Source organism: Dreissena polymorpha, chromosome 11 (genome assembly GCF_020536995.1).
Source record: "Dreissena polymorpha isolate Duluth1 chromosome 11, UMN_Dpol_1.0, whole genome shotgun sequence".
In the NCBI taxonomy this organism is placed as follows: Eukaryota; Metazoa; Mollusca; class Bivalvia; order Myida; family Dreissenidae; genus Dreissena; species Dreissena polymorpha.
Window position 1 is genome coordinate 50,664,247 of NC_068365.1, and position 60,524 is coordinate 50,724,770.

General features: G+C 33.1%; 3 protein-coding genes across 16 annotated transcripts; 2 read left to right on the top strand and 1 right to left on the bottom strand.

Annotated features, from left to right (window-relative positions):
• Positions 1-16,028: 16,028 nt before the first annotated feature.
• LOC127850514 (uncharacterized) lies at positions 16,029-37,495 on the bottom strand. 7 transcript variants are annotated; one of them, XM_052383605.1, is made up of 14 exons: positions 37,217-37,485; positions 35,228-35,393; positions 27,211-27,327; positions 27,001-27,089; positions 26,532-26,642; positions 24,725-24,784; positions 24,497-24,631; positions 24,151-24,186; positions 23,904-23,972; positions 23,693-23,755; positions 22,679-23,033; positions 21,694-21,732; positions 20,576-20,635; positions 16,030-20,123 (listed from the first exon to the last, which is right to left on the bottom strand). In XM_052383605.1, coding segments are annotated over exons 4-14 (1,044 nt in total). In that variant the 5' UTR covers positions 27,003-27,089; positions 27,211-27,327; positions 35,228-35,393; positions 37,217-37,485; the 3' UTR covers positions 16,030-20,009. The 7 variants fall into 7 exon arrangements, with proteins under 7 accessions (XP_052239568.1, XP_052239565.1, XP_052239567.1 ...); XM_052383607.1 differs by lacking the exon at positions 35,228-35,393; XM_052383602.1 differs by having other exon boundaries at positions 27,001-27,327.
• Positions 37,277-54,803, top strand: LOC127850515 (uncharacterized). 5 transcript variants are annotated; one of them, XM_052383614.1, is made up of 7 exons: positions 37,277-37,408; positions 41,203-41,331; positions 51,912-51,995; positions 52,256-52,374; positions 52,479-52,569; positions 53,819-53,887; positions 54,040-54,803. In XM_052383614.1, exons 2-6 carry the CDS (start codon positions 41,222-41,224, stop codon positions 53,844-53,846), a joined length of 432 nt encoding a protein of 143 aa, XP_052239574.1. In that variant the 5' UTR covers positions 37,277-37,408; positions 41,203-41,221; the 3' UTR covers positions 53,847-53,887; positions 54,040-54,803. The 5 variants fall into 5 exon arrangements, with proteins under 5 accessions (XP_052239574.1, XP_052239570.1, XP_052239575.1 ...); XM_052383610.1 differs by lacking the exon at positions 53,819-53,887 and adding an exon at positions 52,835-52,902 and having other exon boundaries at positions 52,479-52,567; XM_052383611.1 differs by lacking the exon at positions 53,819-53,887 and adding an exon at positions 52,835-52,902 and having other exon boundaries at positions 37,342-37,408; positions 41,241-41,331; positions 52,479-52,567.
• On the top strand, positions 42,179-49,761 carry LOC127850516 (uncharacterized). 4 transcript variants are annotated; one of them, XR_008035331.1, is made up of 10 exons: positions 42,179-42,546; positions 44,456-44,556; positions 44,814-44,981; positions 45,143-45,341; positions 45,626-45,647; positions 45,785-45,867; positions 46,279-46,361; positions 46,784-47,355; positions 47,698-47,793; positions 48,074-49,761. XR_008035331.1 is itself a non-coding variant. In XM_052383616.1 (3 exons), the coding sequence occupies exons 1-3, from the start codon at positions 47,136-47,138 to the stop codon at positions 48,184-48,186; spliced, it is 429 nt and encodes a 142-aa protein (XP_052239576.1). In that variant the 5' UTR covers positions 46,838-47,135; the 3' UTR covers positions 48,187-49,761. The 4 variants fall into 4 exon arrangements, 1 of the variants encoding a protein (XP_052239576.1); XR_008035332.1 differs by lacking the exon at positions 45,626-45,647; XR_008035333.1 differs by lacking the exon at positions 44,814-44,981.
• Positions 54,804-60,524: the final 5,721 nt, after the last annotated feature.

Here is a 60,524-nt window from a genome sequence, read left to right on the forward strand (position 1 = left end):
TTTGTGTAAGTAAAATATGTATTACTACGCGTTCAAAATTTGCTTAAGGTATGTGCATTTCGTCGCTTAGAATGTCTTTTACTGAACGTTGTTTCCTTTAGGGGTACTACCGTCAATTGATTTGCTCAGGAATAAATAAGCACAAGCGCTTGTAAGAATAACAATGTTAAAATTTTACCTTATGCGTTTTATCATTCTGTTTCTACTTGTAGCTAGTACGATGCTTTATAACTGTTTTGAATTCTTTTGAATTATAGTACTAGGGTTACAAAGTCAACATAACTGCCAAATTTTGAATACCGTAAAAAAAAAGTATACTCAATGAATCCGAAAAGGAACGGGCTATATTTATTTCGATTTTTTAGAATTTGAAAATGTTATGGAAAAAAGCAATAGGCGAACGCGTTATCACATGTTTAATCAATATGTAAACAAGTTTTATGTCAATTAATCGATTTCTCATTTTGAAAAATATCGAAATCAGTTCTGATCACAAAGGTAAAAATCTTGTGTACATGTATATGGTAATATTTAAATTTCTCAATGGGGCACATCTTCTGCGAATCAGGTAAATATTTCTATCAATGTCGTCGTTCGGAATGTTTTCCTATTCCTCTTTGGCAGCTTAACAAAGTTCCTGCTGTGTATGCGTGGTTTTAAATGCATAACCGTGTGTGTATTTAACATATCCTACACATGTTCCATGCGTATTTTGGAAAAGTGTTTATGACATTCTTATGGTTGTTGTAAATGAAAGTTCCCGCAACAAAAGCACGTTATGAACGTGCATTTTTCTGTTGCATAATACCGCCCCATTACCGACATGGTGACTCAACAAGGCAAAATAACTGGCATCAAAACATCATGTATGTCGTCGAGTGCATTCAGACTTCGCACGGATATGATATGCTGACTTTTATGTTTACATTGTCTTCCCTCTGAAGCATTGACATCAGTAGTGTGTGTGTTAAAACCTCATTTTTTATGAAACAATTATCAAGTGACATGCAACTTTGCAAAACATGGGTTTCTGCTTCAATTTAAGTCACATAAATACTAAAAATAAACAAATATTTCGCAAACTATTTCGTAAAATAAAGTTTACCCATAAACAATCAGTGTTTCTTATAGCAGTTGACAAAATTTCAACGCAAGATGTGGTATGGTAACATAGATTTAACGAGATACAAAATGCTCGTTTTTATTTTTCGTGCACAATATAGACCATGTATATTTTCCGCCACGAATTCCAAACATTTACGAGCGAACGCGAGACTGGCTTCGAGACGTCTGAAAAATGACGTAGCCATGGGAATTAATTTCTTAACACAAACACAGTCGACAACACCCAACTTTTCTGTCAAATCCCATCACTTACTGTAAATACTTAACTCCGAACTGTCAGTATAATTAGATCACACACATTATACCACATAGTTGTTATCCGTCGAACATGTGCAATTTCTGGCCGGCAAGTACCGATTGTCCAAAACACATTTTGGGGAATGCAATCAAATTCAACATTTCTGGTCTAAAGTTACAATAATGATAAAAAAAAACAAATTTCGTTTGGAACATAACACGCATCTTACATTTGAAAATAATGTATCTTTGTAAAATTAAAAGCAAGAAAATAATGCACTTATTTCATCTTTTTTTTTTCAGGAAAATAGTTTATCTGTAAATGTAAATTCGAAAACAGCACCCTTTTATTCCCACAATATATAAGCTACTTAAACCATAGGCTAAATATAGAGGGAAAAAATCACACATGAAACACACATACGAATTGTTCAGTAAATGATGGAACACATTCTTAAAAATAGACGAGTAAACGCGTGAAGTCACGCGCACCTGCAAAGTTTAGACTCCGCCCACTGGTTGGCAAGAAGAGATGGAATTCATATAAGCGCATATAGAGACGGTGAACATAATCATCGATTTTATTGATAATCATGCACTATATCAAATATAATTTTATAAATTATATCTGAATAAAACATTAGTATGCAAGGAAATGCATTTTAGGAACGATTATATTGTTGTTTTTATTTGTTTTTACTTAAAACGAAATCGGGAGTAGAACACAATCTACGAGCTCGGTCTATGTGGTTACCACAAAGATCTCTATACTTAGCACATAATTAAAGATTAAAACAATCTCAGAAATGTAAATTCTTTAAGAATAAATTAAATTTAATGAAAGAACACAATTAAGGATGAAAACAAACAACAAATAGTTCAATTTTAAGTACGCAACATATAGTTCTGAATTTAACCTTAATATGTCTGTATAAACTTACCATGTTACACATTAAATAAATTATCTCTATAAATGTACTTGTTTTTATTTAATAGTTCCCACCAATTTTGACACTGTTTGTTTCATCATTGTTAACCCGGTGTTTAATTGTTGATCACAAACCGATTATCTCGTTATGATCGGATACTGTCCAGACAGTTACAAAGTAAAACATGGTGTCATAAACCCAGGGATCTATACTTGGGGAGCCTGCATAAACCACATGTGGCAAATGATGTTATGGTCATTAAACAAAATTTATGATACATCCATGTCATCTCTTGGAATATTGCAGTCATTTAAGCCAAATTTTAAAGCCAAAATACGTAACATGCAGTTGCTTTAATAAAATATGTTAACATATTTAAAAAAAATGAAGATATTAGTCCGAAATGAATTAGCAGGATTAAGTGTGTATATATATATATATATATATATATATATATATATATATATATATATATATATATATATATATATATATATATATATATATATATATATATATATATATATATATATATATACAGTGTCCGACAAATCCATTGCCCGGAGCCCGGGGCTACCGAAATTTTTCATCGGGCTACTGAAATTTTCAAGCTGACGCCCACCGGGCTACTATAAATCTATAAGAGCGGTTGCCCGTTTAATTGACAGACATACGTAGAATAAACACGCTGACCATGTGTTTCTTCACCGTGTATTGCTTATAATCCGATAACAAAGTGCAATGAATTATCTTATCAGTCACCGATCACTTGCGGTATTGTCGTAAACAGTAACAGTGTATTTTAATCATTCAATCAGAATCAACATTTGTCGTCTGCTAATAATATAATGAGAGCCGGTTGGATAGTTGGCGCACATGATGCAACATCATTTCGCAGTTTGGAATTTTTTGTATACCGCAACAATGAGTAAGAGCGACAACGTTTTTGATGTCGTTAAATATCCAAGGACGCCGAACATTAAATAAATCAAAACAATAGCGGATTCTTCAAAACGGTAACGAAACCGAAAATGAATATGAATAACAACGCGGTTAACACCTGCTAATTAGTTTGCATTGTCAATTAATAATTGGATTGATCGACTGTTAATCAATAAACCAATATATGCCCAATTTATTTTTTTAAACCAAATTATGGGAGGGTAATATAGACGATGAGAGTCATAAACACAAACGTTTGAAATTTTCTAAAGTGTCAAATGAATTTCGGCATATGATTCTATTTAAAGATAGGATGAAATAAGCTCCCAATCAGGACCGTTCAATTGCAACATGCGTAAATCACCTGCGACGGTTTGCACGCGTTGTGTACAGCTATTTTAGGTTACAAAATTCTACATTTAATAAATGAATTTCTTTGTCCAAACAAACGTATAGGTCCCTGGTCCAGATAAAAAGCGCGCAAAAATTGGCACGGGTGTATTTATTTGTAAATAAAAATTTCGTAGCGGGTACAACATTGAGATCATTTAATTTTCATTAAAAGTTTTGTTGTGAATTTCCACTTAAGTACCGGGGTATCTCGCGAATTATTTGGCATTGACATTTCCTCTTAATAAAATATAATGTAAACACGCTGTATCGTTACCGTTACACTGTATCAGTTCCTTCATTATTGAAACAATTATTGTATTGTATACTGACTGCACACTAGTGTCGTAACATACGGATGCAATACGTAAATTCGGACAGAACTTAAAGTCGGACACAAGTAAATAAATGATTTAATACTCTTGATTTCTTGAAACTCGGTATTTGTTGTTAAAAAGGGCAACACCATACGAGTCAATCGTATTGATCATCTAAACGCTTTATTTACGTTTCCAACTTAACGTGCTGTCCGAATTTAAGTACACATACATGTGCACATACATGTAATATCTACATGTAGTATATGATTTTCTTTGGTACATTTACATTTAAGTACACGGTGCCTGTACTGTAACATTAATTAACGATATTGACTGTGTACATCAGACTACTTGCTGTATTATGTATATGACGTATGTATACATATTATGTATATATGTAAATGAAGAAATAAAATAAAGATGAAAACCTGCCTCTTATCATTTTGTAGGAAAATTTTATGGGCTACCAAATATTTTTATTGGTAGCCCAGTGGGCTACCTGAAAAATAAGAAATTTGTCGGACACTGAATATATATATATATATTAGCCAGTTTATCATAATATACAGTGTTTAATAACTATAGATTTTAAAAAAATGTGCAATTTTACTGCTACACAATAAATTTATTTAACGATTCCCGGCAAATATAAAATCGGCAATTACGTGTAAACATTGTACGTTACAGCAGTGCATGAAACACCATCATGAAAAAAAGCAATCAAAAATACTTGCGTAAAAATAAATTAAATATATAGTGTTATTTATCATAAAATGCTTGATAGTTAAATGTATCACCCCTTATATCACTTAGTAAAGAGATTTCAATATAAATGCAAAGACAGTTCAATTTGCACAATATGCAGGGTTTTTTCATTTTGTATGCTTACAATGATTAATTTTGTTATCCAATGATAACGAAACGAAAATTCATTCAATGGAAAAGAAAATTACAACATTTAACAATTGTAGTGTATGCCGCTTTTTAGCGCTTGTTTTATAATTTATTAAATGCACTCTCTTACTAATTCGCTCGCTGATGAACAATAACAATATCAACACTACTTATAATTATGATAAAATAAATATTTGTTGTTGTTTTTTTTAATATTTTTTATAATAGTCTTACTATAAGAAAGAATACGGCTTATTTATTTGTTTTGTGGGATTTTCAGTATTTAGTATTTAGTCTTCCGATCACGTTTACTCTAATGCTAATTACTAATTCTTTTTTGATAAAGACGAAAATATATTTATGGTTAAAAATGTATTGGTACTAAATATGATTTATTTGCGCTATTATTTAAGAGATGTGATGTTTATTTCGGATTATTTTATCGTTTTATTGACTAAACAAACGTCCTTTATACATGTTTTACATTACTGTAACCAGTATTTTTCCAACCAGTCAGTGCGCATGCGCGGAAAATCCCGCATGTAAACAATAACAATTTACCCGTCTATACAACCGTATGAACACGCAATATTTTCTTAATATAATACTTTCAATAGACTCAACTGACTTAAGACCACCTTTATGTTTCTTCCGTCCACAACATAATACTCCGAAACCATTTTGTTCAGTAACGTTTTTTGAGCTCAAGTTCCCGAATCTCTATGATTTTTTGTATGACTGCAAAATGTGTGTTTTCAGAAATAAAAAGTTATTTAAAAAATCCCCCATAACTTCTCAAAAAAGCTCTAGATTCAGTTGTAGCTTCAAGAGCCTGCGGTCACAAAGCTCCGTAACAAACACTTGTTTTTTTAAAGTTAAAACATCTCTCTTACAAAATTCTTCTTATTAAATGTATCTTGGCAAGTTCCAATTTTTGTTTCGCAAAGTTTAAAAGCCTTCTTTCCAATAAGACACTATTATTTTACAACTCGGCGAACTCGCGGAATCCACATTGACTTCGGTATTTCCGTTTTCATTACATTTTCATAAATGCTATATCGTTAATGTTCTTAAAATAAATACTTTACTGGTTAAAATATTGTCATCTTGCAACACATTGTATAGGAGATGTCGTTAGCAGTGGACACATCAATTGACTTGAAGCCCCTTTTTCATCAAGGACTGTGGTGACCAATTTGATCTTTGTTTTCAGTGTATACGCCAGATATTAGTGACATTAGTATTTAATTTTATTTAGCTTCATTTAAGTTAAGTCTAGTTATCAAATCAAAGTGCCATATTTTACCATTGGTTGTTGCAAGTTAACTTTCCTGCCATCCGTCAAACATAACGCTGTTCCGCTGTTATGATTCCCTGTCCTCCAAAACATACACTATAATTTAGTTCTTTTAAATTTGCTTATTTTGTAACTGCCTTTCATGGATAGTATGCAGCGTCAATTTAAGTTTGCTAGACAAGTAACATGAGTATCGTTTAATTAAAACGCCAGACAAATTTACTTTTCTATGAAATGTACGTGTTCTTTAGTACAGTACATGTATTCTCAATCTTTGCAATACACTTTTGCTAGAAACCCATTGGCTTAAATGTTTTGCTGTTGAAAGGTATGAAACAAAATACGTATACATTAAATTTGATCATTTGAGTGTCGTGCACTAAAAAAAATATCCTGAAGACATATGAATAAAATCTTGTTTTTGTACAAGTTTCAATGGCATGGGGACAAGAAGATTGATCGATGAATACAGTTGTATTAGGGCTTGTTAACATATTAACATATTTGAAATCTCCACATGGCCATTGTTGACCAAGTATGTATTGCTCTGTACTGTGAACAATATACCACGCACATGCAGTATACAACCCGTGCGAAAGACGTCGGACTACGGACATCTCCGATAAAATTTGCTGAGGTCCGTTATTATTACCAAAACTGTCGGTCCTCATGTCCGACAAAAAAAACAATATGTCCGACAAAAAAACAATATGTAAAACTCTGTTATGGTAAACAAAATAAAAAGGAAACAAGGAATATTTTTACTGGTTATCAAACCTTAGACGCTGCTGTTCCAGCATCGTCAAAAATAAATTAGCTTTCTTCACTTTTAATTGAAAGATTTACCATATGTTTTAATTGAACGTGTTTGAATTTAGTTGTTATTTTATTATATTTAGAATTGTTAACCATTGTGAACGTCATAATTATTTATTTAAAAAACTACAATAACTTTTGTATATTGTCCGTTAAGTTTTAAAAGTTATCCGACTTTACGTCCCGTAAGAATTTTTGTATTTTGCATCTGCTGGCAATAAACATAGAATTGCAATTATTTCTTGAAATGGAACTTCTATCAATTACCTTTTGCACCAAAGCAGACAGAAAAAAACACACAATATACGCCAAGCCGAAAATCATCTCGAAAGTGAAAAGCAATTAAGCGGCGTTCAGAAAAACGGAATCATTGCAAGCTAAAATGATTAAGCCTTCTTTTTCTGGCCCATCAGTAAGCTCTGACGGGAATAGATTAGCCCCGGCGTCAAGGACAGACTAAAAGAATTGCACATTAAACAACATAATGTACATTGATGGTTCGATGAACTGTTTTCATAGAGGATACTGTCTTGACATTTTAGTGAGAATATGGTATTTCAATATATATTATACATGTGTAAATTTTAAAATACTATCTAAAAACTTGCACATCAATGGTTTACATCAATTACAGAATTGAACACTGATTGTTACAAACTCTTTGCAATAAAAAATGTTCATTTAAATAAATTGTTGCTTTATTATAAGTTTTTTTGGACACTTAAGTTTATGAAACTTCACTGCAGCCTTCATTTGCATATATCTTGCAGGGATGAGCCAAATAGATTTTATAACAACTTCGACCACTCAATACGTGATACTAATAGTTTCAATTTAATTTTCAATTATATAATTAAATGGTGAAAATTTAGGGAGTCATTTCGTACATCATAAACCAATACGGTATGAATATTTTGACGTTCTGAGCATTCTGTCCTTGTCAATAATTACATGAGTGTGTTCGTATATTGCACATTAACCGCTATTTTAGAGACCTTTGATAAAATCAAAATCAAATAAAACCGGCTTCAAAACATGAAACAATCGGTGGTCGTTAAAGAGGAGTTGAGATCACAGTTTAAACAATCCTTGTTTTTGTCACTGACGTGAAAAAAAATAATATTTTGACAAGGACACACTCATTACCAACAATAGTTCCTTGCATCACATATAAGTTAGATTGTTTAGATCGTAATATACTTTTGACCAAATACAGGGATAATAACAGTAATCATTGTATGGAAACTCTGCAAACAATGGCTATATAGATCAAGGTAAGACATAAATATCATTGAACTTATTGTGATTATATGGGTCAGGTTTCAGGATCAGGTTTTATCAGAAGTTTATTTCTGTTAAAATGCTCACATCATTGTCAAAAAAATTGTATTAACATGTCGTTTGACACTAGCTGCTGTTTCAATTAAGGTGGGTGCCTCAATTTATCTGCAACCGTCGTACATCGTACACAATTTATACGTACGGAAATCCATTTCGTGTATTCCCTATGTCATGTGAAGTTAAAATTTAACAACTTCAGTAAATATAGAGATATTGAGTTATAGTGCTTGCCAAAACAGTATCAAATAACAACCAAGCCATCTTCCTACACGCGCCACACATGTTGTTATATGTAGCAGCTTCGTAAAATAAAGAATAATTCATTACATTTTGAGTGTTGTATGGGTAACGGTGAAAGACAACCTTGAAATAATCATGTTATATAAATTGTGCGTTGTTGTCGATGCCTAAGGTTTGTTTTACACACACGCACCCCAAGATTTAGGTTATTATCAAAATAATTATAAGGAATGAAGTCAAAAGAACCACAAATTTAACGTCAACTTTTTAGGACATTTACAAACTTTATAAGAGACATATAATCATATAAGTGGAGTCCGTAATTGCCTATACAATTTGTGAATCGTCTTATGCGCCGACAAGACATGCAAAAACCCTCACAATCGTTATAGTTTGAAAGCCTATGAAGTCATAATATACGCAATATGTGTCTAATTGTATCAATCACTATTATCAAATCATCACTATTTCCCATTTTCTATGAACAAAGTAGTCAAAATATCTCTGTTGTTAAACATTGGAATACTTGTAAATAATACATATATATTTTAACACTATACATTTTACACATTGAAAAGGTTGATATATGAATTATGAAGGGATTTGTAATTTATTATCTGGACAGCCTTACGAAAAGAACAAACACATCCCAGTTAATCGTACTCACAACTGTTTATACCGGAGTTATACAAACTTGTCACATATAATTGTTTTATAATGTAAGGGAGGTAAAGACACAAGTAAGCAACTGAGAAACATTCACGAGTTAGTGGCTAACAAGTGTTTATTATAACATATTAGATTCGAGTTAAAATTTTCCAAAAGTAAAGTTGCATTATTTTTCGCCCCGAGAAAATGAAGGTGAAGAAAAATAAAAAAAAAAAAGATAAGGAACATCTGTTATTTAACAAACATTATATTAACGTGTATTGAAATATATAATTATGTAATTATTTTGACATTGAAAACCATAATTGAGCGTCTGAAAACTATGGTCCGATTGGCGAATAACACGGTTACATATGTTAGTCAAAAGGGTGATGATGACTTAAATTATTCATCTGAGTACTAATGAACATCATACCGCAAGTTATTAATTTTTATACCAATAACCTGATCGATATAATAGCCTGAACCGCTCACCTGATTTCACATTCTGACACTAGAGTAACCAATATGGGAGACATTTTTTGTTCAGTTTTCAATGTGTACAATACACTGGTGCAAATTATGAAAACGGTACTAAACATATAAGATATATATAATTTTTATCTTTGATACATGTGATAATTAACATTTTCTGAAAATCGTATATACCGGTTAATCTAAACAAATCAATTAAACGGATGGTATAAGATTATCACGGTCACCCTTAAACTGAAAATCGCACAAATAAAATAAAAACAAGACGTAACGCTTTAATTAGAATTTTGCTCCATTCAGGAGTAACCACAACATGCGTGTTTGCCTTTAATGGGCTTTGTAATACGAAGGAAACACTGCATGAAAATTGTAAAGATTCGACGCACGTAAAGTTTTACTTAAGCGTATTTTGCCCCGATCAATTGGCTCTGATATAAATAGTTGTCGTATGAGCATCACTATTTCAACAGTTGATAATTTATTAATAAAAATGGTTGGTTAATGAAAAATAATTGTGTACGTGGCAAACTTATATACGATACAAATTGTTTAAGACGATGATGAGAACACTTTCCAACCAGAAGTGCGAGAATTAAACATTCCGACTGCTCGTCCTTGCTCCATTTTGCTTATTATGTACGTGTCTTTCGAAATCGAAATATGAATGTCTGAAACAACACATTGCCAATTTTCACACAGATACACACGCTTAAGCATTTAATAATTATTCATATCTTTTTTCAGAAAATCTGTTTAGTGTTTAATTCGACTGAGATTTAAAGTAATAAAATAAGCAACCAATGATAATGAATACATACCAAATAAAGCCACGTTAAATGATATTATTTCTTGTATTTTTTAAGTTATACATATCAAATCACAATGACCAATAACGCACCTAAAGCGAAACATCATAAACTCGTCTGCCTCCTAGCTATTTGAATATATACTTTATTTACTCGCAAATACATTCCTAAAATTCTCAGATAATGGCGAGTATAAATGTCAATAAGCTTATTTATCACTGCTACACGGAAGTAATTGCAACTATATTTAGTTACCTTAACTTATCATTAAAACGCTTGCGTTTTTAAAACGCGATAACCGAATATGCACATCTTGTTTTGTCCTATGCTATATGAGTAGTTCTGATGCGTTCCCTTTTTGTCGATTACGCTTTTGGAAAACGCATAACATTGATAATGGAGTGTATGTGCGAGCGTGGGTTTTGATACGTACGTTTGTGCATTCGTCCGAGCTTGCCCGGACTGTAATTTAGTATTTAAACCAACTTGCCATACGTGTTTACGATCTGAGACGACGTCTCCCTTCCACAAATGTCAACTTTGGAAATCAAACGACTTGTCCGGACGTACAGTCATTATTATTCATATAACTTAAGAATACATGACAACAATTGTCTTGTCCGGACGTACAGTTATTATTATTCATATAACTTAAGAATACATGACAACAATTGTCTATCATGAGACGATGTGTTCCGTGTAATATACGTACCATAAAATAGCATGTCAGGACTGTAAATATATAATTCATCAGGAAATTTTAAAATAATTTAACATACTCTATATGATGAAGGTGTGTCACCCCTTCGGATCAGATCAAGTTCACACTAACGTTAAAAGGCCAAACATATACATGGTTACGACTTTTAATGATTAAAAAGCGTTATTTTCTATGGACACTACATGTTTACAATAGTTTAGTGTCTTTGCTTACTAAATGCGCAAACAAAATACTTATTTTGTGCGTAGTGCTTACAGAAACGGATTAACTCATCATCTGTACGAAATTTATCAAAAGTTAAACTCAAGTTCAGTTACACTATAAACAAATAAAACAGTCAGCATACTTCTGCGGCAATACATGAACATTTACTAATAGTCAGATGTTCGATAGCTGATACGTTGTCATCGTTGTTAGACCCTAAAACAACAAAACTTTTACTTGTTGTTTACATGACATTTGCTCGTAATAACCAACCGATTCTGAGACTAAAGTTTGACAATACAGAATTGTTGTTAAAATTGTCGTGTTTGTATAGAATAAAACATGGAATTAAACACGTTTGACTTCACAATTCACAATTTAGAACAGACAAGTTAACCCAAGTGTTTATTTTAGCGCCACATTAGACAGAGAGCTCTTGGTGTTAACCATAGTTGTAGCTCCGACATTCAATATTTCTTCAGGTGACGTGAACGTACCGAAAAAAATTAGTGAGAGTGCATAAGCTACAAAACAAGAGAAAATCAGAATTTACAATTTCAATTTTTATGCAAAGCTCCGTCTCTAACATTAAGTTCCGATCACCTTTACAAACACATAAAATCACCCCATAAATTGTTTCCCATTTCGGCATTAGAGAGACGAAATTCATAGGTTTCGCAACGCATATTAACAAAGAACGGACCATTCGATAACTGTGTTCGTTAAAACATCTTTGGCAAAGGTTGCTCGTATGAACCTAAAACATATCGACTAAATCATATACATGTTGTATGTGAAGCGTTCATCTTTGATCTAGAAGTCTCAAACCATCTACCATATGGAAGAGCGTCGAAAATTGAAAACATCTTGGAAACTACTTGGTTGTCTGAGCCTGAATGAAGTTAATTCAGATGAAAACTTGAATAAACGTGACTAGACGCTCACAATTTACTGCTTAACCTGACAATACAAATGTGTCATAATGCGTAGAAGGTTTGGTGAAAACTGCATGTAATTGTGCTGCTGACAACGATAACGAAAATATAAACAAAGCACGGTTACGTGATCGCGTTGATAAGCATAACAATGTGTATGTACAGGAAATATATTCAAATGAAGAAGAGGATGCCATGCAAATTTTGAGTTTCGAAAACGAATCGAATTTCTGCACGCGGATGGCATGACATGTAAGACGAGCTAGGATTGTTGGCTAAAGAGCGTGAAGATTGTTTCCCGAACGACGTTGAGTTCGGTTTTTACCAACAATTTAGATCGCATATCAAAGGCTTCACCAAATTATGGTTTTACAAAATTCTTCCGTAGAAAGATACGTCAATCTAATTTTTTCGAAAGCTTTAATGGGGATGCACAATACAAAAAAAAGTAAATGTAACATTTTTTTCAGCGAGTTATCGAGCATGTTATCAGAATAAGGCTGTCGCAAGTCTGTGTCAATTCCAAGATTAGTTGTTATAGTAACGGAGCTGCTGCATTATCTATGAGAACAATCCACAGGTACTGTTGAAATCTACACAGCACATGAAACTGTGTTGTTGTATTGTTAACTATTTAACTCACTAATGATGGTGTTAGTGGCATCGAATATGAAGTTAATGTTGGATGAGTAGCATTAACTGATGATGATGGGGATGGGGATGGTTATGATGATGATGATGATGATGATGATGATGATGATGATGATGATGATGATGATGATGATGATGATGATGATGATGATGATGATGATGCTGATGATGATGATGATGATGATGATGATGATGATGATGTTGATGATGATGATGTTGATGATGATGATTTGGCACTGCTAGTTTTAATACGTACGGAGAGTTTTTCATTTATCACTAGTGGTAATTCTATTTTGTTTACATAAAGGTATTTGTGGCGTTTCTTATTTATTTTCTTTAAGTCGCATATTAATGGTTTGTTTCAATGTTCGAACAACATTCCCAGATTGAAGCTTAAATGGAATAGTGTTTAACTTGATCATCTGTACACAATTTATCAATCAAATGTATATTTAATTGTGTATACGTGCATTTGTTTGCGTGTCTTATCCAAGTGTAAAGGTTATAGTTTTAGCGATAATTTAAATAAATGTGTGGGTGTCTAGAGTAGACAAAAGCAAGTTAAGTATTAAATAAGATATTTAAATTCCAAATGTTAAGGCAACTTTAAGTTCATTCTAATAGAATATATTAGATAAATTTAATAAATGAATGACACAATTGAGTATCTTAGAGTCTTTCAAAAAACAAGTTTTACATGTCAACATAAATAAGTTGACTAACTTAAATATATTCATTCTGGTAAACCGTTAAGAGTTCGTTTTTTACGTTCTGTTAAAAGAATTTAACTCAAAAGCAAAATGTTGGTATCGACATAAAGTTTTGCTCTAAACTTTATAAAGACTTTATTTAATTTCCGAATCGTAGAAATATACTTTGATTGATTCATGTGTGAATGCCTTAATATTCAGCAGTATCTGTTCAAAACAGCAAAGATGCATGAGTATTTTCTTCTGTCCACGGAAACACGCCACGCTAGGCACTTTTCAAAACTTAATACAACGTTGGACGTTCTTTCATACGTATGGGTTAGAATTATACACGTTCAAAAAGTGTATAGTCGATGAATTTTAGCAATAGTATAAAACATTAACATTATACTCGTTTTTACTAAGTACAAGACGTATTTAACGTTTTATAAGTATTACGATTATAATGTTTCTATTTTTAGTGTTACTGCAACCTTACCGCTAAAGAAATGCACAATTTGAAGTAGGACAGTGTAATTTAAATATTGCAAATCAAAATGCTTTTAATTTCGATTTTTTTGCTCGTAAGTAACTTGTTTTGAAGTGGTGTAAATTGGTTAGTTCTCCCAATAGTAGTAGGATCACAACTAAACCAAAGATTTATAAATATATTTATCAAAATACGCGGATGAAATACAATTGTAGTGGTTGTGAATTGCAATGTTTTTATCAATGGCAGCATTGGGTGCATCTGTCCGTACAACTCTCTAAATCATATTTGAAAGCTCCCTTTTCATATTTAATCTCGGAAAAGAAAGGCGTGGAGTTGATTCAATGTTTTAGTTCATGCGAGCTTAGAGTGGTCAAGAGCTCTCGTGGTGGGCGGTTCTGTGGAGCTCTGTGTCGCCGTCGTCGTGCGTCGTGTGTTGTGAGTCGCGCACAATTCGCTTTTAACGACCACTCCTTAATTTCTGTAGCATGAATCATTTTCTGACCTTCGTTAAAAGTTGTTCCTATCGTTTTGGTTCGCTGCATAAATATTAGAAAAACGTTACAAGTGTTAACTTAAAAAATCTCATTTAAAACCGCAATTCTCAAAGCTAAATCATTAGTGTGTGCCATACGTGTGTATATGTTTTCTATACAATGTTTGGTTATATCATACCTTCGTGGTAAAAACTATCTCCGCCCTAGGGGTCTTAAATCTGTTTATGCAACCGCAAGAATCAGGGTCTTTATACCTGGTGCCTATAGTTTTCTAGTGGTCCTGCACAATGTTTGTTCGGATCATGTCCCTGGAGTTAAAACTGACCCCGCGTAAGGGTTCACGTGATTTATACAGCTTTTAATCGTAGAAAACACTTTAAAACATATTTTCTGAAACCAAATGACCCATAGTTTAGATCTTATGGTATGAAACATTAGATAGTGGACACCTACACACTTTCTTCATAGCAGGCTACTATGTTCAAATATTTGTAAAGTGAAACATATGTTGCACCCACAGGAAACAAACGCGTATAATGTATTATGTGACAGAAGGAACCAATGTCAAACAGTGACACACGAAACAAATGCGCTAGAGAACCCATACGCGTACGTACAAAAACGCAGAAACATAAACAAAATAGGGGTCATCGCCTAGGATCGGTCACAAAAAGCACTCAGGGTTTAAACCGGTTAATAAAACTCAACAACACGTCACACCTGGCCCAAGATCATACATTTTACATTTAAGTGTACATAAAAATTAAACTTATTTCATCAAAATTAAAAGTAAATTCCAATAAATTACTACGTAATGGTTATATGCAGACCAGATCATCAGAACCGTAACTTACTGAGACACGATACTATGAAACTAGAAGACTATCATTTACATCTCGTTTTTATTAAAAATTTAGAAGACAAAGCATCATATAACTTAACATTAAGATTATTGTCGTGCAATGAAAAAACAAACGGATCAATAAGGTTACAATTACAAAGCGTAGCTGTGTTAATCTATCTTAAGCGACACAAAATAGTATGAAATAAGTTTCGATTAAGTTAAATTGGTTCAAATCAATAAATATAAAAAAAATCATATATATTATTAAATTATATTAAGCAAAAGCGGAAATTCAAAAACAAAAAGAAAAGCAATTAATCCAGAAATATCTGCTTCAGTTGATCTACATGCGTCCGTAACAGTTACACAACGTCAACCCCGCAGTGTTAAAGTGACTCATATAGACCTTTACAGCAAAAAACTTAAGGATATACATAGAGAATACTAGGTTAGCGTTGAATACAGAGAAGTTTATGTTGCGAGGCTTAGAACGCCGGAAGCGCGAGCCTTGGCGAGCGCTTTCGGTGTTCGAGCCGAGCAACATAAACTTCTCTGTATTCAACGCTAATCCTAGTATTCTATTTATCCCATTTGATTTTTTCAACGTGACGTTTAACATAAATAGATCTAATAACCTTAACAATAATTTTAATTCCGTCATTAAAGCGCTTAAAATCTAACAAATGTAACCATGCGTAGTGATATACATGTATTTGTTCTGGTACGCGAAATAGTCTTTAAAAAATTCACACACAAACTGTAAAACAAGTAAAAATATCACCATATGCATACATTCAATTTTACGCAGTATGCGAATTTTAACACATTACGACCGCGAAAAGAAGATTTTACTTTACTATAATTTATTTTATTTTCGAAAGAAAATGATCAAAATCCAATCTGGCGGCCATTACTCCTGACAAAATGCTGTCGATGTCAACATACATGTACACCATCGACGACCTAGTTCTGGCTACCATTACTTTAAATGTCGCTTTTTATGATTTTTGACTGGCGCGACTTTGTACAGGTCTGTCAATACTAAATAAACTGTACGCTGAAGTTTCTTTAGCTATCGAAGACCTTGACAATTTTGACGAGTAAACAGACAATTGCAGCGACTGACACTTTATTTGACAAAATATACAGGGCAATACGTTTTCCGACTTCGGACGACGAATTTCAGGACGCGCAGAACGTGTTTTTTATATAATGTTATGGGTATGCCGTGTGTGATCCGATGCATCAATGGCGCCCATGGCCATGTTAAAATCATTTCCCCGAGATCAGGGAACGACAAAAGTACAATCAAAAATCAAAACATGTAAGAACTAGTATCTTACCTTTAATTATCCTTTAAAATCCATCTAATAATCCATTTAACTCAATTATTGACGATTTTGCATCTAGGGTCTTTAATAATTATTTTAGCATAGTTAAATAAAGACCCTTATGCCATTCTATCACTTTATTCAAATGAGTATATGAACGCGATAAACTTTCTTCTTCGTCACACGCTACGTCATGTACTCTACATTACTGCTGTTCAAATGAACCGGAGCAGTTTATCTAATAATAGCCGTTGGTAAACTCGGTTGCATTTGCAGATTTCTGCATATAAACATAATTATGTTTAAACTTGCACAATGTTTTATTTATCTATGGTAAATGCCCTTATTGTACGAAAAAATAATCTAATATATAAATACACAAAGAATGGAAAACATTCAAGTACACAACAGATGTATGAGTAGAAAATACCCGTGTACAAATGGGACGTTCCCAATTCCAGTGTGGTGCTATTTTTACCATCTTATACTTTACACAGCTCTATGCCTAACGTGAATTAAATAGGAAAGCAAACATAGCAGATTATTCATGAACTGTGCGATATGTGTATGGCTTGTTGTACATTCTTAATATTTAAGTTAAATGTCAAAAGTATATGCTTTGGTTATAAACAATGCACATTACACTAAATAATGTCATATGACTAGATTTAAAGGTTGAAGGTCGTATAATTTTGAAGCTCAAGTTTTGTCGACTTTGTTTCTTATGAAAAATCATTCAGTGGTAAAGTAAATATACATAAAAAAATAACAAAACAAAAATCGTGTAATTTGATATTTTATTTCAACATTTCTTTTGGTGAATATATCATATATATTTTTTTCTGCAAAATATGCACATTTTCTTTTCATGGGTGACCTTAAAATTCGATCAATGAACCAAACAATTTCGACCTAATTTTAGCGCATATCGCATGACGTCATTTAAAAAGTAGTCCGTGCACGCGACAGGTATATTCCACAGTGTTGAATACAAGCAAGTATATTCCACAACGTGTTATACCGTCAATGTCGCGGTGAAAATGGGATAAAATCGTTTTCACACTATGGCACTATGACACTATTAATTGTGGCGATGAATATATTCTCACTTTTAAATAATATATGCGCATTGCTGATAGATTCCTTAAATTGCTATTATGTAAAAAATATACATTTAACCCTATGAAAAATAAGCGTATCCAAATAAGAAATTATGCAGTGGTTATATTAATGGTGGGGTAAAGAGTTAACATTAGATTAAATAAATTGTATTATTTCATATAATCAAGTCGTTGTGGTAAACATAGGGTTCATAATCTTATACTTTTTGAGGATGTATTTAATTTTATTCTATAGAGTTTTTATCAATATCATTTTTTTTCATTAATGACAGATGTAGACGTGACAATTAACATAACGAAATATTAAATTACGGATATTTTAAGAAACATAGACTAAAACCAATTAACATCATTCAACAATCTCATCCATAGCAACAAGGGTCAGATGTAAAATACTTGGTGTGAAACTTTGTGAAGTGGTCGTCTACAAAGTTTGTTCAAATCATCTTGGTCACCTGATTGATATATACCTAAATATTAAATAACTCTTTATCTTAACAGCTGGGACCAAACGAGTCAGGGATTTTATATTTCGGGTGTAACATCGTCTAGTGGTTCTCTGAAGGCTCTATAAAGGTGAAGATCCGTAATTATTTACCGATTTTTAAATATTTTTTTTCATATTTTATTTATAAAGGTTATTAAAAAACAATATATATACGCTATTGAACATTACCATAAAAAATGAGCAATACAAGTTGTTATGAGCTCAAAATAAAGTGTCCTCCAAGTCAATTGTGTTTACAAACAATCACTTTATTTACATTCTACTCGGAAAAGAGAAAGTGAAAGTGACTCAGGTCACCAAAAATTTAACGATGATTTTTAACGTTTTCCGGTATCACCTACAAAGTAGGTCTCTTCTAAATGGTTTAAACGTTTGTAGTGATCTAATATGTTACTTTCTGCTGGTAAAAAGTTGTTTAAAATAGAATTAAAATTAAATTTTCTTTCGGCTAATTTTAGCATATGTCACCGCTCTGAGGCTACACATCACGTTAGTTGCAAAACTGTAAACAGTTCTCTCAATTATGAAACGGGTTTATCTTCCATAATTGTTGTACCTAAGCTTTTTTATTAGCAGTTTTTATGCAAGAGTAACTGAAATCCGGTAAAAATCAGACCATTTGATATGCATAATAAATGGATTTGTCACCTTTATAGAGCCTTTAAAAGTGTGTTCAAACTTCGCCACTTTGGTCCAAACTGGCCGCACCTAAATGTGTCATATTTTATACTGACTTAAATAGTAAAATGTTAGAAATCCGTAACATGAGCGATCTAGCGCCATCATAACGCTGTCACTAAATATACAAGTTAATGTGTGTAACTTTATTGAAAAACATATTTCAGTTTAGATAGGAAGCACATTTTGACTGACATAGATCACTTTCAATAGAAATTTATAAATATGCGTTTAATTCTCTTTGAAAACCGGTTTCCTCGTATCAATATAGTACTCGCAAAACAACATAGCCAAGAATATATCCTTATTTTTTTCATCCCAAACAATGCACAAGTTATCAATAAAAAAAACGAAAACGAACAAACTTCCAAACACGTATATAAAAATATGTGTTAGCTACAATCGCTACATACATGGCATTTAGGTTGCAAAACTTTATGGTTTGTGTAGATTTGAGATTGTGAAACTCCGTTTGTGATGGTTGTGTTATGGTTGCACTAATATATCAACTATTTGCAGGACATACACATGAAAATATTAATAATAGAATAACGCAACAAAAATTATGAATAAAATAAATTTTCATAAAAATGCATAAACTTATTTTTTTTAATTTGTTTCAATGCATTTTCTTTTAGAAAGAAAGAAAATATTTATTGATTTTTAACTCCACCAGATTCGAATATTCAAACAAAAAGGAATGCTATTTTTTTGTTTAAACGTTAATGAATGTCATCTTTGTTTCTAAAATTGAGCGACATCAATTCCAAGTACGTCTAAGGTACGTATGTTACAAAACATTATCTGCCATTTACTAATAATATTGATTTCAGCGTCATTAAAAAGCATCGAGTACATTTTTAATGAAAATACTTCAAAAGTAACTGACACTTTAATTTTAAGGCTTGAATAACTGGGTGAGTCGTCGAGATTTTCTCCTTGGTTGACTGCAAACTACAGTTGTCGTTTGTCTGCTGTTAAAAACAATCATTACAATTAATATCCAAATATGTCTTCGATTGTGAACAGTGTGTAAGCATCATACAGAAAAATAACCCAACTCAGTAAAATAATAAGCCATATCAGTGTTTTTTGTTAAGTTTGCGCCGTTTTTAACAGCATTTAAAGTACACCTGTTATGTCACAATTTTAGTGGGCAAACTTGTTTTTACCAGTACTAGTGCATATATTAATGCCAGTATATGTGCCCTTAATGGTTCAGAGAAAGTAAAAAAAAAATTTTTACAAAAATTGCCGTAATTAAGATTTAATGACAAATCCCAATGCAAGTTATGTACTTAAAAGACCCTGAGTGAAAATTAAAGTATGTATTTCATGGCTTAAGATAATTAACTTATGGTCTTCGTAGCACAATATAAAAAACACCATGAGGTATACGTAAACTGTAACGTAACGCAATGGTTACCTGTGCATTTCGTGGTTGCTGTACATATTGTGCTTGTGGTTGGTTAACTACATAATCAGACTGAAAAAAAAGTAATAATTTTAATCCAGCAGCATTAAGAAAAATAAAAAACGGAGAATTATCAAGATAACTAAAACATCTACACATGGAATAAAACTTCAGTTTTATAAGGACAGAGACCTTATTTTACAACGAGTTCCTTTATGTTTACGTGGGCAACTAACGTGGACAAGCTGTATTATTACTGCATTATTGCTATTCCATCTTTATATAATAATTTCGACATATGGCAAATATTAGGCAAAAATGAACAAAAACAAAACATACTTAATACTAAGTTTTTTATCGGATAAAAAGAACCATAACTCTGTGCAATGTAGGTTACTTTTATATTTGTAATAAACTATTCTGTAAATGTTGTTTAAATCAAGCAAGTAGTTCCTGGCGAATACAACCTAAATCAGGTACACAATGGCACACTATATAGATCAGAAAGTAATTGCCATATTGCAAACGAATTAAATATTCAAAGGCAAGCAACTGTTAGACAACCCGTTGAATCAGAGCGTGATTGTGATATACAAGTCTCAGTCTTTCCCTAAAGTTTTGTTAAATACTATTCAGTAATATATGTGAAAGAGGTCGGACGAGCACTATGCAATTCTTATATTTATGAAGCTATTCTAAGTCTTATGTCTCTTACTAACATCAGTGACGCGAAACGTCCTGTTAAAATTCATCATCCTGTTTCGAATAAGGATGTTGGTGATTTTCCAGCTGGACAATTTAGTGTGACAGAAAGACAAACTGGATGACGGACGGACGGACAGACGGACTAACGGAAGGATATAAAGACAAAAAGGCGACTGTATGCTTCCCCGTTATATATGCATGCATAAACGGTGTGTTGTATTGTATATCTTTTAAATTTACGTGTATCTCACATGTTTTATATCCCAAAATACAATATTATAATATATTATAAACAGAAATCGTTCGATATTGGGTAAAATATGTAAATATCTCGTAATGAATTGCCAATTTGATATTACATGATTGTTATTAAACCCGAGCCCATGAGTTTCTATTTATTCCAGAAATAATGAAATAATGAATACCTTGAAAACCATATCCGTTTGAATTCCCGAAAAGTTACCCTGAAAATACATCAGACAGGTGGAGATATCGGATACATAGTAAATTTATCAAAATGCTGTCATAATCGTTTATACAGTATATCAATACATGAAAATATATACACTCACACTCATATATATGTGCTTTGGTAGACAAGAATGATTTTTAATCCGGCAGCTTTGGTAGACAAGAATGATTTTTAATCCGGCAGCTTTGGTAGACAAGAATGATTTTTAATCCGATAGCTTTGGTAGACAAGAATGATTTTAATCAGGATCTTTTAGAAGTGGTCCCAATGGGTTCGGCTTCAGATATTTGTTTAAGTTGTTCTAGTCATGAGTGTTATTTCACTTTGTTTACTGATGGTAATGTTTACTTTCTTTATAAAGTATGTGAGAATGTTTGAAAGTTAATTTGCCAATCCTCTGAAGGTCTCTTTAAGATTTTAGCCGCACCTCATCTTGACACACATGGCTACATATTTGCAAGTATGCTGATATCCAATAGAAAACTCCTTTTTAGTGCATTGTATTCGCTGTAACTCTTGTATCGCATATACATGTATAGTATAGTATTCTATGACGCAAAACACTTCTTTATGTTCAGTTTTCTTAGTTTTCTTCTTTTCATATAGGATTACGTTGTAGATGTTTTGTTAATAAAATTACCTAATTAGATAAAAACGTCTGTATATACAAAACAAAATCAGACGTCTTTGTGTTTTTTTTATTAATAAAGCAAATCGCAAAACTGAATATGGAAGAAAAACATCAACAAGCATGCAACAAAAATGTATCTAGTATAAGAGCTTCTTCCTATTAAAGCTTTTATAATAATAAAACGTTTAGTTTAGTGTATCTTTGTTGTAAAAATTTTCTTTTAAATCGCTAAAAAAGTTTCAATCACTGGGTAATACGATCAAAAGTAAATGGATGATAATATTGCATACATATGAAATGTACATACTCCTAGAGCGTTTTCTAAGGTGCGGCTCATTTGGCTGAAATCAAGTTTATGCATGCATTCTCCTGGCAGATGGGAAACTCTTGATTGCACTTCCGTTATGGTTTCGATGAGTGACCTATCCCTTCCATGTATGATGTCTTGTTGATAAGCGTCAGTCTTGGAGATCAAGTACACGTCAATTTGTCTGAAATCGTCTATGTATTTGCAATCGGCGGGGATAGCGTTTACAGCTTTTTGGGCCCATATCAAGGTCTCTATCAGCGACTGTTCCCTCTTCTTCAAGAATCGTCGTTTGATCGCGTCACTTTCAATATCAAAAGCAGCATCTTGCTGCTGCCAGTTTGAGATTATGTTTCTGCAAAAATACCAAAACGAAAATGTTAAATTGTAAGCGTGAGGACTTCATCAATATTTTACACAGCCTTAATCTGACCGATCACATAAGGGACTTGTATTAACATCGACGTATTTCAGTGACAATTGACACATATTAAATTGAGTTCCTATTTCCTCGAAAATGCTTTGCCAGCTTTTAACAATATTGTAGAAACGTGTATATTGAAGAGCGAAAACAACGACTTTGAAGAGAACTATTTCCAGAATGATTTCAATGCATGTCTACCATGTCATTATCTTTATGAGAACTTGCTTTTGCTGTTTTTTAACAAATGGTGCTTATGTACATACAAATTTCTTAAACACATCAGTCGTTAAATTAAACAACATCTCGATACGTTAATATGTCACTGTTGATAACTTTTTACATATGATTTAGTAACAATTACATCGTATATAGCAATACATGTACCTCAATATTAAAAATGCATACTAATGTTTTCTGTATATGTTCAACGAATTACCTTCGTAAGGTCAATTTTGGAACGTAACAGTAAAAATTATTATTGTTTACGTGAGCCGACTAATGTCATTAAAGCAGCTAACGCCATTTCTACCTATCCATACCTTATAACGATATCATTATAATACATCACATAGTTTTTACAAATTACATACCTGTATTCGTGGAAATTTCTCCCATCGAAATGTGATAGACGTTCAGCTGTCTGTCTCGATAGCCTGCCATAAAGATTAAGAACATATTTTACTTTAATTTATTTCATTTAAATCGTAGTGCGCATAGGTAATCCACACACAGTTTTACATAATAGTAAAGATAATTGGATTTACCTTTAAGAATATGATTAAGATGTATAACTGTACTTACAGCAGCCTTTGCTCTAAATACTGTATGTACTTGTCTCGTTTTCTCACTTCTTCAACGAAAAATGCAGTCCTGCACGAAACAAAAATATAAAGCAAATACAGTTTTTAAAATAAAATCAAAGGTATAATGTTTTTATTCAAATATTCGATGTTATACATTTATAAAGCAAATTGTTTCATGAAGGACAATAAAAAGTATCATAAATAATAGTGGTAACATAATTCACAGTTTTTATCAACCGCCTAACCTGCTTTTGATTTTATCCAGGTCGTTTGAGGAATTCCTGTTAATACAACAACGATACAAGTATATGATATTGTTCACGATACAAATAATATTGTTGAGAAAAGCACATCAATGTGAATAAATGTATAAGATATGTCTTTGTAGAAAACACGTTAAAAATTCTAACCAAAACTAAATATGTCAAAGTTTAATAACAAATGTGCATAGAAAGCATTTTAAAATAAAATGGCAATGTGGTAAAACGTCTTGGTCACCAACACAACCTGGAACTATTTTGCATGTCGCTCATATTTGATTGTTTACCAAACAATAAATAAATTTAGACAAATCATATGTAGCTGACTTACTCCAATGAGACAATTTTGTTTTTAAGTATGTTTTTTTCTTCGATCATTTCGTCAATTTCTTTTGACATCATTCGTTCGTTGCTTTCGCATCGTGATATCATCTCCTTAACTTGTTGAATTTGTTGAATAGTTTCCCTTAAACAATAATACGATTCGATAAAAAATGTATAATTTTCAAAAAAAAAATGGATTTCATAATATCTGATAAACTTAAATTTAAAGACTTACATTCTTCCCCGTTCCTCAGCTTTGCGAATAATATCATCTTTCCTATTTTGAAAGTCCTCCCTAGTTTAATATTTGAGAAATAAATTAAATGGTATTAAGTTATAACAATCAATTCAAGATCAAAATATCACAATTGAATTAAACTTTATCGAAATACATTAAAATCAAAATATAGTTAATTATAATACTGTGTGCGTCTCTCGTTAAACAGTTAGTAAAATATTTAACCGGTAATCTTTGGAAAATGTAATTAGCAATTTCCGTGTTAATATAATATGATGAGATAAAATTGTTAACTCTGCAATAGTTAATTTGTTTTTAATTGGTACAAAAAATAGATATTAAGTTCTGTGTTGTTGTAACTTGAGCTGTCACTATCGAGCGTGCATGAAATACCCCCACTCTTACCCGTATACCGCTTTTTTGATTTCATATACCGTTTAGTTTAAATAACTGTTTTACCAACAATGCATACATGCAAAGTATGGTTTTTGGTTCAGTATATTATGGTCTGGATGACGAACTTTTTAGCATAACTATACAAATTGCAATTACTGCAAACCCATCCGTAATACATATCTATACATTTTACTTAATCACCTTATTGAAATAATAAACTAAATAAAGGATCATTACTTTAAAACTAAATAAGCAAAATTCATGATTACGTGCATTGCATACTGCGTTATAAAAAACAAATACATTTAATCGACATCTCGGGACCGACGATAAAGACCCATAATGTAAAATATTAAAAACACTTCTAGTTATTACCTCTTGAAGTAAAAATTAAAAAGGCGAGCAAATGGTTTTGGTTCTTATGCACTGCAAATCTATTATATGAGGTCTACGTACAAAATACGTTTGTATTTGATGGCTCTTTTAGTGTTCCTGATATGCTCTTGACAAAATCTAAGTACATAAATTAACAAAGGGCGATAACTCTTAAAGTATGGTAGCAAGAGCTTCTTTTATTAAAACGTTGCTCAGTCCCACAATTAGATCCATCTTCAATTAAGTTTTCAAGTGTATACCTCTTTTATTATGCTCTTGCTACAAATCAGCGTAAAATATCGCACATAGAAACAACTCTTACCAATATATTAGCAATATTAGTCATGGTTCTTTAGCACTATGCATATCATAAAGTATATCTTCTTCCCAATAGTTTGTTTAACGTTGATACATAGTTTCGTTTGTGAAATATGCTCCAGACAAAATTTTAATAAAACATAACCAAGGCATGAAATAATTAAAACGTTATGAATGAGACGGAAGATTCTTGTCCGCTGCACATTTCCATAATCTACCTACATATGAACCTTTTAGTTGATAACTATTTTATTTTTTAAGATAAGCTGCGGAAAATATACACCTATGAAAGGGTTATAACTTTCAAGTAAGGGAAGCAAGAGGTGTGGTTCTTAATTAGATCTATACCTAAAAGAGGTATCCACTTGAGACTTTAAAGGTAGGTTACTCCCACTTAGAGGATGTGAAGTGCACAAGAAACATAACTCTTGCCTACATATGTTTAAAGTTATTCCCATATGTTAATGTGTTCACTTATTAAATATAAAGTAGTTTCTCAAACACTAAAAGAGGTACCAATTTGAACTTTTATTGTAGATAGCATATATGCTTGACAACGTCGACGGCCATACAGAAAATAACACTCATTATACCCTCTTCCCCTTAATAACCGCGTTGTGTATTTGAATATAACATCTTCTTTGATTGACCACCATGGTTAATAAAACTACGATTTATGATTTATTTCATATACTTACGCTGCTGTTTTACTTACAGCGAGCATTTAAAGTGGTCAGCTCTATAGTTGTACGCATCCTTTACTTCGGAAATGACGCGTTCTTGTTGATGTAACTTTTCCAAAGCTCTTTGTCGATCTTGTTCACTCCTGAAACGTTTAATCCGTTTAATACATTTACCATTTGGAGTGTTATTTAGTTTCTTTGCATATATTGTATAATCAAGCCACGTTTTTTTATATATATAAATGGAACAGCAGGAACATTCCAAATTATTCAATCGTTCTGCTTTTGTTTCGCTTTATAATTTGATTGATTTTTCATAAACGTCCCGTACATAAAAATTTGACAGAAACTAAACACATTACATTGAAGATCGATTTAGGAGCAGATATATTTATTATTATTATTTAGTGCCAAACCATTGTACAGGCGTATATATAAACTGGTAAAATAAACACGCATGAACGTGTGCCACTCTATCTGTACAATCAAATTATTTCTCACATTTTAGAACCCCATCGTTCTTTGTTTTCATTATGACTTGTGAAAAGTCATTCTTCTCTTGTTCCATATTTTCGTTGATTGTTATCTCCCTGTTAAGACAAAAGGTAAGTCACGAATTATATGTACTATTCCGGTTAACGAGCAGGATTATTAAAACCGTATTGGTTGTTTGTTGTTGTTGTTTTTTGTTAACTAAAACAGATGACCGACCATTTGCTTTGAATGTCATTCATGCGCTGGGTAGTCGTTTTCAATTCCGTCTCTATTTCTTCAATCTTCTTCCAAGTTGATTGCACATTCACATGCCCTTCTCCCGGTGTATTGTTCCTTTAAAATCATCAAAACAATGTATAATTAGATGTTTAGTCAAGTTTAAAGCATACCCAGTTATGATAAAGTACGTTCGGTTACTCCATTTTTCTTACAAAAACTGATATAATGTTTGTAATATCATCGAAGTGCTAGGCTACATTTTCCACATTGCTGTTGATTTAAGCACATTCGATCCGTACTCTTTAAATCGGTTATGAGTTGTGATAAGAAATAACTAAGTACCACGACGTGACTTGCTTAGTTTTAATTAATATGACGACCATGGCATCAATACATGTATGAATTGCCCAGTTTGTGCATTATATATTGAGTTTTTTACTATAAACGTTGATTTCATATTACAAACCAATTTTTTTAAATGTCGACTAATCAAATGCATTTATTATTGTATTATTAATCAACGTAAATCTTGTTGGTAACAAACATATTTACTGAAACAAATTGACACGTAATCGTTCATAGTTCATGGACGACACATAGTTATAACAATGTTCATTACTCTTAAATTACTGGTGTGTAGCCTATCATTCGATATCTCGTCATGCGCGTATTGCCATGATGACGATATTTGCATTAACTACCATTTTCCCGTGTCACGCATGGGACAAGTCCGCCCCTCTCTATTAATGTTAATTTCTCTGCATAATGTGGGTTAAAATATTCAACAACACCATATATCAGTTTCTAATCCAGTTTAATGTCTGACATAACTAATATTTTCAATTGTACAAATACGTTGTGATTGCTACATGATTGTGTCTTTTTCCATCTGTTCCCCTCTAGATCTAAATGCTAACTGATTATTTTCCTCCAACGTTTGCCCCGTGAAACTCAGTTACGAATTCCATTGGTCAGTGTTCTATAGTGTTTATTGCTGGTTAGCTAGATAACTAAAGATACTGAATCAATGAAGCCCTGGGAACTGGATAAACAGACCACCCAAATATTTACAAGCTTTATCAAACCTTTTGATGAGAGATTTTACTGTATAAACACTTTTGCTTGACCAATACAAACATACCCGGCCTTGTGTCAACTATACTATTCTTTAATCTCTCCCTCACCGATAAGATTATTTGTACATATCTGCACTTTGTGACTGTCATGTTAACTGGCCCTTTTGATAAAATTTTCAATATTTCTTTTATGTGGTAAACCCACATATTCCACCTACAATTTCCTACCATAATGTGACACAACCTATCCTATAAAATGTTCTGTGTCACGTAATTACTAATTATTCTCGGATAACACACAGTAACAACCAAAGTTCATTTCTGAATTCATCGCGATTTATTTATGTTGAATATTTCTTTTAACACAACGCTTCTAATGTACACGAAATACAATTTTACAGCGCGGCAGCCAACATGGTCGCCACGTCAAGAAGACGTGACAACTCTCCAAGTTCTTTTCAAATCTCACTGCAGATTCTTCTACTAACTTAAACACTGCATTTTATCCCCAGGTTTGTTTGTTTGTTTTATTTGTGCATACATGTCAAGCAATTTACAATTCAATGCAATCAAGGCAATAAGTAACGTATAGATTGCATTATTATCATATTCAGAAACATGCATTACATGAATGGTGCCATTTATCACAGATCCAAATAAGATTACGACATGATGTATACACAGGATAACCCGTAAAGCTTAGACATGTAAACATGAAAAAGCTTATTTCCAACGGGGTCCCTGGATTTAGTCGAACAGATCTTATACGTGACTATAAATATATTGTTTTTTCAGTTCTTAATATATAATCGACATGATCCTACACATGATTTCTTCTACGAATTAAGTGAATCTTTCAAAAGTTGACATGATAATACACTGACACGAATAAAAAACATAAAAATAATGAATTACATAAAAATAAAACAAATTTAAAAGTAAAAATACATGGAATTCTCGTCTACCTTCATATCATTTAATAGATGTGTCTTAACAAGTTTCTTAAAAGTAAATTTCGATTCGATGGACTTTATATTATCGGGTAATGCATTCCAATCCGTAATACCATTGTAGTAAAATGAAGAACTAGTAAAGCCATCAACTTGAGGTACATAAAAATTAAATCGGGATCTATTCCCATACTGATGGACATCTGTACATTTGACAAAATTGTCTTTCATATAGCTTGGACATTTATTGTAGAAAATCTTATGGATGTGGTTAAGCCGAAGTTGCTTGCATCTTTGTTCAACGTTCAATAAACCAAGTTCTTCAAAATGCGATACAACAAGTGATGTCCTACAATGGGAATTGTTAATAAAACGAACCATTTTATTTTGGACTATTTGTAACTTGTGCTTAAGCTGTTTCGTGAGTCCACAATACCACGAAGAGGATACATAATCTAAATGACATTGTATCAAAGAATTACATAAGCTTTTTCTAAGACTTTTATTTAAAAAATCACGTTGTCTATATAAAAATTTAAGTCTAGAGTTAACCTTCTTGACGATATTATTTACAATAGAAGTACCGGACAAATCAGCATCTAGAATAGAACCAAGATATTTTACATACGTCTGAGATTTTATAACATGATCATTACATTGTATATGAAAATTGTCCACCTTGGTGAGTTTACGTTTCGAACCAAAAAGAATACATTCTGTTTTGCCTAGATGGAGGGATAGCTTATTGTCAATTGACATAAAATCTACTTGTAATTCCCATTGGTCACCAAGGTCCGGGCTTATTATTGATTGGTTGACTTATTAGAATGTTCTAGAAGTAACAATCTATTAATGTATTTACTTGCTTGCCAAATGCACTAAAATCTAATCAATTTATATTGGTATAGAGTAATCTCGTTATATTTGTCAGTACCATAACTTGTGTATCCTATGTATATAGTTGACCCTTTCATCTGTGCTGTTTGATGACTATGTTTGGGTACTTTTAATATCGTGTCTATATGCTGACCCTGAACTCATTGTTAAGTATATGTCCTTGATTCTTTTATCTTAATGACTTTTCATTGTATTGATCCCAATTATACCCCACCCTGGGTGTAAACGTATTTGTGTTCTTACTTGAAATAAATCTTAAATCAGGGCTTTGTTTATGTGTACTCTTAAATTATTTGTAAATGACAAATATCTCCCAAAAATGTATTATTAAATTCTCAAACTTCATTCTAACATTGCATATACATATTATTGAAATATCCCCTTATTAATTTCCATCATAAGAATAAACTCATAAGAATAAACGATATGTTATAAGCTGTTACATGACAATATGTTTACACTAGTCGTTTCACTTAAACAATCATGCTTATTAACTGACAACTTTGAATATATCGTTTCCACCAAATCTACTTTTAGTTTTATCAATCTCAGTAACGATGTAAATTATTTTAGTTACCTTTCCCCCTGATTTAAAATGTGGAGATAAATGTCTAAATAACTTTAAACACAACGTAGTTCACTGCACACTTAATTGTATATAACTTTGGTACTGTGGCATTTTGTGTAAAATTTAAAATGTATGACAAAAACCAATGTTACGGCCAAACATTAAGCCAATGCGGAACTGTTTATCTATCTATATAGCGCTCTATAATTGTCAGCTTTTTTGTTCTAACAAATATGGTCTCCATATGATCCTCAGGAAAATTACTTTTTTAATTACTTTTTGCTTACTAAGAAATACACATTCGCATAAAGTTGTGTTTTTGCTTAAGTTATTATTTTTAGAGATTTACCACTTAACATTGGTACAATTCTGTTGCGCTTTTAATTGCAAACCTAGCGGAACACATTCGTATAAAAAAAGTTGTTCATGTATATGCAATTAATAAATTTCAAATAAGAGTTGCCTTCAAAAAGGAAACATCTTTATGACAAATGAAACTCACAATATCTGCGGTTTACGCCAAGTACATGTTTATAGCTGAAATGTCACATATTATAACCCAAGCCATACCACTTCTTTACAAACCACGAACGATACACATCAAAAGCGGTCGATAAGGCATTTATTGAAAGTATAATAATTGTGGAAATACTATTTGACTAAACGACATTTATTAAAACAGCCCTTGTTAACGTATACGTGGACTTTCCGGGAAGTGTTTGGACAACAATTAGTTTAGACTTATTTTACATCAAATCCAAATTTCATATAAATTATTTGACGTCTATAAATATGTTATTGCTTGTATAACTTATGTGTATTGATTAATTTTATTATTACTTGGAAACTGCTGGAAAAAGGATCGCGAACATTGTATATATTACAAAAAGTTGATTTGTTTTACTTACATGTTTAACACAATTATCATTTAGTTTTACATTTATTGATAGCGTCTTGAGAAGTTTTAACATTGAAGGAATAGAATACATTGAATAAATAGACTTATCCCAGGTGATTTGATTGTTGATTACTTATCAAAAATGTGTGTATTAGAGAGCTCTAATAAGTTCTATATTTATTTAATGCCTCGGTCACACTGTCACGAAATAGAGCTACGAACGAGCTACGAATACTTTTCGGCACACTTCGTAGCTATCCTTACTGGACCGTGGCTCTCCGTACTTGATCCGTGATCAGTCGTAGTAGTTTTTGGATGTCCGTAGAGACTCTTGACAAATTGTGAATATGTTCAAAACATTTCTACGAATGTATCGACCGTAGCGTATTCGTAGCAGTCTGTACTAAACCGTACTGATCCGTACTAGTTCGTAACGACACCGTAGTCGTCCGTACCTTTTCGTAGGCCCAAAGATTTTCAATGACTTCTACGGATTGATACGAAGAACTTCGGAGAGATACGGTTTCGCTACGTATTAGCTACGATAATTCCACGGACATACTACGAAAAGCCACGGTTCTAGTACGTTGTACTACGGATAGGCAGGAATTTGCACGATCTTGTACGATGTACTACATTTCAGCATGAAACAGTACGAAAATGTACGGTCCAATACAATAAATTGCTACTAAAATAAATGATTGAAATTAAAGCAACCGTACTTGCATTTGTTGAGTTCACAATCATGAACCGCCAGCAAATTGCGTTTGCGATAAATGTGTTACACTTGGATATTTATATGGAACAAAATGCAGAGGCCGTAGTCGCGCTGCTTGACGATATGCACAGAGGTAGTGATGATTAAATATCGTATAACAAGTATTGCTTTGTGCTAAAGGTTACGTATGTTTTAAATATTAGAATTTGAACTTACTAGTAATACTTTTTTTTATTTGCAGGTGTCTGCCTCATATGCCTTTTGAATCTTGCTCTTACTTTTACGTTATTTAATAATTGTTAAATTAATAGCCGACATAATAAAATATAAAATTAATCATACTTTCCTAAGCATAATCTATATTTGGACATCAATAATTACATACTTTATCAGGTCAGAGAAGAAAATGGAGATGGTGGATAAGAGACTGGCTTTTAAGAAGACACGCGTTCGGCCAATACGGGACTTTGATGGCCGAGCTGATTGCTGAAGATTTGGCGGCTTTTAAAAACTTCACCAGAATCGGGCCTGATATGTTCCATGAGCTGTTACAGGTCGTTGGTCCCAGGATCACGAAGAACCACAGTCCATCAATCCAGATTTGAAGTTGGCAATTACCTTAAGGTTCTTGGCCACAGGAGACAGTTACCGTACATTGATGTATGGGTTTCGTGTTGCACACAATACGATATATAGTATCGTACGGGACGTTTGTGAGGCCATCGTTTCAGCATATGCTGGGGATGTTATCCAGACTCCTACTAAGCCTGAGGATTGGAAAGCCATAGCCGAACAGTTCGCGGCTAAATGGCAATTTCCACACGCCATTGGAGCTCTAGATGGAAAGCATGTAGCTATACGATGTCCCAAGAACGGTGGCGCATTATACTATAACTATAAAGGTTACCATTCTGTTGTGCTCATGGCCCTTGTGGAAGCCGAGTACCAATTCATATGGGTAAATATTGGATCGAAAGGAGGATGTTCCGACGCACAGATCTGGAATCAAAGCGACATCAACTTTGCAATTGAAAGGGGGTTGATTGGCATGCCAGAAGCAACACCTCTTCCAGGTAACGACAGACCAATACGATGCTATATCATCGCAGATGATGCATTTGTCATGAGGACATGGCTAATGAAGCCATTTTTACGACGATGCCTTGAGAAGGACGAGCGAATTTTTAACTATCGCCTGTCTAGAGCCAGGAGAGTTGTGTTTTGGGAGGCATTTTGTGTATGACAATACAAGAGGATGTGGGCGTAATGTTCAATCGTAGTTCGTTCCTACCTTTCCGTACCAGTCCGTCGCAATTTCCACTGCTTCGTAGCGGACCGTTCTAGTTCGCACATACCCGTACTAGACCGCAGCGGATCTGTAGTAAGATCGTACTGATTTGCGTAGCATCGTACTTAATCGTACCAAACCGTTGCGGATTCGTAGTTTAATCGTACCGATTCGTGGCGCTCCGTACTAAATCGCGTCGATCAGTAGCAGTCCGTACCTTTCCTTGTTCGTTTTCCAACATTTTGATGGTAGATTCGTCAAAATCCGTACTCACATCGTTGTGCTCCGTACTGAAATCGTAGCGGCCTACGAGTTTTGATAATTTCGTAGTCATCCGTAACCAATTGAATCGTAGCTCATTCGCAGCTCTGACTCGCGACAGTGTGACCGAGGCATAATGAATTTAGTAGTGTTCTCTTTTTTCGAAATCTGTGACTAATAAGCTTTCATAAATGTTTCGTTCAAACTTTTAACACAATAATCTTAAATTTGTTTTGCAAATATTATTTTTGGTTTCAAAAACTTGATCATACGTTACGAAGAAACCCGTTCTTTATTTTATAATAAATTGTATCAAACCTCAGTTTACTAAATTGGAATTCTTAATTCCAATTGCCGACATCTTAGCTAGCCCATAGCATATTTTAGTACAATAACTCACGCGAAACTACGTGTATTTTTTTGCATTTAGCAGATTGACAATTAACATTTCTGGCACACAATAACCTTGATTTATATTCAATAGAACATATAACATAACATTTGTTATTGCCTGTATTTTCTCATTGATGCATAGTAACTCAGTTAAGAATAAACATTCAAGCTCTAAACTGGATTTTAATAAATACGCTGCAATGAAGTAGATGTTTGGAGGAAGTTAAAAAGTTCATGGTCATACAAATGAAATTAAAAATGCGTAAGCAAAGCGAATAAACAAATAAACGCACTTTAAATTGTAAAACTGTCAAAGATGTACTGCAGATGAATATTCTGAAAAAGATTATTTATAATAAAATGGTTGTGTTCTCGTTTTATGTCGAAAAGGTTGCCTGGAAAACACGTTTTTTGATATTAATTAAAAGTTTATCACCATATCGGATTCGAAATACTATAGGTTTTAAAATAACGTTTGTACCAAGTTGACAAGCTCGAACGTATAGCGGCTCTTATATTTATGATGTTCTCTAATAGTCACCTCGGCTCTATACGTCGTAGGAAGACAAACTTTCAAAGCCATGATATTTTAGGTTATACATATTTATGGATGAAATATTATATGTGTGTTTGACTCATAACTTTACTATTAACATTTACTGCTATTTACTATCTGTTTTGTTGTCTGTTTACTATATGCAATGAAAACACATGTCTTAACACTGCTTTCCAAATCGAATTGAGATTGATAAATGTTTGTTGATGTATTTTCCATCAATACTATTTTTTTAACTAAGAACTTCATAATAAAAATTATAAACTTATTATAAAATAGCGTACACTTAACTAATCCATTGTTAACATCAATAAATCATAACATACTTTTTTCTGGTGTGAATCGTAACCAATTACATTTTATATAAACAAAAAACAAATTAAGTACTGCTTGATTATAAACTACTTACAAAGCAGAGTTCGTTTTATTTACACGTTCGTAAATAGAAATCGATTGAAATACATTCTCTTGTTCATATTTTCCTCGTTTGGAATGTCGTTATAATCGTCAGTCGATACTCGATCGATGCCCTCTGTTTTGTGTCCAACAGTTGTGTCCATATTTGATAGTGATGTCTGTAAAAGTGAATCTTGTAAAACATGTCATAATCTCGTCAAGCTCTATATATAGCCGAAACATAAAAATACTAGGAAAATATTTAAAAGAAAACAGGTATGATATCAAAAAGGAGTCGATCACATTAAATTAAATTAGCATTACGATATTTTCTATTGATCATAACTACGTGGTAGAAGATTATTTTCATGCATATTTTAAATGGTCATGTCTGTGGGTTATGCGGTGAGCATATGCCACTCAACTGGTTGAAACCTCAAAATGATTTGCAATGTCCATTTAAATAAGATGACCCAAGCTTTAGTGATAGTTTAAAGCTTACTGGTGTAATATATTTATTGTAAACGTATTGTATAGAAAAAGGCGAATTTGTCCTTCAATAAAAGAGTAGTAGACAATAATTTCTTCTAAATGGTAACTTTGATAATGTTTGACTAAATTAAATCATCTCTTATGAAAGAACACTTGGATATATATTTTGTGCAAATTCATACTTTATACATAAAGCGCATTGATCAACAAGCTTTAAGTTTACCTCGATTTTAATTGGGCATATCTGGCTAATATAAATGTTTCTAACACATGGTCTCAGACAGAAACACATTTGAGTTAAGTTTCATGATAATCATTCATAAAGAGATATGAAATCTTGAGCGGACAAAATATGGATATGAAAACGAAAAATAAAATTAATGTGTTTCAGGTGAGGGACATTATACTTCGTATTGTTGCATTTTCTTTATGACCTAAACTGTGCGCCTAATCTAAAGAAATTACTTCAACATGAATATAAAAAAGTATAAATCGGAAATTGAAGAAGATTTGTAAATCTCCTATTGCTTACTTGACATTGCATTGCCGAAACTTAATCATGCCTTTGGTACACCTTCTCGATAATTTGAAGATTCAACACGGTCGTCCGATGATAAAAGAGATATGGAGCGAACTTCAGTTTGGGTTTACAATTTCTTAATATGCGACTGCGTTAAAATACGATAGAGGCAATCGATATACACTTTTCGATAAAATATAGATTTTAACAAATTTTAAACAGAAACAAACGCCAAAAATATAATTGTATGATATCATTGTATATTGTCCTATTAAATAAACTATAAACGTTTTCTTTTAGGTTTTGGTGTCAGTCTGTTTAGCTATTTTAAATTTTGGTTTTAATTACAAGAAGAGACTGTACTATAACAGGATGTACTCTAATATATAAGCATGTGATAAAAAAGATCTTACACTCGTGGTCATATCATACCATATTTTATTAAACTCGTCCAGGAAATTCGTTAGTAAAGGCGAGTTTACTAACAAAATTCATGAACTCGGTTAATAAAATATGGTATGATATTACATCTCGTGCCAGATCCTGTATATATATATGAACGCATAGTGGATGACAAAATGCAATTAATAAATCATTATTATAAAAAAAATGTTTTTAATAGATGAATATGACAACACAACAAGGCAAAAGCTTTGTCGTGTAAAAGCGCTTGGTATCCAGGTATACACATGATACACATGCCGTAGTACGACTGGTTCAATTTTAAACTTTGTAATTCATAAAACAAATTGAAACTTGTAACAAACAAAACAGTTCAAGGCGATCGTTAACTGCGATCTTTCTTTAATTATATGCATAAATAGGAATAACAGAAGTTCACATTAAAACAGCTATTCGTATGCATTTCGATGTGTTTATTGTTTTTGTTTGCAATCTATGCACATATCAATTTTTTCTAACGTATATGAACATAAACAAACATGTTTTTAATTTGTATTTCCAAAATATAAAACTAAAATTAGCACATACCTGAATATAATTGTACACCTGATTCTACCTTGAGCTCGCGCTTATAATTCATGCGGTATGCATGAATCACATAAACACGTTCATGTCAATATTTACATAACGTTGCTATGATACTATCTGCATTCCTTGTGTTATAACTTCCGTTTTTTATATGAGGTTAAGATTTTGTAACGATATCAAATTCGTTTAAAAGTAAGTAGCATTTTGTTGCCTTCTTATTTCCTTTTCATTTATTTCCCTTGATCGTTTGATCTATTTTTAGAAGTGTTTTTTAGTTTATTGTTAAATGATGTTTGAGCACAATAATAAAAATGCCTTAGATTTGTTTAGTCGTAAAAATCCATGTTTACATATATGCGTATAATAGTGAAATCGTTATACATATTTACAGTCACGAGTTTCAATTTTCTAAGAAAAATGTAGGGACGGGCATTGTTTGTTGATTCGGACATTCATCAGAAACACATTATTTGGCAAATTTTGCGACAATCACCAGTAAAAAATACATGAATAAAATTAAAGAAATAAAAAAGTAAATCTTAACTGGGCTCGAACCACTGAACCCTTGAGTAAAGTCTATCTCTTAGACCACTCGGCCATCCTTTCTCATAAATTGAATGATGCATTTTATACTGTGTATAAGCAATCCTCGTAGTATACCAAAATATAAAGACAATAGAACTCTCCAAAATATTAAATCGTTTCGCGTTGCAACGCTTTACGATTTTCAGTTTTTGTAATCGGTGAAAGATGCATATAATGGTAAATGTTCAGTATTACTGTTTCCTCACAGATACAATAACTACAACGAAATATGCAAATCTTAAACTATTTTTTTATTTTTATTTTGTCATTTAACCATAATGTGAAAGGGCCCCTTTAATTCGTTTGACATGTGATAACTGTGTTATATTTTGTTCATATGAATTGTTGTATGCTTGTATTTGAACGTAAAAAGAAAATTGTATTTATGTAGCTGTTTAACCATAAAGATTGTGCGAGTGATTTGTAACAATTGTGGTCATGATAATTTTAGTGATTGGCCAGGAAACTGCAGGTTTTTATGTTGAGTTTATATAATTACTATGTAAAGTTGCAAACCGGTGTCTTCGATGCGCGGATAAAAGTGAGACAATTTAGACAATTAAAACAATCTTGGCGACAATCGATGGTGTAATTTTCTAACTTAAATGCAAAAAAATAATAAAATAATTCATTATCAATATATTTTACAGTTGATTAAAGTAGCATAGTGTTTGTATAGCATCCTCATTACGCTCTCGACATCGTTTAAATGTGGCTCAATACGATGGTTATTTTCTAAATGTGACCGGTACCGGTACCTATCCGTAAGTGTTTAAAAGAAGAGAAAACGCTAACCCTTGAATGCCAAATATGGGCTATACATTATGGCCACTAGCAATAAAGTACACCATTATTGAATATTGCAAATCTAACAAGTATGTAAGTTTTGTAATATTTTTATATTATTGCTGCTATGTCTGCTAAAGATATGTATAAATATTTAACCATATTAAAACATGTCAAGAAACCTAATGAGAATCCTTATCCCATCATGACTTACATACTTTGGTTTTCATTGACCGAAACTTTGATACAACTTTAATTATGTAAAGCTGCCAATGAGACCAAGCATGGAATTGCATTGTTTGCCAGTTGGTCAAGGCAAATCTTGATTTCTTTTTCAATTTAGTAAATGTGCAGACATGCTATAGGATTTCACTTTCGGTAACTAATTATTTAGGGCCAGTCAAGGCTTAGGTTCCTGTTAAAAAAAAAAAGATTCTGCTAAATAACTTGAATTAAAAGACAAAGTTAAAATGAATGTAAAGTCAGGAAAATGTTAGGGAATGTATCGTATTTATCACATGTGGTTAGCGTGTGGCTATGATATTAATTAGTGACAACATCATTTTGAATGATAAATAATCATATTATAACGAAAAATAAACTTTTCTGAAAAAAACAATTCACTATCAAATATATATATATAACAAGGTATGCAACTCAAAATCACCCCAAAACGGCGTGCATCGCTTTGAACAGCCATATCTTCATCAATTGTGCAGCGATTTTCACGATCTTGGTCTTATTCAACGCAGAAATGAATTTCCTTTCTAGAAATGTAATGTCTTGCAATATTTTTACACATGCTGGGTCAACTTTTAAGAAATAACGCGATACACAACTCGCATGACCCAGTTGACACTGATCAGGCAGTATTTATGAATGAAATCTCCAGTTGTAAAGACACACCTTCGCATTGGACCAATGAAATCACTCGTGTGTTTAAAATGTCAGTTAGTTGACATTTATGTAAACAAAGGTTTCAAACGGCGCTTGACAGTTAGCTTTGATGCATAATGTAACGGCAAGCACGGTAATAATGTTTTTTCATACGTTTTATTGAATAATGGTATCGAGGTTCGTGAACTTTGCAGAGAAAATGCCCTTTACTCCGTGAAGATTTCAGTCTTAAATACTGCCTGAGCGAGCGTCACAGTAACAGGTATTGTGTTGAAAAACAGCTTTATTAAATATAGAGAAAAATATGCTCCGCAATCAAACAAGTTGTTGATTTTTTATGATTTTACATCATTGTTTCTTTTGTACCTTGTTATTTTTTTTTAGTTTGATCATTGCAAATGTAAACTTTTAAACGCATACTTGCTTGTAAACAATTCGCCAAAATTCTACTCGAATTGTTTGAATAATTATATCCAAAGGCGACCAAACAAAGAATACCGTATCAAACATACCCCTAGCCTGCTTGTTAAGTGTCACTTTAATTAGTTCATCCAATTGTGTACTTTGAATATTGCAACCATACAGTTAAATGAAATATACACAATCTTAACAGTATAAAAAATATGATTATATTATATTTATTGAACAATATTAAACATACCATTTTAAGAATTCGAATTATCGGTAGTAAATCCCTGTATCGGGTTCAAAAGTATTGGTACAAAATACCTTACTATATATTGCTGGAAATGTGCCGCAGTTGCGTGTACGATGTAAAGTAAAGTCATTGTATAATTAACGAAGTGTCGACCATGCAAATAAGTGCCGTTTACATATGAAACATTAACGAGATACATTTTTAGTTAACATTTTAAATATTAAAAAAACAGTTTTGTGTTACTGGCAGTTATGTCAGTCCATATACAATTAAATAGTTTTGTATACGTACTATGTTTAATTTTACAAATGTTCTACGATGAAAATCAATCACTGGCGATTTCACACCGTAACGTATATGACATAAATGAAATTAAAATGAATTGTATCATGGATTAACGACATTTTTATGCCCCCGGATCGAATGATCTGGGGTATATTGTTTTTGGCCTGTCTGTCTATCTGTCTGTCATTCCGTCATTCTGTCATTCTGTCATTATGTCCCAAAACTTTAACCTTACAGTAAAGTTTTGCAATAACTTTTGAAATATTGAACATAGCAACTTGATATTTGGCATGCATGTGTATCTCATGGAGCTGCACATTTTGAGTGGTGAAAGGTCAAGGTCATCCTTCAAGGTCAAAGGTAAAAAAAGCGGCGCATAAGGGGGCATTGTGTTTCTGACAAACACATCTCTTGTTATTTTTATTCTAATGCGATAAATTCTAAACCACAGTTTATAACTTTCATTTTAATTGAGAAATTCATTCCATATTATCTAGTATAAACAAAATTACACATACTCGCAAAGGAAACACAAACGAAATAAGTAGAAATGGAATCACAACTAAGGCAAAAGCGTAGAGAGTTAATTTAGTTTTATGGAGATCCGAACCAGGACCACGGGTTTTTACAAAAGATCAAAGTTTAAACAGAATTTACACAATACAACAAAATCAGTATACTTCATATCAAATGACAATTAAGGGAAATGCAATAGCATTTTGTTCACCATGAAGCTTTTCAATAATTATGCGATGTTGTTTTATTTCTATGACAGCTTTGCTATAACAAGAGCAATGTCAGAACAAACACAAGCTGATGAAATGATGTATAAAGCTCAACGGGATGACATCAGACAAAAGATTTCCATGTTAATCGAAGATGCTGAACAAACAGCAAAACAACTGTAAGTAGAAGTTAGTAGAAGTTAAATATTTACAACTTCGAGTAAGATGAATTGCTATAATTAAAGCTTTTTCTTGTTTAAATTTACAACAGCATGGTCGAGCTTGTTCTGTTGTATATGTCTTGATTCACACAATATGTTAATGTTCATTTATTTTAATTAACGCACGATCTAAAACGGTGCCTATTTTGTGGACGCTGATGACGGTAATTATTATTACATTGTCTGAAATACATCTTTTATTAATGGGATGGATTTCAAAAGAATTTGCAGAAGTGATATTTACAGTGTAAACGGGTGCCGTTTAAAAAAAGTAGGTGCGATGAAAAGGTCAAGTTTAAATACCACATACATCTCGCGTGACTTGAGGACCCGGTTACCAAAATGTCTATCATGTTGTTGTTTTTTAATACAGAAAACTATAAAACTTCAGAAACTGGGCGTTATTTGCACCGTTAAGCTCGTGAAACAAGCACTAGGCGAAACGCCTATTAATATCATAAGGCATTCTGCGTTTGCTCACCTTTAAACAAACTACTGATTGTGGGCTATGGGTATGTTGTGATATCTGTCTTCCGTCCGTTCATCATGGCAACGTCAAAAAGATTTCAAATTGTACCGGTCGGTTAATTTAGTACATTTACCTATAACTGTTTACTTATGGGTGGATTTCAAAACAGATAGAAGTATTATTAGGTAGTAAGATTGGATGCCGCGCTTAAAAACAAGACAAGCGGTCAATGTAAAGCTTAATACTTCCATAAAAAAAATATTTAACAAAGAATGCACCATTACATAGCATGCATATTTTTGTGTGTGTGTGTGTGTGTGTGTGTGTGTGTGTGTGTGTGTGTGTGTGTGAGTTTGTAAAACCTACCAACCGGGGAAAATCGTATGAATACACACCAACAAACCGGGGAACACCTACCAACCGGGGAATTCCCCGGTTGGTTTTAGGCGAAAATCTCTAATCTACGTGTATGAAATACCAAACTGTCAATTTAAATTAGAATTCCAACGCCTTCCCCGATTAGCGGGTTTGTGGCATGCACAAACTATACACAAATCTTGACCAAATTACAATCGAGTGTGTATCCAGGCTAATAACAGTTCCCCGGTTGCGCTGTTTAAAAATCATACACTCGGTATTTATATCATTTAGTGAAAGTATGTTGGAAAAATGGAGTTTCGAGCGAACAAACGCATTAAACTAAGGTAAGTTTTTTAATTATATTTACAACTTTCAATTACTATTAAAAAGCGTTTTTATGTAAACGTTAAAGTAATACTGGAAGACGAATTCTAAAGATCGATTTATATAATATCATTTGATTACAAAGCTTGTTTTATGGTACATATTTCACGAATATATTTTATAAATATACGTTAAACAAAGTAAAGCTCTAGGTAGTTTTTCGTTATATATATATTTATATATATATATATAGTGGAGCTATCCTACTTACCCCGGCGTCGGCGTTAGCGTGAGCGTTAGCGTGAGCGTTGGAATGTTAAAGTTTGCGTACCACCTCAAATATTGTCTATGTCCCTTGACATATTGCTTTTATATTTAGCATACTTCTTGACCAACATGACCCCAATCTATAAACAAGAGCAGACAACTGTAACAAGCATTTTGTAAGAATTATGGCCACCTTTTTCCACTTAAAATATGCATATTATTGATAAATCTTTGTTAAAGTTTACGTACCACCTTAAATATTTTCTATGTCCCTTGACATATTGATTTTATATTTTGCATACTTCTTTACCAACATAACCCCAATCTATAAACAAGAGCAGACAACTGTAACAAGCATTTTGTAAGAATTATGGCCCCTTTTCCACTTAGAATATGCATATTATTGATAAATCTTTATTAAAGTTTGCGTACCACTTCAAATATTTTCTTTTTCCCTTGACATAAGGTTTCACATTTTGCATACTTCTTTACCAACATGACCCCAATCTATAAACAAGAGTTGACAACTGTAAAAAGCATTTTGTAAGAATTATGGCCCCTTTTTCACTTAGAATATGCATATTATTGGTTATTCTATGTTAAAGTTTGCGTACCACCTTAAATATTTTCTTTGTCCCTTGACATATTGCTTTTATATTTTGCATGCTTCTTTACCAACATGACCCCAATCTATAAACAAGAGCAGACTACTGTAAACAGCATTTTGGTAGATTTTTTGGCCCCTTTTTCCACTTAGAATATGCATATTATTGGTTATTCTATGTTAAAGTTTGCGTACCACCTTAAATATTTTAATTGTCCCTTGACATACTGCTTTCATATTTTGCAAACTTCTTGACCAACATGACCCCAATCTATAAACAAGAGCAGACAACTGTAACAAGTATTTTGTAAGAATTATGGCCCTTTTTCCACCTAGTAACTTTGAATATTTTGTTAAATTTTGTGTTTACATCGACTTTACCTCTAAAGTATCAAGGCTATTGCTTTCAAACTTCAAATACTTTCTTACCATCATGAGGGTACTGCACCTGGCAAGTTGAATTTTACCTTGACCTTTGACCTTGAATCTGAAGGTCAAATTAATAAATTTTGATTAAATTGCCATAACTTCTTTATTTAGGATCAGATTTGATTCATACTTTGACAAAACAACGCTTACCTGATATACCACAATGGACTTAACCCAAACCATCCCACACGCCCCACCCTAGAAATCCTCCCCCCCCCCCCCCCAAAAAAAAGAGTTTTTGTTTTCCTTATTTTTTTTAACACGTTAAAAAAAACTTTTTTTTTCTTAAGACCGTCCAACCATCCCACCCAAGCTATTGCTATCAAACTTGAAATACAATCTTTTTAGTATGTTTTATGTCTTTACAAATGTTCAATAGATTGTGGAAAACATACCTGAACTCAGAATCGTCTATAATGTACCACTTCTTTAAAACATAAGCGATCAATATGTTTCAATTATGGTCCTCTTCCAGTTAGAATATGACTATAGTACCTTGACCTTATTGAATATGAACAATTTCCCCATGGTGGCTTACTTTATACTATCAAGAACTTGAATAGTCGAGCGCGCTGTCTTCTGACAACTCTTGTAGTTTTTCTCATCGACATTTCCATTTTAACATTTAGTAGCCAAAAGGGGCCAAGTCCCCTTGATCTCGCAAGAACGTACTGCCAGAATTACGTTGATCCACCAGGTTTTGAAGTAAAAACCGTAGATGATGTCATAGGTACAAATATTTTTGTATATGGTTATGTTTAAGGTCGTTTAGAAATTATAAAAGAATATCGTAGCCCCTTTCCATTAAAAAGAAGAAAACAAACATGGACTATTGGGTTACTTAATACTGGGCAGATATATGGAAGTAGCATAAAGATTTATTGATTTTTTATGAAAAAAAAACACTATTGGCGCCTATATCTAGCCTTCAATTATATGACCAAAATGATTATTAATATAAAATGTCTACAAATATAAATATTTCAGGCGAAGGAGTATTTGCCACTAAGCCTTTTTAAAAAGGAGACTTTCTTCTCGAATACAAAGGAGATATGATAACACGAGTAAAGCATGCACGGCAATTAGAAAAGGAGTATGAAAAAGAGGGTCAAGGCAGCTTCATGTACTTTTTAAATACAGAGACAAATCTTGCTGGTAACTACTTTGTAGTTATCTTTACTTTGCACATCAAACGTTTAAATTACGCCATTAGAAGAAGACTTATCTTTAGTTTTTTTCACCATAATAATTAAATAAGGCATGCGCGTTATTTTAGTTTAAAGCATCAGAATTGTTTATTTAAATGTCTTATTCAGCATTGACGCTACCAACGATATATTTCATGAGGGTCGAATGATAAATGATGCCGAAAATGGAGACGCAAAACAAAATTGTGTAATGAAAATAGTTGAAGTCAACCAAACTCCCCATCTATGCACTATCGCCGACAGAGACATTGCAATTGGCGAGGAACTCCGATATGATTATGGAGTACCAACACTTCCATGGAGAAAGGTACATTCTATTGTTAAGATGTCATCTATGATGGATTTATCACTGATATTTATCACATTTTAAATTAGCTATAAATGTCTTTTGAATTATTAATTTTATAAATATAGCAAATCAGTTTTATGATTACATTCATGTTCATTCATGAGTTGTTCATTTTAAAAACAGATAGTCAAATATCTTTTTGCCGTGAATTAAAATGTTTAATCATTGAACGTCGTCAAGCTCTACTTTAATGCGGTCTGTCTGATAATGTGTAATTGTGTAATTGTTATTTGAATTTTCAGAAATGCACGGAGCAAAAAATGGGTATGTTTTACAGTGATTTGTTATTACTACACATGCATTAATACAAATGCGTTGTACTTAATGGTTTCATAACTAACGAACTTTCTAACACTGACTAGATTATGTGTAATACCAATTTTTATTGTTGTTTTGAATAGGCAACACAATGACTACTAGATCTACGGACAGCCAGGAACCAGGACAAACAACATCCATACACACGGAAGAAGTCAATGAGACGGTTTGTAATATTTCGCAAGGTCGAAGCTACTAAGGCGTATTTTCTGGTTGGTTTTGACTTCAGTGAAATGGGCGTAATTTTGCCTTACTAAGGCGTATTTTCTGGTTAAATACCTTTTAGCCGTGAATTAAAATGGTTTATCATTGAAAGACGTCAAACTCTACTTGAAATGCGTTCTGTCTGATAATGTGTATTTGTTTTTTGCATTTTCAGAAATGCAAGGGTATGTTTCACAGTGATTTTGTTATTACTACACATGCCTAAATACATATTATGAACATCATGAAATTATTGTCATTGTTGTACAAGGAATTAATGTCAATGTGTTGTACTAAATGGTTTCATGAATAACGAACTTTTTAACTCTGACTAGATTATGTGTTATACCATTTTTATTGTTGTTTTGAATAGGCAACACAATGACTACTAGATCTACGGACAGCCAGGAACCAGGGAAAACAACATCCGTACACACGGAAGAAGTCGATGAGACGGTTTGTAATATTTCACTATGTCGAAGCTACTAAGGCGTATTTTCTGGTTTGGTTTAGTCTTCAGTAAAATGGGCGTAATTTTGCCTTAAATTATATTGTGCCAATATTTATTCCGGGTGATGCTAATTGGTATTTGGGCTTAATATAACACGTACGTCGATGATCATTATATTAACATGTTATAGCACACGTTATGCGAATTTTAAAAGAATGAAATATTGTTTACCAGTTGTAGTTACTTTGAACTACTTGTCTTGCAAAATCTTCATATACACAAAGAATTTAGAATTTACACCTGTCAATGAAACTGGTGAGCATGTGTATTAACCACTGTAGTCTATAAACATCGACTTCATCATAATCACAAAAACGTTAATTATCGCTTATCCAAGAAGTGTAATATCATTAATTTTAATTTTCAGTATAAGACTTATACGCTGCCACAAATTGACAAATGACGATGGAGAATAAGATGGATGTTTAACAAAACTGGAAAAAGACCTGTGCCGTTATTTTTACCGTACAGAGATTATTGCAAAACGAGGTCGAATATCTGCAGTACTGTTTCCAAGGCAGGTGAAAGAAAATATCGACCTCCTGATACGCAGCAGAAATTCTCTAACAAACTGTTTCAAAAGTAAATATCTTTTCGCAACAAAATCTGCATCATCGCATATTCGTGGGACAGATGTATTACGTTCGATTGCAATTGACTGTGGAGCTGAACATCCGGAAAGGCTTCGTTCTACAAAGTTAAGGAAACATATTGCCACAATGACTCAGCTTTTTAACTTGTCTGAAAATGAATTAGACATTCTAGCTAAATTTCTTGGTCACGACATTCGGGTACATAGAGAATTCTACAGATTACCAGATGGAACCATGCAGGTTGCCAAAGTCAGCAAGCTGCTCATGATGATGGAAAGTGGACAAATTACCATAAATTCTGTCAATTCGCTAGACGATATTGATGTTGACGACGAATGTATTGAAGGTATGTCGCATTTTCAGTGTTAAATTCATACAGTAAACTTGTATAATGTAAATAATGGGCTCATTACCGAACTTGATAACCTGAAGTGATAAAAAGAATTACAAACATTTTTCTGAAATATACTTGTGTTATGCAAGGCAATTCTTTTTAATCGGAGACGACCAGGTAAGGTGGAATGTAAAGTCTACACTCATTTTGTGCTCAGTAAGGTTTACATTGGCTACTTCTAATTTTTCAATTTCAATGCACTAACTGCATATTTATTTGGTGTGCTTCGGTTGTTTTCATTATTGTTATATTATTAACTATATATAATTTTTGATCTTGTGATTTACACGACAGATGAACAATATTCTTCTGAATCATCAGAAAATGAAAATACTGAAGACCTTGAAACTCTTCTTCCCAGCACCAGTCAACCAGAAATAACAGACAAAGGTATGCAAACACCTGTGAATGCATTTAAGTTATGTATCTCCAAGTTTCTTATGTTTCTTAGAACATGATTTGCTTTCATGTAATTGTTTGATTCATTAGGCAAAATAATGTTTCCAAATTTATCGTGTGACATCGATGTCATTATCAGGTGCCGTAAGTACCTGGACGCTTTTGTCGTAATTTTGCTATGAAAAATTGTACTGAAGTATATATATTTAATATGAATATCTTACACATGGCAGTTAGCGACGTCATATGGTGTTTTATTATCCATGTACAGAAAAGGGTACTTCAAATACCAGGAGAACAAAACAAGCAGCCAAAAAGCAATGGAGTGAAAACGAAAAAGGAGCTGTTCACAGACACGTTGATCGTTTTTTTGATAATGGGTAAATTACCAGGGAAAAAAGAAATACTTGCGTGTATTGAAAGTGAGAATGACCTTCACAACAGAAGTTGGAAAAATGTCAAAGACGTTTGCAGAAATTTAATTGAAACAAAAAAGCGACGAGGACTTTTAACTCAAAAAAATATTACACATATAATGCACGTTTAGGAGAATACGTTAAAGGATGAAGTTGCCACATGTGTTTTGTGTGTTTTCTTGTTCTATATACTCTTTTCGAAAACGATATATGTGTGCTTATTGTATTTGAATGTTTTATTAATACGGTTCAGTCAAAAACGATATTTGTTCATAATCATATCGCCGAACAAATTAGGATTGGTATATAGTTCGGCCAAAGAGTGTTTCTTTGTACTTTCTATTACGAGTTTCTACGAGTTACTCACTATACAAGTTATTTTTTACCCTAAACTTGGTGAATATGAATGAATATAGCAAACATGATAGCAAATCAATCTAGAAGGCTAAACGTTCAGAGAAGGCACAAAAAAAAATCAGTCGGATAAATGGAAACAAACATTTTGTTCAAGCATAACAAACAAAAACTTTAAGATTTAATAAGATAAATGTAAATAACATAAAAAACTACTGTTAAACTACTGCTACAATGTGATAAATACAAATGAATATTTTGTCAATTTTACAAAATTTGTTTTGAATGACAGGTGTCTGACTTGCAGTTGAGTACTTAATAGTTATTTTAAAATAAAAATTTACCAAAATGTAAATTATTGCGTAAGTATTGCACTAGAATTGATTAAATGGTTGTTAAATATTACAATAATTTCCTACACAGATTTTTGTGCATATGTTTTGCGTGTAGATATTGACATTAACTATCAATTCACATATTTGCTTTGTGTATATAATGGTATGTTTATATGTTTTTCATATCAAAATTGCTTGATCTACAAAAATTCGCGAGGAGTTATGCATTTTTTCCCATATTTTTAATTGAAGTTTATAATTCAACGGCGATGAAAATTACTAAGATGCCAGATTTAGTTATGTTTTGTCTCATTTATGGTTAAAGATCAATTAACATACCCATTTCCCAGACTAAGATATTGTTAAAACAATGTATCGCGTTTGCGACTGACCTCTTTTATGCATTCTAACACAAGCTATTTACTTGTTTTTTCGAATACTCTTCATATACACACACTTGAACAAGCTGTAGATTACCAAGAACAAAACATATTTGAAACATATATTTATATGTGATATGTAAATATATGCACAAAGCTAATAATTCATCATGTTTATACACTTTGCGATATGATGCTATAATGTCGGTTGTTTTAGTGATTAATCGTTATGTTAACCATGTTATCCGCCATCTGGAATGTAATTGTTTTGACATGTATGCGAAATTGATCTTGTTCGATTTGGTTCTGTATATTCAGAATTGAGTCACACTGTTATAATTTTCCTGTTGGTACATATTATTTTTAAGTTGGCACCAACAAGGGTCTAACAATTGATCCACATGTGCACTCCCAGTAAGTATATATACTATAATGTAAGTGATTAAAAATAATATTAAACTACGTGTTTGATAAGTGTTTGCTTTGGTTCATATTTAATTATTAGTGTTTTTATATAATGATAATGCTGTCAAAGTCAGCGGTGATTATACGTGTATAACAACATTAATTATAACTTTTATATTGTTTTCAACAAATAATATATGGATGACACATCGGCATAACTTTTCAGTGCTTAAAATACACTCTTTCTATTATATTTTATGCAAAAATTAGGTACATACGTTGGTTTACATAAAAGTAGTTTGAACAAAATACGTTAATCCAACTCTTGAAAAAAAGGTGTTTGGTTTGCAAGGGAAAACAAAGCGATTGCCAGTGACTATTTTCCTAAAAATATAACCTGTTATTTCGACAGGTAGAATTATATGTAAGTTCATTATTAACGTTAACCCGTTTTTGGCATTCTCTACTCAAACAAGTGCATACATACTGTATTTTTTTAATATAGCACATGTGTAATGGTATCACAGATGTAGAATTGGAATACATATATTATAACGATAAATACTGATCATCATTCAGATTGACCTACTGCCGTAGACTAAGTCACTGGCGCATCAAAATGCATTGTTATCAAATCGTTTTGTTCGTTTACTAAACTATTTAGTTTCTCAGGCCTCGCCACATTCGTTGTGAAACGTTCATGATTGTTTAAAGTTACATATTTTATTATTTTTGAAAATGCAATAAATATATTTAAGACAATTTAAGTGAAGTGGAAGTTGCCATGCGTGTGAATGAATTTTCTGATGTTTACCTGTTTCAGGGGATTAAATGCATGAGTTATTTTATATTGTCAGAGTAAGGACAAAGTAAATTTACACTACTCAATCTACATGCATATGGGCAGTTCTACTTTTAGGATAAAAACTTCATAGTACGTGGAAATCGTGAATGTTTTTTTTCTGATGGAAAAAAGGAATTAAACAAATAAGCCGCCTCCCCCTCTCCTTCATTCTGTTTGACAAATAGCGTGGCCGGAAAAAAATAACATTATTTTTTAGTTTTAAGAACGAATTGTATTCATTTGTTTATTAATTGCACCATGTTTGTTATGGTATAATGCAGCACTTGCATGCTTGTAGTCGGCTTATAGCTAATGAAGTCATAAATGTATTGTTTGATTTGCGTTATGTCTCTTATGCTTATTTTGATGTGAATAATATTTGAGTCAATCAAATAAGGCATTTTTGTATAACTTATATAAGGTCATATGATAAACATATTTAATTTAAATATTGTTTCATACATACTCTTTTCAATTTTTTGTACTAACTTAAATATTATCCATGAACGTATATACACCGTTCCCCAGTTGGAACACATTGAAGTGCCACAGTTGGAACGCACTAAGTTCCCCTGTTAGTATACACCATTCCCCTGTTGGTACACATTGAAGTTCCACAGTTGGTACGCCGCACTTAGTACCCCTGTTGGTATACACCGTTCCCCAGTTGGCACACATCGCAGTTCCTCATTTGGTACGCACATAATTCCCCGGTTTGCATGTAAAATTTTCTTTGATTTACTACCCTATTTATCATAATTTTTATGTCACAATCGTATTTTAGGTTCGAAACTTGTCTGTTCTTTATCACTTTCAGCTTTCTAGAGTATGTGGAAATGGTGGTCCCCGGTTGGTAGGTTTAGAACACATTTCCCCGGTTGGAAGGTTTTACAAGTATGTGTGTGTGTGTGTGTGTGTGTGTGTGTGTGTGTGTGTGTGTGTGTGTGTGTGTGTGTGTGTGTGTGTGTGTGTGTGTGTGTGTGTGTGTGTGTGTGTGTGTGTGTGTGTGTGTGTGTGTGTGTGTGTGTGTGTGTGTGTGTGTGTGTGTGTGTGTGTGTGTGTGTGTGTGTGTGTGTGTGTGTGTGTGTGTGTGTGCGCTCGCGCGCGCGTGTTTGTGTGTGTGCGTGCGTGCGTATACGATTATTATTTGGATTTTATTTAACTATTGAATCTTAACCCAAAGGTGCCTTTTTGTCTCTTTGTCTCATTGCACGATTGTATTTATTTTGTCAAAACAAGTACATAAAGTAACACTATATAAACTTTTCGATTTATGTTATCGATCAAACATGCACCCTGTATTCTATTTTGTCTAAAATACAAACGAATAAAGTATCAATACAGCGCACTTTGAGTTGTAATGTGTGAATTGCAGGTCTGCTCAAAGTGAACATTTTACAGCGTCAGTCAAAGAGCATGAGCGAAATATTGTTCATTACATGCAGGAAGAAGATTACTGGTAAGTTCACCCATTTAAGTCAAATAAACCAAAAAAACAATTCACATTTTGTACGAAAAATGACTTGGTTAGAGTAATTACTAGAGGATTTATTGCAATATACAATTCTTTCAATATTTCCACACAAAATCGCATATTATATGATCGCCGTATATTTTTTCCGATAGTTTCCACAATATAGGTTGAAACAGGGTACATTTCAGTCGACAAATGTTGTGATGGTTCATGTGTTTTTATGGATTCGTTAATTATATTTCTAGGTTAGCAGACTGCAAACTTATTGATTCGATCGAAAACCATGTAAAACGTATTGAAGATTACAAGACAAACATCGATAGGGATCAGATCGATACCGTTTCAGAAACAGACATCTATCAAAGGTACCTTGTAAAATCGTAATTACCATTTAAATAGACTTTCGAAATTGTTAAAAATTTATTACTGTCAATGATCACAGTATATTGGCCTCGCAAAGTCTTTTTTGGAATGGAAACGAATATCAGCATGCTGCAGGTGACTGCCATAACACATGGGTCAGCCTAGGGAATGATATAAACACAAAGAAAGGATCGAAGTAAAGACTTCTTTTAAATTATTCAACTTTCTTCAACTTAATTAATCTGCAATAGTTAAATGTTTTGCACATTTATATAACATCTTACGATTTATGAATGTAAAAAAAAACATTAATTGTTTTGTCAGCGTTTTAATCCACACATAGGTATAAATGGTTTCGTATGTTATACGCATTACTAGAATAAACCATAGATTGGTCCCCAGTTTGAAGTTGTTGTTTTTTACCTGAAACGTATTGTAAAATATTGGCGTTTGAATATTACAACGAAGTTCGCATACCCGACGACGGGGCCAGACATAAATACAAAGCACTGATGAACAAAAGACAGAAGTAAATAATATTAATTTTGATAAAATATTCTCTACTTAAATGGTTATTTTAACAAACGACATTTTTTAATATCTGAAAATGGTTATGGAAAATGTGTCAAATGTATCACAGATTTTGTTTGTTTGACATATTTCATTTAATAACAAAACAGTAATATTTTGAATAATTTTCGAGGCTAGATTCATGTATATGTCAAGTCATAAGCTAATTTTGCAGGCGTTTGAATGTATAGGGTAGTTAAAACTATGTTTTGGTATTACACATGTTTGGTAAATTATCTATAAAAAGCGTGACACGCTGACAATAATTACACACCTTTAATTACGTTTCCAATTTAAATCAATGAATAGCATTAAACGAACCGAAACATTTGTATTTGTCATAAGTATAATTTTGCTTGTTGAAATATAATGCTAATATTATTTAGATGCATTAATGTTTGTCTTGACACTGATTTAATTCGAAGAATCTTAACTATTCGCCAAATCGATCGCTAAATGTAAAACTTTAAACGAGATTCCTCGACTTATCGTAAGGGCTAGATTTTATCAAAAATGGTATTTTGGAAATAACTATTCAATGACTGTTCTTAAAAAATGATTAATTGCGAAAATGTTCTACTCACAAATAGTTGCTATGTATTGAGTTACCTCTTAAACTCTCATATAGGCAAAGGTTGGTAATGTTTGGTAGGTCAGTAAGTGTTGCATTTAACACGATCAAGATTGATTAATAGCCATGTGTTCCAGAAAACGGTTATTGGAAGTTGAAAATAGTCGTAAAACACAATTAGTATACATATTTTCGCGAAATTTAACAAGAACCGTAAATATTTTATTTGAGCTTTCCTTTTTTAAACGCATACATATATGCGTAAAAACCAAACATTAAATTTTCAATTCATCTCTGTTTTCAGGAATGTTGAGGAATGCAAGGAGTTTTAAGCTTTTTGCATCAGAACAAAACGCGACATCCGTTATTATGGGTATATATTATATATTGCTAACTATGAATTTCGAATAACGCATTTAAAAATAAGACACAAATGAAACAAATGCGTATTTTTTTTTTAAGAAGACATCATTCGACAAGGATTTGGAATAGCTGCTGAAATAATAATTGTGGTATGTGTTTTAGGGCATTCTACAACAGGTTATGTGCTAACGAACAAATAATGAAGGAACAATGCGAAGAAATTGAAAAATTGATACAGCCAGGTGGACTGGGGAAAAGTCGTTGGGTTATTCATTTAGGTTTTAGATGCTGCCATCAACGGTAACCGACCTTAATACAAATGACTAGTTGTGTTTGAAACTTTATTCATTCCTAAGAAATACACGTGTTGTCAAATTTAGATGTAAATGAGTAAAGTGAACGGTACTTTTCATACGACGGTGATGTTTTATAATGAAAACAATAGAAAAACTGAAAATTAAATTTAACAATATATTTCTTGTTTGGGTTGAGTTTGGCATGATATGAACTAAAGACTTGCAGGAGTCTTATTAAAATTAACATCTATTTATTTGGTGACGCATTGAAGCGGTTTAAGTGGACGCACATGTATCGCTAAATAAAATGAAACTATTTAGATGCACATAGGATCATAAAATAAAAGCAAGTTTAGAATGTATTTGACAAAAGTTGTCTTAGTGTTAAGTTTTTCTAGTTTCCAAAGTCGGAAATCTGTAAACAACTTTTAATGTGTATTTTGTCCCAATGCGTACACAAGTTTCAGTTCTTAGTTGTGTCCAAATAGTTGAATAAGGTCACAAACATAAAATTGCCATGTTTAAGAGATCAACGGAAATTGTATAATAGAGTATATCGTGAGAGCATGTTTACTTGTGTTATGTACTTAATAAATATATTTGTAATACATGTGACTGAATTAAAATAAACATTAGATACAAATATTAAAACATGTGTTTGGATTGCTTTGTTTTCAAGCATCTATAGCTCGTCAACATGAGCCCGATACTTCCCACTATGAATTCATATTTAAACATTATATTTATATTATTAATAAGAGGTATTGGTTTTCGCCAATCGGCGGTTTTGAAGGACGACAATTACATGCATTGATACGACAACTATTACATTCGACATTTCTTTATGTTGGCGTTATTTTTATTAAGCGCCTTTAAAACACATAAACACGCCATCACTACAGAACAACTTATTTCATACTGACCGTTAAAGTGTTTTACCGCTTTGTCAAAACTCGCCAATACGCCAGAAACATATCGCAGAAATCATTCACCATAGAAAACCAGAGAAAACGTCTACTATGTTTTCATGTATATGTTATGACAAATCAAAAAACGGATGTGGACACTTGACGGAAAGCTAATTCTACATGGTAGAAAGTCATTCATTAATGAACGGAAAGCCTGAAATAATTGAGCAAGTCATAATAACGTTTTACCAGGTTATATGCGCATGAATTGTTGAGAAGAACGTGTTCGAACTGAAACTGACATTCGAACATTTTGCGACAAGTATCATCGCGACAATCGGGAATGTTGATTGTGCAACCAACATTTTATCAGTTCTTGCAGGCTTTACTGTAATTTGGTACTCTCTGGGTGATGGTTCATGCCACATGTTAAAGAAAGAATTTCAGATGTGCACATACAGCATTGGTTTGCAGAGCTTGTAAATGTTACTAGAGGTACACATTAAAGTTTGTTTTAAAAATAGTTTCAGCCTATCGATTAAAAGTAGAGTAAGGTATCTGACATAAGCCGAATAAAATACTCCACTGCGAAAGAACATGTTAACAATGTCATGCATTTGAGGACGAATTACATTTGTTATTTAAATGTCCGCTATTAAAAATTGTATGTTATAAGTGAATAGACAAACACTTTTGGACAAGTACAATGACTACTTAATAGATAAACAAATGAATTAACAATAAGATGACTCGCAACTTATATGTTTTAGGCCTTTCAATTGATAACCAAATTATAGTTCGATTGAGTTTCTATCCAAAATCAAAAATACATATATAAGTTAATGTTTTTTTTTATTTCTCTGTCTAAACAATTCTTTGTGTATTTATCTTTGAAAAAAATGTTTAACTCGGAACTTTTTAGAAATGGTGATTGTGTTACGTTGAGAATGTGTACATTAACATTATTAACTAGAAATAATTGTAACATGTACATAATACGTTTACGAAACGCCGTTGATGCATGTGTAACGTATCGGTTGACCGAGCTCCGGTCTTTAGTATGGCCCTTACAATAAATTGAAAGCACATTAAAATATAATATACTTTTCCTTATGCTAGTGGGTTTTATGATTTTCTCTTAATAAATTGATCGGTTTGAAACTGTTTATTAATAATAATCAAAATGCTTTGAATCCCTGACCTTGAATACTATATGCTAAGTTATGATCTCGGGCCCGCTTCTATTTATAAGTGAACCTGAAATAGTTTAGGATGCATTGAATAACAGGACTCCGGGTCATTTCAATAAGACCGCGAGACAAGGCATCGGTTTGAGACCTCGGGTCACGTCGAAATGACTCCCGTCTGTATTGTAACTGTGAACCACAGGTATGGAGGCTGATGGTGTTTTTAAATGTTTGTATAAGAACGGGACTTACATGTCATTAACGATTAGAAATCCGGGTCACTGAGGGGTAGGATCCTTCTTCAGAGCTCTTACATCGCTAGAAAAGGAATGTCAGTCTCTATGCGCCGAAAGTCTCTAATATAATGTTAATTACATGATTGCACAACCGTATTTACTAATGCTTATTGAGCGAAATATTCTCGACGTGGTCGGGTTCAGAACTGATTGTTCACAAAGAAAACGCGCGTTCTTATACGCTTTACTATGCGGCGTTACTCGGACAGTACCATATGTAATAAGGACGAAAAGATTTAATATGCCTTAGGAAAATGAACAGAAGTAATTGAAAGTAAAACGGTGTTGGGGTAAAAAGTAACACGTCAAATAAAACCGTCCTATGAAAACAACAATTATTTACAAATCAGCTTCTATAAATTATGTAACAGTTAAATAAGCATTCTACCTTAGTGGCAATGAGGAACAGAACATAACACAATAAGATATCATAATTTAAGCAATGTGTTGCATGGTTACATGAATATAAAATGACTGCCTGTCGTTGCACGGATGTCCAAAAACATTGAACCTCCAAAAATGTCCGTTTGTATGGCAACCACTGTGAATAAAAACAAATTGCCATGCCCCCGAATAAGATCCCAAAGAGAATTCACCTGCGTTATTTACTGCACTTATATTTGTGTTAGGATCAGTCAAAATGTCCGATATTTGTGTCCCCTTTTAATTAGCGACAACTTAATCCTGGGTGCTCAGATCCATTCTATCGACACAGTCGACCTGAACAGCATGCTCGCGCACATCTGCCTTCGGTAAGTCAACTGTCCGAATTCCGCAACTGAACGAAGTCTTGAAAAGCCTCTACTTGGTCAAAACCAACATGTTGCTCATCAAGGTATTTGTCTGGACCACTGGTTTCAGGGCGTTCCAATACTTTGCCAGCTTCATCTTCGCCTTAACAGGATTAGGAGCCGCCCTCTTCCTGATGGTTTGACCTAGCTCGAAGTCACAAGTTGCTTCATCCGTGCAAAACCCCGCCTCTTCCGCACTGACTTAAAGATCGAAATCCTAGTCACTATCACCATCATTTTCCTTATCATAAACTAATACCGCACACGCACTTGCATTTTTAGCACAGCATCTCTTTCCACTGTTCTGAGTGACTTAATCATAACCTGTTCTGGCATAATGTATTTTCTGATATGCGTCCTTCGTAAAGATCAATCCGTAACTCTTGCATGTAATTCTCTTGAAACCAAACGTCATGGAATATGGTCTTGGAATTTCACCTTAAATAGATCCATCCTCGATGCATACAGGAAACAAGCTAGTCGCCCAAAATGTAGTCTTTGTGTTCTTTAAGGTCGTCCTTTGTAATCGTGCAGGAGTCTTGCGTTTAGAACGAACCTCACAGCTGTCCACATTCATCTTCACATCATGCGGTCATCCAGGCTAGAAATATCTATATTTTATCTTTGCTAGGGTTTTCTAAATACCAAGGTGTTCATAGGCATCGATTATATGCATGTGTTTCAACACCAATCGCTTTTGTTCTAATTAAACAATGACCTGGCAATACACATATTCGACGGATATTTGCACTATGAAGTAATCTCTTACTTCAAGACGCTCCCATCGATTTAGTTTTATTTAAAGGAAATGACTGCAATCTTCAACGTCAGTATAATTAGGTCGTGCATTATCCAGGATCCACTGCTTCAGACGTGATACATCTGCGTAAGCTTTCCGAACCGACATAATATTTTTAATTAAATAAGTATCCTGGATTTCCCTCTGTTTGATGGTACTCACTGTAGGTTTAACCTCTCTTGTATCGGAACAAATTCCACCCCTTGCATAAATTGCCTCTTGCTTAGGCTTAGAGCATCTGCTTTTCCATGCATCCGACGTGGTGTTTGCTCTATATTTAAGTCTTCCTTAAGCTGCTTGGGTTTTGAGAAAACACATGCCTCCAATATTACGTATTTGAGGTCAACACACTTTCCAAACAACGAACTACAGGCCTGTGTTGACATCAGCGAATGTGTAGCTCCTGTGTCTATCAGACAGATAAAAGCATAACCATTCACTTGCGCTGCTACGAAGAATAAGCAGGCCCAAATTAAAGAGGATTTCTTGAATTCACAACCCTTGTCACCCCTACTTTGGTCCTTTTACTTGACTCATTTGTATTTGACCTTTGACTGTTAGCTTACCTTTGAACATTATAACGCCGAGGGTTCCATCTGTATGTTTGAAAGTATTTTCCGCGGTCTATCAGATAACCTAGGTTGAAATATCTCGGTTTGCAATTACTTTGTCGTTTTCTCTCGTGGAACCTGTTTCGTAATTGCTGTATTGTAGACTGCAAGGACATGTGGTCGTTCCATTGTTTGATCTGGTTATCGCCTTCCGCAGTACTTGTTACTAGCACCTGCCTTGAGGCAAAGTGTTCGTGCTCCGCCTTAAAGTAGGCTTCCTGGTTTGGCTTGTTTGGGGCGTATCCTCAACTCTACGCTATGTAGCAAATATAGAAACTGATCTTTCGCAAGGGTTTCGATAACATCGGCGGGGGCAGTTAAGAAAGCCAAATGTGTCAGCCTTCTGAAGTCCTGGGCCAGTTCTGACAATTTGTTCGATGCACGATGTTTTCGTTCTCCACCTGCGCCCGGTACGATTCTATTTGATTGGGCGGCTAAAACCTCTATTGTAAAGCGAACACAAGTTATTATGGAAAAAATTCCCAGACACACCTTGAGTCTGACTTCTCAAAGACACAGCAAGACGCCTCCTTTCTCTTTTAAAATCTATTTTATTTTTTCAATTCTGCACGAGCATCGAAATGTGCTTTATAATCGGACCATAACCCAGAACCATCATACGTCGCGGGTCTCATTGGAGTGGTAAGCTTTCGGATTTTCTTCGACCTATCTTAGGTCGGTATTCGAATATGTTCCGAGATTCATAGGCTTGATGCTTCTTGTTTCATACCCGCACCTTGAGACCGTCTGTTGGGGTCTATCGACCATTTGGCCATGTAGTCCATTTCTAGTTGTAGCCCGGAAAACTCACTTTCTAGTCTCAGCCTTTGCTTTTGTAATCAAAGGTTCTCTAGCTCTTCATGCAACGCATCGAGCTCTCGGTCTGGGGTCGAGTAACGGATAGCGGTCTGATATCCTGCTATCCCCTTGCGCTGCCACTAAATTGTGTAACGTGTCGGGCGACCGAGCTTCAGTCTTTAGTGAGGCTCAGACAATAAATTGAAAACACAATAACTTACAGTATATTTTTCATTAAGCTACCCGGCTTAAAGTTTACGATTCCCTATTAATAATTTGATTGGTTTGAAACTTTAAATTAATTCTTATCATAATGCCATTAACCCCCGACCTCAAGTGCTATATAATTAATGTTATGAGCGCGGGTCTGCTCTTATTTGTATCTGGACCACAAACTACTATTCGTACATTGAATAACACGGCTCCGGGTCAGTAAAATGAGACCTCGAAACACGACCTCAGTTCAGGACTTCGGGTCACGTCGAAATGACTCCGGCTCTTTATTGGGACTTCTTAAACTAGGTATGGAACCTTATAGTGTTTTATTATGTTTGTATGACTGTATGGGACTCATATATCATTAAATTTGAGCGACCCGGGCTACTAAGATTTAGAATCCTTCTTCAAGGCTCTTACGTCGCTAGCAGAAGATCGCCAGAATATATGCGTCCAAATTCCCTATTATTATGTTAACAATAAAATTAAATCATCTTTAAATGCCTATTTATAGATAGATAGATAGATTTATTTCGGCAAGGAATGCATACATGGGCATTTACAACATGTACAACAATATATAAAAATATCACATACATGAAGATAAATATACCATGACATACACACCAACACCAAGGATAACACAAAAATGAGTAAACCCATATTTCCATTGTGGTCCTTTGTGCTGGTGGCAGGACATAGGGTGGCACTTATTAAAAATGGAGAATGCAAAACATTTATGGAA

Coding starts and splice junctions, on each gene's coding strand:
- LOC127850516 (XM_052383616.1), top strand. CDS start 47,136: ATGACTCAGCTTTTTAACTTGTCTGAAAATGAATTAGACATTCTAGCT. Junction 47,356..47,697: donor TGACGACGAATGTATTGAAG/GTATGTCGCATT, acceptor TTTACACGACAG/ATGAACAATATTCTTCTGAA. Junction 47,794..48,073: donor ACCAGAAATAACAGACAAAG/GTATGCAAACAC, acceptor ATCCATGTACAG/AAAAGGGTACTTCAAATACC.
- LOC127850514 (XM_052383607.1), bottom strand. Junction 24,187..24,496: donor AACAAAATTGTCTCATTGGA/GTAAGTCAGCTA, acceptor TTGTATTAACAG/GAATTCCTCAAACGACCTGG. Junction 20,124..20,575: donor AGCAACCACGAAATGCACAG/GTAACCATTGCG, acceptor TGTTTTTAACAG/CAGACAAACGACAACTGTAG.
- LOC127850515 (XM_052383610.1), top strand. CDS start 41,222: ATGTCAGAACAAACACAAGCTGATGAAATGATGTATAAAGCTCAACGG. Junction 41,332..51,911: donor GAACAAACAGCAAAACAACT/GTAAGTAGAAGT, acceptor TGTGAATTGCAG/GTCTGCTCAAAGTGAACATT. Junction 51,996..52,255: donor ATGCAGGAAGAAGATTACTG/GTAAGTTCACCC, acceptor TTATATTTCTAG/GTTAGCAGACTGCAAACTTA.